This window comes from Rousettus aegyptiacus, unplaced genomic scaffold (assembly GCF_014176215.1).
Source record: "Rousettus aegyptiacus isolate mRouAeg1 unplaced genomic scaffold, mRouAeg1.p scaffold_m13_p_7, whole genome shotgun sequence".
In the NCBI taxonomy this organism is placed as follows: Eukaryota; Metazoa; Chordata; class Mammalia; order Chiroptera; family Pteropodidae; genus Rousettus; species Rousettus aegyptiacus.
This window is the reverse complement of record NW_023416310.1, coordinates 35532713-35604801: the sequence shown is the minus strand read 5'-3', so window position 1 is coordinate 35604801 and position 72089 is coordinate 35532713. Positions and strand designations below refer to the sequence as shown.

At 32.5% G+C, this 72089-nt stretch overlaps 1 long non-coding RNA gene across 1 annotated transcript; it reads left to right on the top strand.

Moving 5' to 3' along the window:
* The first annotated feature begins 18900 nt into the window (after positions 1-18900).
* LOC107520918 lies at positions 18901-51616 on the top strand. Its single transcript, XR_001599465.2, has 3 exons — positions 18901-18975; positions 20342-20396; positions 51558-51616. It is a non-coding gene; the product is annotated as an uncharacterized LOC107520918 (long non-coding RNA).
* The last annotated feature ends 20473 nt before the right edge of the window (positions 51617-72089 follow it).

Sequence of the window (72089 nt, the reverse complement as noted above, 5' to 3'; positions counted from 1 at the left end):
GACTCAAGTGCTATTGATGCCTAGATAGCTAGTAAGCCAGAATCCACTGGAAAAGGTTCAGTGCTCATATCAGTGTATTCTATTTCAAAAGATAACTATGCATCACAAGGCTGAGTTGGAGTTTAGTCACACTGAAAAGTCAGTCCTCTTTGCCCATCTTTTCTGCAAATGCTCTATTACTTAATAGTTCGTGAAGCATTCTGTTGCTGAGGGAAGAGGAAATGGAAAGGGCTAGAACTGGAAGATCCCTATAAAAATCTACAAGATGTGATTATATAGACTCATCAAATATTTGTCTTGATTCTTTCGGCTTACTGGGATCATCCTGCTCCATAACATTTAAATTAAATTTTTTTGCTAACTGCATACACTATACACACTCAGATACACATACATTAACAAACCAATGTATCCGGTGGTTCTCTGGTTGATTCGCTCCTATTGACACGTGTGTGTGTGTATGTGTGTGTGGTGTCACTTCTTTGTTCTGCACTGTATCCTGAAGGAACCCACTTGTAGAATGTATTACTTTTCCTTGACTCTATTCATACCCCAATGCCAGTTGGAAATGTTACTAGTTTTTAAAGTTTGCATTTGCCTGATTATTAGTGAGGTTGAGCATAATTTTAAATGTTTGTTATTCATTCAGATTTCCATTTCTGTAAATTGCCCAATCATAATTATCAACTTGATCAGTAAATTTTCTAATGTTGACTGATCTTTGCATTTTTGATGTGATTTTTTTATATATTGCTAAATTCAGTTTATTAGTTTACATAAAATGCTTAAATCCATGCCTAAAAATCAAGTTAATATGTAATTTATTTTCTTGGATTGTCTGTTTTATTTCAGTATAAAATAAATATAATCATTATATAATATAATTATATTTTAAATATAATTAAAGTAATATAAACAAGCCTTCATGCTATTGCTTAAATATTATTTATTCATTTTTACCTTAGAATGTATCTTAACTGCTCTTTCGAATTTCTATCTTTATTTATTTTCTTCATCTTGGGTATTTACTCAACATTATCTTCTGGTTTAGTCATTCTCCAGCTGTGGTTGATGTAATGATTCTTATTTTTATTACCCTTTTACTTTTAATTGGAGATTATTTTCTCATGGATGAACATCTTAAGCATGTTGTTCAAGTTTTTACACACCACCTCTTAAAACTGATTTAATCTGAAGCAAATCTAAATTCAGATTGTTGATTTTGTTGGCTTCCTTTAATTTTTAAATTTAGTTGTTTATTTATTCATTTATTTTAGAATTTATTTTGGAATCTTAGTGCATAGGTTCATTTTGAGTAATAAGGTTTTATTGCTCTCTCTCTTTTTTTTCTCTTTCCCTGCCTTCCTCTCTTTTATGTTCACCTATCATTATCCAACCTTTTAGTTGCCTACATTCAGCTCCCAGTGTCCTTTATCTATAACCAGTTTTTATGATGTTATTTCTTCTCTGTTGTTTCATTGGAGAAATCATAGGTCAATTTGCTGAGCCAGATCTTGGCTTGATTTTGCTCCTGATCACCAGAAGTGTGTCTTTATCCTTCACTTCTCTAGGCCTATTTCTTCCTATAAAGCTATAGATTCAGGGCATTAAGAGAAAAATAACATATATTATTTTTAACTTTATACATCTGGGGAATCTCCCTTAGCTCTGGATGCAAGCATTGAGATTGGCTCTGTGTCGGACTTAACCTGGAGCACTTTCAGTCTCATTACTGCGGAGAAAAGCACCTGCCCAGCTGGGTGCAGATCCAGCACCACCTCCTGCTTTGTTTCTCTTTTCCATTTTTCATCTCTGGAAATGGTTGTTCTTGTTTTGAGCTGAGCTATGTTTTCTTAATTGCCCCTAAATTTCTATGCAAGAATGTTTTTTGTTTTTATCAGAGAGCATCAAAGATGAACTTGCTGTGCCATTTTACATAGCCCTCCATTAACAATAGCCTGTACTTAGTCTTCATAACTTAATATAATGGCACATGGTATTTAAAATTAAACCAATGCAGAACCAAGACTTCTTCCCCATTCTGGCTCTGCAGCGCTTTTAGTCACATCAGCACAGTTTGTCATATAAACTTCGACAACTCTATTTCACATATTTTTTAAATCATGTTTAAAACATATTTTTGCATTTCACATCACATATAAATTCTGGAAATTGTATTTTCTATGTGGGACATGTGTAAATAAGAATCAGAAGTTTTGGTCAGAAGCAATTTGTTGTGCTTTCTTTTAAAGGCATCATTAAAGAGTTTTCAATGTTTTCCTCTGAGAATTATGCCTTTTAATCCAACGTTCAAGGGGGGTTGCTCTCAAGCTCAGTCTGATTCATCTTTTGAGAAAAACTCTAACACCAGTGCTGGTCATCAAAAGTTTTGACCATTTAATTTTCTCTTATTTTCTATACACAGTCATGCTAATTTTATACGTATTGTTTTATTTTAAACAAATTATAATGATTTTTATATTGAGCAGGAAAAAAGTCTAAAATATAGCCATTTGAGCTTTTCTTTAGGAAAACATGGATGATGGAGTGAGCCATTAGAGTTTATGTATGAATTTTTGCTAGGGTGAAAACCAGTGGTGCATATGTAAGAGCTCAAAGTGTGTGTGTGAATATGCTGGGTGGGAAGAGATTGTGGGGAGATTATAAGCATATAGCCCCAAAGCATATGACCCCTGGAACCTGGGTCAGTGATGAGCCTCATCATCTAAGCATTTAATATTTCGAAGGACACAGATAGGCCCTTCTTCCGTAGAGGAGTGATTGCAGTCAGAGGATGCGGAGTGATATCAGTCCCATATGAGTGCTGCTGAGAGTATTTCTTCCACCCTCTCCTTTGGTGATTGGGCTGTGCAGTCTCCTGATGAAGACTAAACCATGTCCATAATGTTCAGGTCATGAGTGTACTTACCGAACATAATTTTGGCAGAAACCTGGAGTCACAGTCCGATTGTGGTATAGTAAAGAGTGAAAACTTTTAGGAAATCCTGAAGTAGTATATACCCTTAAGGCTTTCTTATAAAGATACAACCTACATGGTTTAGACCAATGACAAGCATTATTATTTACATTTTAAAGGAAGAAGCAAGGTTGACATAGGAAATCAAACCTCTGGTCTGAGAGTTATATCTCAAAAGTAGAAAAGGCCTGTTATTAAATATTACATATTTAATAACAAAAGTATGATGTTGAACAATAAAGGAAAGTAAGAACATATAGACATTTAGGGCTATGAACAGTGTAAGGATTTTAAGTTATGTTTTTAATGAGTTTTCTATACAGTTGTATCCATGCTGTCTCTGTTAGTAGAATCAATGGTAACAAACTTTCATTTATTGGGTAGGTGTCCAGATAAAATATATCAGAATGGGGCAGTTATACATTTGAAAAAAAATTTTAATGTGCACCTTAATAAAACGCTAAGTAAGAAGGGTTTTTCAGTCTATACAATAATCATTCTAAAAAGGGAATGAAACTAAGTAGAAATTTATTCTCACTGCAAATCAAAATGCAGTTTGTATAAGCTATGCATTATTTCTCACAATACCTCTATTATGCAGTACTCTATCTTTTTCTAACAGCGTTGTAGAAGAGAAAAATAGTTATAGAAGATAAAAAATAATAAACTAGTAAATATATTACCCTGATAATAAATATTCTGACCCTCAAACTCAAACAAATGCACACTTCGACCTACTCTAAAAATGGCTCATTTAATTGAAAACAATTGCCTGACATAAAGCAGACATTCAACAATTTGGATTGAATGAATTCAAACATATTTCTGAAGGAGTATAAGAAAAGAAAGTAAGAAAATGTTGTCATTAAGTGGACATTTCAATTCAGCTTAAGAAGAAAGTACTTCTGTAGGTACAGCATCACAGATGTCTGTCTGCCAAACTTGCTTCTTAAACTCATCTGAAAAAGATATTAATATTTTTGTTATTAATCTTCTCCTAGAGGAACTCAAAACTTTTCACATGTTGAATATTCATTCTGTATAATGTTCTAGGAGAAGTCCTTTGAGCACAGAAACTGTATTACTGAGTGGACATAAGTACAAGATGAATTGTTCTGCTGGAGGTTGTAAGGGGAGTGCTGTCCCAATCTGGGGCAGGGATCCGAGTTGAGGACCCTTAGTCCTTCACTCTAATAACTGGCACACAGGCTTTGGAAGAGTTTGTCTCCTTATATTCTGGGCTAGGGTTCATTCTTCAGGGAAGGAGGGGCCCTTTTAGTATATGAATTGTGAGGTTGAAAATAAACTTACGTCTCTCTCTTATGGGAATATTCTAGCATGCCAATACAAGTAATTTCAAGTGTTGGATTTTATAGTAATATCTGATGAATGTCTTCACATAATGTTTACTTCTTTCCCTTCACTGATATTATACTTTCATCTCTCTATACCTCTTACCAATTTGCAATTTTTTCTTACAAAGATTATTTATATAGGATTTGCATAGTCCAAATCTCTATTGAGATTTCCAGGACAAGTAATCAATATATCTTTAATATTTAAGCAGTTTACAAGCAACAATTAAACTCTCTTTGCTGTCATGTGTCTAATTTTAACACACTTCTGGAAATCAGAAAAACATGTCAACTGTCAGATTTTTAATATCAGAGTATTGTTTCTATTAGTAAAAACAATACAACCAAAGGCCATTTTAAAATGCTTATTATATTACTTTTTTAAAATAATGGCAAATTAATGCTTTTCAAAATGTAGTAATTGCATAAATAAAATCTTGATGTAAAAAGGTTTACTTATTTTAGTTCCATTCTTAATTAAAAATGCAAATTAGAGTATGTACCCCTTGTACTTTCGTTTCTACAATGATATACACATGCTCTTAGAATAAAATATAAACTCAACATGGCTACAGAACCACACAGGTTCTGGCTTGTCTTTCCAACTTCATCTCTCATCACTTTCTTAACTCTCCCATGTTCCTTTATGATACAGCCATATTGATCTTCTGTATTACTAATCTTGTCATGTTCCTTTGCAAACATCTTAATGCAGGACATTTGCATTAAGATGTTTGCATATGATGTTTCTTATGCCTGGAATGTTCTGCCCCTAGGTAGCTGGAATTTTTTTTTTTTTCTTCCGGATCCCAAATAAATGCAACTCTTTATCTCAGCATTCGTAACTATCCTGTGCCATACCCAGCTAGTCTCTCTTTCATATTTCATGGTCTAAATGTAGTCATAGATTTTACTGTTGTCTGAAATCATATTTCTTTTTTTTAATTTAATTGATTTAACTATTTATTAATGGCTCTTATCACTAGAAATAAAAGTTTCATGAGAGTGGGGGATGTTTTTGTCATTTACCACTCCATTCTCAGAATTTAGAATAATAAGTGACTTAAAGGTGGTACATTTTTAAAATTAAACAAATTCTTCAACAGGAGATTTGTGCTGAGGATCTGATAAAAAGAAAAAAATTGCAAAATATCTTGGCTTTTCATCAAACCACACTGATTTTTTTTTCCTTGTAGAAGTTACCTAAGCTATCAGTAGAAAATTTTTTAAATATCTTATCACCATTCCACACCTAGAAAAAGGTTAACAAAACACAAAGACAAGTTAGAAAAATAAAGACCTCTTGCCTTCAAATTGATTAAGATACTTGTTTTGCTCTTTCTTAATATGTCTCTCCTTACATCACAGCACAATAGTCATTTGCAGAGCCTATACAAGCTAGAAAAGAATATATATGAATGACTGAAAGATAAATATCCAGGTAATAGAAGGAGTGATGCTAACCTTAGATTGGTCATATATTAAGGAATTTCGATGTCTGATTCTTAGTCAAATTTAAAGAATAAAATCTGCAATTAAAATGGCACAAAAGAAGTTGACTGGGTTCAGTAAAATGGCTAACCAAGAATATTATGTCCTTAGCAACCCTTCTTTCTTGAAGTGTCCTATCAATGCTAGCCACCAAGTAAAGATTCTCAACACCAGCTGTCACCTTCTGTGCGCTTCCTTCCAGGGCAGTTACTGGACCTCATCTTCCAGGCTCTTTTGCCTGAGGGGTTCTAGTTAAGCTACACAAATGAGAGTCACTTTTAAAAAATATGAGAATGCAAGAGGGAAAGACGCCATGTTCTCCTCCAGCAGGTAGATGTGGGAGAAGATAGAGTGTGATTGTGTTTTAATGGCTTTCCTGTGAGTTCCTGCAAATGCCGCTCTATTTTGCTGATACAGGAGGCCGTAATCGTCAGTCAGCATCAAGTACTTTTGTTTGCATTTCTTGTGTTTATGAAAGCCAGCAGTAGGTGTTCCTAATCTATTTTATTAGAGGAAATGCCTACAGGAAAGAAAATAGGGCAAGGGCTGAAAAGACTGAGAAAGACCATAATGCAACTATGACCCAGAGTTAAGGAGTAGGAAGGAAGGGTGGAAAAAGTGTCCTAGACTGCTGGGCAGTCCAGGGAAGGTTAAACACAGCCATTGGGGAGTCCTCAAATCAAAATCAGCTATTCTTTTTAAAAATTTTATTATTAGAAAGTCAGCTATTCTAAGGAGTCTCAAGTTACCTAGGAATGAAACTTCCTTAGCATTCCTGTGATAAATTTCAGAGGAAGCAGCTGGGGCCCTTAATCAATTATGCTCCTAGCAGTTGGACATCAGCCAGGTACATTCTCAGAGACTACAAATAGTCACCCAGTTCCCTGTGGTCTCATTTTCTTCATGTGACAAAGGGAAATTAAAATGCCTACCCTATCTTACATTGTCCTTACTAGTGAATTCTATGAGTGAATTCATGTCAAAATATTAATATGAAAAACTCACCACAGACAATATAAAGAAAAAATAAAAAGAATAATGAATAGAAAGGGAAAGCGGATGACTTTCAGATGTGATCCAACATGTTGTGGTGAAATAATTCTCTGTGGAAAAAGTGGTATATTGAAACCAGTAAGTACACCAGACGACTCACTTTTATCAGGATTAAGGGATATTCACCAGAGTTCAAAACAAACAACAAACAACAAACAAAAACAAATAGGAGCAGTGCCCATTAATCCACTCCATAGCCTTAACACCAGATCTCACTTGACTGACTCAGCATCTCAAACCAAAAAAGAAATACTGAAGTAAAAGATAAATTCTCAGAATGTGTATAACTTTCAAAACCATTAATTTCCCTTTAGCTGATTTAATAACTAATCTATTTTAATAATTGTATTTTTCTGCTCATTGTTCAAACGTAAAGCCCTTTATACTTAACTGATGACATAGAATATCACCAGTAGAGGTATTTCTTTTAGAAAATTTTAAACTCTGCTATTCTTGTTTGTAAGATTAAGAAACAAGAACTATGTTGATAAAAATTTTCCTTAAGAATTGGTAATCCATTTTCAAAGCTCAGTGGATTAAGAAAAATGACCAGTGTTTCTTCCTGCCTGAATCTCATCACAGTGTCTCATGCGAGAACTCCTTTGTTCTTTCAATGCCATTTTGCACTATTGATGAGTTACCAAAAGCAATCCAGTAAATCTGGTCACTGATATTACTGTAAGGATTTAACATGATGTCATTGCATTAAATAATAACCTTTTTCATGAGAAACCCCAGGATATATTTCTTTCTTTGATCTTAATACTTTGCCTCACTGTAAAACTAAAAATAACTATTAAAGCTCAAACTGTATAAAATTCTCTAGATAATCAATAGAAAACTTTTTATTGTTTTGTATTGTTCTGTAAACTTAAAATATTTATGTCAAAAGATTAAAATTATTTTACTCTTAGGGAATGTATAGGGAATTAAAAATAGAAAAACTACTGTTAAGTATACCATTAGAAGCACTCAAAATTAAAATGTTTTATTTGTAAACTTATCAAGAGTAGTTTGAATAGTGATTGTTTTCTTCTTAACTTATAACCTAGGATACAGAGCAGGCATCTTTTGTGTGCCTTGGTAAATTGTCATAATCCTTTAAATTTTTTATTAGCTTCCAAAATTTTATCCTCTTTATGTTTTTAATGTAAAATAATTTTAGAAAATTCCATTAATGTGAAGTTTTGACAGTTTTCCCTTCCTCTGTACCCTTTCTATCACAACCACTTTCTTCATTTCTGTCTGTAAGTCAGTCTTCACTCCAATCCTCTTACATATCTGGATTTTTCAAATGATGTCACAACCAGCATTCCTATGATCATCTGTTTCTTTTATGACTCCATATATGTTTAATTAAAATTTTACTGCCATCATTATCTTTTTTCTTTACTTACTCTAGTTTCACATTTGTTGGCCTATCCTCTCTTTCAGTTATCCATATTTGTTAAGTGTCATCTGAGTTATTCAGAGACAAAAAAGCAACACAACTGCATGCTTTATTGTCTATTCTATTTGAATAACAGATGTGCAAAAACCAATTACAGAGACTGTGAAGGAAGCATCATGATTGGTCATTGAGATATTTGTAGAATGAATAGCTAGTAGTGAAATTCGTACTTCATACAATAACTCTCAGTTAATATACATGGTAACTAAAATTTAGATCATGTTACTGGAGGACTAGGACTCAACTAAACTGAAATTATGGAAACTGAAATCTATTCTTATCAGAATTGTGTAAAGTGAAGATTGCCTATATTAGAAATAATGGTGCTTTCCTACAGTAATGTAATTATTTTACTCTACTTTTTCGGACCAGTTCCCAAAGAAATATATCCCAAAGAAATATAATGAAAGCCACAATTGCAAGTCACATATGTAATTTTAAATATTTTAATAGTTACTCTAAAAAAAGTGAAACAAGTAAAATTAATTTTAGTAATATATTTTTAACCCAATATAATCAATATGCGATCATTAAATTTGTGATTACTATAAAAATATTAATGAGATATTTACATTTTTTCATTTTAAGTCTGAAATTCAGAGTGCATTTTACATATAGGACTTTTCATTTCAGACTAGCTAGATTTCAAGTGCCTAAGTCACCACCTGTGGCTAGTCTATTGGACAGCATGGATACAGACACAAAATATTTAATAATGAATTTCTTTTCACTCTTCGTGTTGGATTTTCAAGAATATCTGGTCAAATATACAAGCTCCTTTTAAGTTCATTTGAGTTGATGGCATGGATATGGGGGGCTAGTCACACTGCTTCTGGGACACTATTTAATGTATTTTAAATTCATTTTCACATTTATTTAAATTTATTTTGCAACATTTTGTACATGTTTGTAGGTCATTTGCATCATTTTATTAATAAAATGGAGCATAAGTAAGAAAGTATATAAGCAAAGAATTATGTGATTTAATTTAAAATAAATACAATTTGGTCACTAGTCAAAAATTTTAAACCTCAACATTTTCATGTCTGTTGGACAGACATGTGTACCAAAACAGCATCTAATATATCCCATCATAGAAGGAAGGATCTTAGCCAGTATATGAGTTAAAAATAAGAAAAAGTATACAATATGGGAGGGAGATAATTTAGTTTTCACTCCTTTATTTTTGCTGTGCAGAATCCTAGTAAGTGGGATCTAACAATTAATGCTTTTGAGGAACTACTCATGTAAACAAAGAGGAAGTTCATTTTCTTGTCAATAGATATACAGAGAGCCTAGAAAAATAGTGATTATTTTCTGAAGTTTTATGAGTAATCAATATGTTATTAAACCAAATCTTTAAGTTTCAGAAAGAACCCTGAAAGAGGGATTGTTTGAAGATAAAAAATTTTAAATCCTGATAATCTTGACATCTCTTTTCCTTTCTGAGAAAATGTAGTGATATCTTCTTACTTAGTGCATCACTTTATGTGCATTGTAAATTTCTCAACAACATACATGATTCTCATATTTTTTCATTTAAATAAGTTTTGTCTTATACTCATTCAACAACAAAATATAAATTTTATCATTTTTAATTTTGAGCATTTTCAACCAAAAGTTCTTATCTACAGGCAGACAAACTATAGACAAAATTAGTCTAATGCAAGAATTATTGACTCATAGAACTACACAATATTAAAGGCTTCAGAGACAATTAGTCCTGATAACTGGAAAGCACATAGACTTTGTGAGTTACTCTATTTGCTCTATGCCTGTTCATTCTCTTACATTGGGTTTTGTTTAAATATTGGAGTCACAGCTATTACCAGCTCTTAGCTCATGTTTTCTAGTCTTCAGTTCTAGAAAGGCAATGATCCTTTTCTCTTACCAATTAAAACAAACTTTAGAAAAATTTCTGACTTCTAGGTATGGCTTTGTTTTGACTGCCTGGACAAATCAGGAAGAAATGTTCCAATCATTTCCCAAGAATGAGTTAGGGGTTAAATAGTAGAGATTGACCAGGGAGGTGGGTTATTTAAGATGATAACACTTCCTACTTGGAAGTGTTTGCATGCGATAGGAACAGATCTTCAAAAACTGATGGGAGAGGAAGGACAAGGATGGTACTATAGAATAAAGGTATAATTGTACAAATGTTTTTCACTATAATGGTTTTCTTTTTCACAATTTTGTCCGGTTCTATGCTATTTAGAGACAACTATAACCTAAATAATGACTTAAGAATGTCTAAATGGCACATATGTTAAATATTAGATCTAGTAATAATGGGAAACTGGAGAAAATATAACATTAGAGATGTTAGAAACTACACTCAAGCACAAACAACAGAGGTCCTCAAAACAATGGCTTAAATAAGGTAGTTTCTTTTTCACATAAAAAAAATAGTGAAATTTTAGGTAGATGCCCAGAAGTGGAATTGCTGAGTCATATGGTAATTCTATTCTTAACTTTTCAAGAAACCTCCATACTGTTTTCCAAAGCAGCTGTACCATTTTACATTTCCACCAGCAGTGTATGAGGGTTCTTTTTTCCTCAATCTCCAAGTGTTAATACATGCCTTGTTGATAATAGCCATTCTTACCAGCGTGAGGTGGTATTTCATTATAGTTTTGATTTGTATTTCCCTAATAGCTAGTGAGGTTAAGAATCTTTCTCATATGTCTGTTGGCCATTTGTATGTCTTCCTGCGAGAAGTGCATATGCACTATCCTCAGTAGTCAGAACATGGAAACAACCAGTGTTGTTTGACAGATGATTAAAGAACATGTACATGGGAATATTACTTAGCCATAAGAAAAGATGAAATACTGCCCTTCATGAAAACATAGATGTATCTTGAGATTATCATGCCAAGTGAAATAAGTCAGATGGAAAAAGTTAAAAACCATATTATTTCACTCATATATGGTATACAGAAATGAAGGCAACAAATGAAAAAGAAACAAAAATTCATAGACACAAACAGTTTAGTGATTACCAAAGGGAAAGTGGGGAGGGGGATAGATAAGGGTAAAGGGGATCAAATATATGGTGACAGAAAAAGTTTTGACTTTGGTGAACACACAGTGCAATATACAGGTGATATATTATTGAATTGTATACTTGAAACCTACTTAATTTTACAATTCACATACATGTAGTATGTAATAGGTGTAATTTATAGATGTATGTATACATGTAGATGTATATAGATACATATAGATAAATATAGATATATAGAGAAACATAGGTATATAGTAAGCCGTTGGAATTAGAAGCAGAAAATGTTCTTTAATATTTATAGTAGTTTACCAATTAATAAATGCATTTGAAGCAGTTGGAATAATCTATTTTGCCTTTCTATTTTTGAAAGAAAATTAGTAGCTACCTCTCCATCTCATTAAGCTGTTAGAAATATATAACAGCTTGAATAACACATTTCCAAACAAGTTTCTAAATAATTTTAATGTTATGACTTCAAACTTAAAAAGCTAACCATTGAATTAATTTTTCAGTGTATCATCCTTTTTCATATAGTAAAATTAATTAATGAGACTATCATCTGAAACAAATGTAAAACTACCAAATGATTCAGTATCACATGTATTTATAATACTTTATTCAAATTCACCCTTACATCTCTTCCATGTATTTAAAGATTTTTCTAGGGACAGTGATATTATATGTACCATACCATTTTAGTTAATGAAAATAAGTAACATAGTTATTTAAAAATAATTACAAACTCAGTGCTAAGATAAATAGATTGAGTTACCATGCAGAAGCTTATTTATCATATTTCAACAGACAAATTATTAGATTTTATTCTTAAATTTTGAAGGGCTCTTTGCATAAATTATTGATATTATTATAAACTTTGCTATAGGATATCTTGAAATGCATGATGCTCCTCAGCCAAGTAGACAGAATATTAAGGGAAAAGGAAAAATTACTTCAACAAAAATTTTAGTTTGTTTATTTCCCCTTATTAATACATTGCAGGTTGTATTACTTTTGCCCCATGGAAACTCATCAATCAGCTTAATCGAGCTACATTAATTGAATATAATAACACCTCTTCGTCTTGTTAGATTAATTCTATGATTTTACCCCCCCCATAAAAATTTGATATTATCTTACCTAATTAGGGCTTTTGTTCTTCTTTCAAACATAGTAGCAATTTTTCTTCCAGTCCTTTTTTACTCCTAGAAATCATATTTAAAGTTACTGTCAGTTCATTTTTGCTAACTCTATATTCCCACATTGCATGAATGCTTCATTATCATTTAGGAATATCCTTATTATTGAACATTTACACTGTTTCCAACATTTCACTATTAAAAATAATGTGAATTGAATGTTGGTTTTTTCTTAATGATATATTTTTCAAAATACCATTGACAAATTAAAAACAGGGCATCTTTAAGTCTATTGCCAAATAAACTTACATATCAATCAGTACTAAATGAAAACATTGAACTCATTAGCCTAGAGAATTTTGATTCAAAAATATCTATCACCTCTGATGTGCAGTGTACTATGTTATAAATTGAGGATATATTTTATTTTAGGTTCTTGACTACAAAGATAAGTTGTATCTTTCAATAGAACAATAGCTGAGAGAGACATGAGATTTTGTTAATATTTTTGTTTTTCAGTTCTTTAAATTGGGAGAGCAACATTTTTAAAATAATTGGAATAAAATTTAATGGGGAGGTAGAGATAGCCATGGTGTGCTGATAAATGTTTAACATTCATCTCTCTGAAAGTTAAAAAGAAAAGTATGTATTTTATAGCATTTGGTGATTTACATGAGCTGAATATACCTACATTGGCCAATTTCCCACCTACCAAATTAATATCAACTAGTTTTCAAATTTCCTTAAAATTCATCCATCAGTTCTTGCAAGCCAGTATAAGCAGGCTTCAGCAAGCCAAGTAGTTAGTTAAAACCACAGTGTCAGAGTCACTAAGAAGAAATAAGAAGGGATGCAGATGTAGAGGATTTAATTTTGGATAAGAAAAAGGAAACCATTTTGATTTCATTAGCAGGAAGATGTACATGGTGGGTGCAAATGTAATTTGGTTTCTGGATTTAGTGCTTAAAAGTCAATGAATTGACTTTTGTTTGAGGTAAAAAGAAGTAATCTTATCAGAACAAAGTGGAAGAGAAGGTGTTGAGAAAAATGTAAAAGGTATATTATGAGAATGTAAACTGACTAGAGAAACACAGGAAGATAGCAGAGCAGTGCTGGGAACCCAGTACTTTTTAGGGACCAGGAATTAACAGCAATTTCAAAGGGATAGGTGATATTCTGCTCAGAGCCAGAGCCCATGTTTGGAAAGGAGACAGCAACTACATAGTTTCATCCATAGTTGAGCATTTGCCAAGATTGTAAGGATAAAAGTATAATATAGAAGAGAAATAAAGAAAGAGAAGTTAGGATATTTGGAAAAGTGGTTGAAATGATATAATATGGAACTTAATCTGGGTAATGAGGGAAGTAAATATAACAGTTCACAACTGGATAGGAATAAAATAGAGTGATCAACAGATAGGAAATCCCAGCAAGATTTTTCTCACTGAGGCAATAGTAGAAATAATAATAATAGATATCCGCAAAATGGTAGAGTAGGCGCTCCAAACTCTCATCATCTGTCCATTCTCAGAAGCATTGAGAAATCAACCAGAAACTGAACTGACTTTTCTAAAATTTGAGACAGCTGAAGGTTTCAAAACTAAAGAGTTTTAGTCAATAATCAAAAACGTCTTAACAAAGAAAAACCCAGGACCAGATGTTTTCACTGATGAATTCTACCAAATATTTAAAAAATATTTAACACCAATGTTTCTCAAACTCTTTCAAAAAATGGAAGAGGAGGGAACACTTCCTAATTTATTCTATGAGGTCATATTACCCTAATAAAACCAAAGATACTGCAATGAGAGAAAACTGGACCAATATCCATTTTGAATATAGTTGCAGAAATCTCCAACAAAATACTAGCAAACCAAATCAACAACATATTAAATTATAAACGCCAATAACGGGGTGACTGTATTTGGTTCTAGTCCTCCAAAAATGAAAATTTGAACATTTTCTATAAATCTGAACCACTTGTCACACTACTTCGATCCCAACTTTTTCAATACTGATAACTGAAGATAAATCACAATGTTTATGAATACAATTTACATGTAAAAAAAAATTGCAGTTCTTCCAACTAGAACATACTTATATAAAGTCAAAATCCTTTGTAATAGTATTTTTATTCCTTTATGTATTGATATTTGTATTTAGTGATCCAGTTCTAAAATCTGACTCCCTTGTACTCTTTGCAAATAATTTTTTTTTCTTCAAAAGATGTTATGGAAATCAATTGTAAGGAAGCATATCAGATGTATTTATACATTGTCTTAAGTCTGATTTAACTCTCAGAATCTATGGAAAATAGTCATATAATTTGGATTTTACAGATGGAAAGAGGTTGAAGGATTTGTAAAAGGGCCTGAGGCATCTGAGTGCTGCATACATGAATCCTACTCCTAGTTTAGTGATTAAACTACTCTGGGATTATATGTCAAATTGATTCTGTACTAATTCAGGTGCTCTTTTCTTTTTCTTCAAAGATATAGGCATAAATCTTTGAAGATATAGATGAAAAAAAAAAAGAGGAGTCTGGAGCCAGTCTCAGAGCAGAATAGAGCTTTTTCATACACAACTGCTAAATGGTTCTATAATAAGCAAATCAGATCTGTAATAGAAATACAATTGCCACGCTTTCAAGATATCAGTTCTAGGAACCAAGAATTTAATGTCTGACTTTTGCTGACATTTTACAATTCAGCTCCCTTATGGGAGGAATGAAGGAAGGAAAGAAGGAAGGAGGGAAAGAAAAAGGAAGAAAGGAAGGGAGAGAGGAAGGGAGGGAGGGAAGGAGAGAAGGAGGAAGGAAGGAAGATAGGCAGGTAAGAAGGAAGGGAAAAAAATGTTATTGATTTTAAATTACCCACAAGTATAGGGTACATGGATTTGTTAAACCAATTTCAATTAAACATTAAGATTATAGTCCTTGGAAATTTAAGTCAAATAAATATTGTGCATAATAATAATAATAATAATAATAACCTCCAATAACTGCATTTTTCTAGATTATGGTAAATCTATTCCAGTAAAGTGCTTTATGTAGCCATGGAAACCATGTTCGAGCTCTCAAAATTATTTTCTTACGATTTTTTTTAAAGTTTGTGAAAACAGTTATACTAGTTATAAAAGGGTAAAATGAATCTGTTGTGTAATGTGGAAGAAATAACAGCAAATATAATACTCTGTGCATATAGAATATACATTACAGCTCTGAAATGAATTCCCATGATGAAATCATGAAAGAAATGGGGACACCAGGGTTCTACTTACAGGCTTTATGTCATCTTGCTTTATTCCTTTAGGAAAGTAGTTTCATAGCAGAGCAAATGATTTAAGAAAACTAAGTGATTGTACTTGAAAGAATTATGTCTTCCGAATAAAATTTTATAACGCTTTTTTTTTTATTATGATTTGGGAGAAATGTTAAGGTATAAATACCATCTATTTCTGAAGGTTAAAATGATTGACTAGTTATTTGTTCAGCTTTATAGAGTGTATATTTATATGTCCTTTAGAAAGATTTTATACTTCTCAAATTAATGAGTACCTATTTTTCATAAAGTAAAAAGCATGATTTCCAACTGAAGAAAGCTTTACCTATTGTACTTTGGCATATATGTTTATTTTTATTGCCAATCTTTTTGAAACTGATTTATTGAAAATGTTACCTTTATAAAAGTATTAATTCTTATGCTCTATCCTATAAATTAAATGGAAAAATAGAAGAAAATGTACCTATAATGACTTATTTCTAATATTGTCACTGTTATCTGGCATGCATAATTCTTCCTAATGTCAGTATTCAAATAACCCCAGGTATTTGCTTTGAATAAAATGTCAGAATTTTTCTTATGTAGTACTAAATCCTTGCAATATAATTGATAATTACGTATAACTACTCTTCATTGGATGTGAAAGAAACTCTTAAAAATAACAAATCTACCATGGCATAAAACTTTCTATAGCCATTCAGAATTAGATTACCTTTTTTAAGAAAAAAAGACAATATGCCTCTGCAATAAAATTAATAATTATATAGAATTCCTCTTCATTGGATGAGAAACTCTTCAGTAACAAATCTATGGCAAAAACCTTTCTGTAGCCATTTAGAATTGTATTGCCTTTTCTAAGGAAGTGGCGGGGGGTGGGGGAGATAAATGCCACTCTGGAAAGTAATTGCTTGAAATGCACTGTAGGAAAAAAAAATCGTGTTTAATGTATTTCATGTCATTGCTTCTGTGTATGCAGGTACTTAACTCTTTTCAAGATGACTGTTATTTTTGTTGTTCACTGTTATTAAGACATTCTTTATTTTTCTGGCATCCTGCCTAGGAAATGTTACGGCATAGAAACTAAATTGAACCTGCAGAGGCAGCTAATTAAAGATCATCGGAAATGTCCTAGTTTTTCTGAGAATGTCCACATCTGCTTAAACTAGGAAGACAATTAGAGTATCTCTACCATGGCGAGCTGTTTACTAAATGGTTTGGCAACGTAGAACAGCAGGTTCAGGATGAGCCTTAAGGAAATGATGTAGTCCCACCTGTGAAATCTTTCTGAACCTCTATTTTCTTTTTCTGATGATTAGAGATTTTGATTAGATTATCTCTGAGGTCTTTTCTACCCATAATATTCTTTTTTGATGAAAAAAAAAAAATGATTTCAATCCTACTTTGCTTCAGATAATGTTGTCCTAGGTCTGTGTTCCTTCTGGAAAACTAAGGCACGATGACAGGCTTCTTTAATTGCAAAGGTGAATTTTTAAGAGACTCACATAGTCATTTCTACTGTCAACCATTTTGAGGTCATTTAAAATATGTTGATTATAGATATTCAGAAAAGAAAAATATCTAAATAGAAAAATTCCAAGACTAAGCAGAAGTTAATTTTCACTTAGTCAAAAAGGCCAAGATACTTTGCTGAAACTCCCTTGAAAATACAAAGTAGAAACCAGAATTGGCTTCCAATATTTACCAGTTAGAGAGAATGAAGACACTTGACTTAAAGAGTTGATAAAAAATAATTTGTAGATGTAAGAAAATAGCCACAGTTTTAAATCCATATTGACCAGACAGGAAGGTTTAGGGGAGAAAAGATGCCTCAAATAATGATTTAAAAGATAAGAAAGTAAATGGCAGATTCTAATTATATTTCACTAATCTAGTTTTTTTGTGCCTAGCATTTTTCCAACAATATTATAAAAATAAGGCCAGAAATTATAGTTATTTTAAAGAATTCTTAGTGTACAGAGTTCTCTAATTTCCTTCCTTACTATCCTATGCTAGTGAGTATACAGCAAGTTTAACTTGGAATAAATATATTGCTAAAAAGTTGAAAGTTTATTTGGAAACATTTACCTTTCACACTTTTGTTTTTTCAAAATTGTATTTGCCTGAGAAGCAAAGAATATGGTTGAAAACAAAAAGTTGTTAAATATTCCCAGCCCAGATTGGCAGTCAAAAATCATTAGATATTAATTTTCACATAAAAATAATTTTAATGTGCTAAGTGGTGATTTTCTGTGCTAAAATCTATTGACTCAGCAATTAATACCACTTCCCTTTTGTGTACTGATTTTTTTTATCTGCATTCTGAAAAAGTGACTATAGCTTAAAATAAGCAATTTATGCAATGAATATAAAATTACCTAACTTATTTAAAGGTGGTAAATTTACACGGCCAAGTTTTTCTATTACAAAACAAAAACAACAAAACATTTTCAACAAAAACTTTCAAACTATTTTAATTCATCATAAACTAAATATAACAGATTAAAACAGTTGGCCTGTGATTTATTTGTCTCTTCATAACTGGTGAGTGCTCTCAGAGAAGAGACTTGATTTAATCTGACTGCCTTATAAGTTTACCAATAACTGACTTCCTAAATACACTAATAGTATTTGATCAGAGGTGATTTCCTTATTTACAAAATGTTTCTAACAGGATGGCCCTAGTTTAGGATTCCTTAGGTTAAACAAACCTATAACCTGTGCATTTATGATTTATGAAGTATGATTCCCTGATGGATTTCACTTAAGCTATAGAACTCCCTAAGGCATTCAATCGAAATATTTAAAAAGCTGAAATATTCCCCACTGGTTAAATGGACCCATAAAACTCAGTTTAAAATAAGTCATGGAGATATAATGTACAGCCTGGTTACTGTGGTTCATGATACTGTATTGCATATGGAAGCATTGCTAAGAGAGTAGATATTAACATTTCTCAAAAAAAAAAATTTGTAACTATGTATAGTGACATATATTAATTAGACTTATGTGGTAATCATTTTACAATATATAAAATATCAAATCATTATGTTATATACCTGAAATTAATATAATGTTATATGTCAATTATATTGCAATTAAATAAAAAACACCTCAGTTTAGAAACCTCATGTTCTTGTCTTTTCTTTCTTCTAGTCTCACACTGGACTCTGAGACACCACAGAAAATCTCTGGGATTCTTGAATCCGTTTAAGTTCCCACTTTCTAAGTAAGTAATAGATTGCCTGAAGAGGATTCTTTGTTTTAAATTTTCCAGCTGATCTTTCTATTTAAAGCAATCCCTTTAGTAAATTTTATGATCATACTACAATTACACTTTTATTTTATGTGTTCGTACTGTATCATATTATTTTTGTGGCAACACATTTTATTTTAAAGCTAAACAATGATAGATTTTTTAAAAGAGTATAATTGGAAAAATCTTATATCCTTGTAGTCAAATTTGGTGATCGTTTTAGAAAAAGTGGAGAGATTATCATCTATGGAAATACATCCTTTATAATGAAACAATTTTTATTAGCTTAGAATTCAATATTTTAGTTATATTTTATACCCTGGTTTCTCCTTCGTTGAATTAGTAATGTCTCTAAACTTTCAAGACAATCATATGAAAATGTTAAAAGGTAAAGAAGTGAAATGTAGTCTGTGACATTGAAATATAATATTAGATAATCTCTTGGTTTCTTCATCTAATAATAAAGTGTTAAAATAGTTAAGAATATTTTCAATAGATTATTCTAAATTATCAAATTGATAACTAAAAGCGAATTAAGTACCCACTAAATAAATGCCACTGCAAAAAATTCATGTCTTTATAGTTCATTATTTCCTTGAAATTTTCTTCCATGCTAGAATTAAAAAAGAATAAAATAGTCATGGCAACCTACTTTTATAATCCTCTTCTCTAAAGTGTTTTTTTTCCTACCCATCATTTTAATGCTTTTTTTTGGCCTCAGCCTTTCACTCTTACTGCCCATCTATCAGCCCCCATCCTCTGAATATGGAACTGGACTAAGTCCTTGATTGCTGGCTATCCCACAAGAGAATTTTTATGCATAATAATTTGCATCAAAAATATTAAATTATTTTTTAAACTTTATATTTCAGGAACATATTTTATATTTTTCCTGGAAGTTCTTAACCTACTTTGAAAAAGATAATTTTTAGATCAAACAAGTGAAATTTTAGAAAAAAAAATAAGTGGAGGAATAAATATACACATTTTTTTCAATTCACTGAAATATATTCCTGACTATGACGTAATTGGAGTTTTCACTACAAAGTGTATCCCTCTATTACCCAGTTAACAGTTTTAAGTTCTCTTAGTATCTGCTGAGCAGCAGCAATTCTCTGATTTCTCAACCACACCATGGCAGACTTCAGAAAAAAACAGGCCTCTCAAATTTTTCTAGGGATTTAAAACATTCCCTTAACTTTGACCTGAACTAAATACTATGAAATGAGAAAAAGGCAAAAAAAAAAAAAAAAAAAAAAAAAAAAAAAAGACATACAAAATTTCCTCTCTGGAGTTTTTATAATAAAAGTTCAAATATGCGTTTTTCTCTCTTTTACAGAAGCTGCTCTGAGAACACCAGGGTACTTGTAAATTCACATCATCTTTCTGGACTAGTAAGTACCTTCACTGTGGAAAGCTAGTGCTCCCACAGAATGTTATCTCTGACCAAAAAAAAAAAAAAAAGTAACTCAGAGACAGCCTAAGGCAAAGCAGTCTTTAGATAATTCCTGTTTCATACCCATATATACAAATATTTGATATCCTTTTGCTATTTCTGGGACTTCCATTAGTTACTGCAAACCAGTCTATCCATAAATCAGGATTTTCCACATCTCATTATCCTATTATGTGTTTACTTAAATTTAACTTGAAATGTACTTGCTTTTTGACCATTCAGGCACTATTTTTGCTTTTAATATTTTAAAATTATATTTTATAAGTAATTCTTGTAATTACTTGAGAAAATTTAAATTTAAAAATAAGTTTTATAACTCGAAATTTACCTAGGATTCTAGGTAAATTTTATTTAATTCCCAAATCCTAGGATTATTTATAGTTGACTGGAGAGTAACTAAAATGCTGTTTAAGAAAAAAATATCATCTGTCGAATAAAAAGTATTAGTAAACTAATTCTAATTTTTAAATTAAATGTATTTAATCAAATTTATTTATGTCTTTTCATTTAAATTCTAACTGGTCATTGTTGATGTGTGGAAAAATCTTATTTTGGGTTTATTTTTCATCAGCTAATTTAGCAAGCTCTCTTAGAATCTATTTTAGTTTTTCAGTTAATCCTGTAGATTTTCTAGGTAGATGATCACATAATATACTTGCCTGTAGAGATAACCTACTCTTTTAACTTGTGATGTGCTTGCTTTGATTCTGACATTAATGCAAATGCCTCTAACATGTCCTATTTAGTATTGTGATTGTTATTCTACATAAATGCGATTTATCATTTTAATAAGCTTATTTTACTAAGAATAGACATTGAATTTTATAAATGACTTTTAAACATCTAGCTTGATGAAAAAGTATTATTTTGTTTTTTTATATCTTAAGACCACTTATGGACGCAATTACTTTGTAGCACCATTTTTTTTTATTATAAAGCAGAATTTGGGTAACATTTAATTTAGGATTTCTATATCTCTACCATTGTGTTGTTCTTACTCTTGTTATTAATTCTTTTGGCTTTTACTATTAATTCTGTGAAACAGTTCTTAAAAGAATTGGGAAGGTTTCCATCATTGTAAATCAGCAGTAGAGTATATGAAATGTAAATCGCCTAATCTTTAAATATGGAAATACTTAGCATAGCGGTGGGGGTGGGGAGAGTAGGAGAGGTTATATTAGAAGTTTCTTACACAGCATTTAAAAGTACATATTCCCCACACCTACTTGTGAATTATTAAATACATTAAAAGCATGAATGGGAAGTACTGCAAATGTAAATTTTGTGAAGATATAAAAATAATTGAGATAAATAATGGGAAGTAACTCACCATAGCTTTTATGCAATAGCTATGTCCCTGCTAGGTTTTATGCTTCATCTTGAGTTATATTTGTTTTAATAACTGTGTTTGAGCTTATCATTTTAAATGTTTTAATTATTTTTCTTATATTTTTAAAAATTTTATTAAAATATATACGTCATTAAATAGCATGTCATATTATCACCTGTTATTAACTACTGTGTTTATACGACATTCTCTTTTTTATTAATTTTTTAATTTGTTTTTATTTATTAAACTATTTATGTCATCCTTATTAATTTATCCACTAGATAACCAGATCTTGTGCTTCCATAAAAAGATATGTTGAAATCCTAACCCCCAGTAACTCAAAAATGTAGCATAATTTGGAAACCAAGTCTTTACAAGACCTTAATTTACAAGGATACCAAATTAAATGAGGTCATTAGAGTGGTCCCATCAAATTGACTGGTGTTTTTATAAGAAAGTGAAATTTGGACACAGGGACAGACAGGCACAGAGGGAAGACAACATGATGATACAGGAGAAAACTCCATGTGGAGATGAAGACAGAGACTGTTGTAATGCATCTACAATTCAGAGATTACCAAGGACTCCCAACAAATTACCAGAAGCCAGGAGAGAGGCATGGAACAATCTCCCCCAAAGCCTTCAGAAGTAACCAGCCGGGCCAGCACCGTAATTTGGGACATCTAGCCTCCTGATCTGTGAGAAAATAAATTTCTAGTTGTTTAAGCCACCCCATTTATGTTAGTTTTAGTAGCCCTAGAAAATTAATGCAATTCATGTGCTCTTTTTTTCTGCTTTCTAGTTTAATGTATACTCATATTCACTAATTATTTTCCTTCTATTCTTAATAATGTTTCTGGTATCATTACTTCTTGAGTTAAAACTATTTTAATATAGGAATATGGAAGTCTAAGAAAATATCTTTAATCTGGTTCTGGCTATGTTCTATAATTTTAATGTATCATATTTAATTTTCATTTTATTTTTGGTTTATAAATCCTATTTTGCTTTATTAATGACACTGGAGATATTTAAGATATGGGTTTTTTTAGTATTAAGGAGTTGGAATGTATCACTAAACTTTTGCTAGTTTCTACTGTTTTTGCAATGTGTCAAAAGTTTTTGTAAGTGATATTTTTCCTTTTGGAATAGATTACAGTTTATATTTTGACCTAAGTACGATTAGACATTTAAGAATACTTTTAAAAATGCTATTACAAAAATAACATTATTTTAAAAACCAGTGTCATAAAAGTTTATAAGATAGGAATTACATATTCCATCCCTGTTTCCCTGTACCACTCTCTAGATGTAACCATTGTGAAAAATGAAGATGACCAACATAAGAACAATTCTTTGGTTCATGAAAAAATTATAATCTTTGTTTATTATAGACTATCATGCTTTATACATATTATATACACATATACATACATACATATGTATATACATAGAACTGCATAATTTTGTATATATAATTGATATGCTTGACTTTCTTAAAAAAATTTGACCTGACCTGCTAAAACGTACAAAATATTGAGCTTTCCAGTATTATGCCCTCTCCATTTCTTCTTTTATATCTAACAGATTTGTTTAAGCAAGTACTTTGTTATGTGGTCTATGTGGTTTTTTTCTTTTCATATCTATAAGAACTTAAATTAATCATGGTTTAAATTTGATTATTGGATACTTTTTACAAAATGCAGTTGAGCTTCAATCTATACTTTTCGATTCAAAATTTTGAGTATAAGATTGATGTAATAAATAATTTAGTTTAATTATATTTGGCAAAGTAATTTAGGTTATAAAACTTGATTATAATTATTAAATTTGTTTTAATTAATATCTTTTAAAATTATTTTAGTATATTTATAGTATGATATATCAATATTTAATATAAAATTGGTTTAATTATATGTAATTATAATTTGGTCCAATACTGGACATGACTTTTATATTAAATCTTCCCCTTTCATGATATTTTAATTTTAATTCAGTTCAGTTGCAGTACTTCAATTAAACTTTTTCATGAACTTTTGAGTCATGTATTTTCAAAAGTTATGAGTCTTGTATTTTCAGAATTTTGCTACATATAAGAATATTTCCTAGCACACATTCCTAATAATGTGCTGTCATTTGGTTGAAAATATATGACTTAGATCAAACTTCAACTACCAGAATCCTTTTTAAGATGCTTCATTGTCACCTGATACTAAATGAAATGGAGTGGTGAATTGAGGAAAACTCTAAGAGTGTAAGATTTTAATTTGCATTTGAAACTCAAAAATGTCACCAAGATTTGTCTAAAGATAGGTTCTCTTCCTATTAATTATGCATGGAAGCAGCAAGGATATTTAATCTTTAAAATCTGATTTCACTTCAGAAAGTTTTTACTCCTTTGTTTAAGCCCATAATTATCATTATGTTCAAGTTGTTCCAGTTTTGTCTTTGGAAATACCTCTAATAGTGTCTTAGTCCATTTAGGCTGCTTTAACAAATGCATCATAAGTGGGTGGCTTAAACAAAATATTTTTCACAGTGCTGGAGGCTGGAAAGCCCAAGATCAAGGTGCTGGAAGATCTGCTATCTGGTGAGGGTCTACTTCCTGGCTTACACATGACTGTTTTCCTGAATCCTTTCATTGCTGAGAACAGAAGAAGCAAGCTCTTTGTATGTCTTTTTTATAAAGGCACTAATACCATTCATGAGGCTCCATCCTTATGACATAATTGACTCCCAGAGTCCCTTTGGGGGTTTGGATTTCAACATAAATTTTAGAGGAACACATTCAGTTTGTAGAAACTATATCTATATTGTTGTTTATTCCTTTCAATCTAGTTTTAAATTCTTTCATTTCATATTTGTTTGGTTTTCTTGTAGTATTTTCTTCTTTAACTGAGTCTTCATTACACATCAGCCTGATTGCTCATATTTTTTCCTTTCTAACTCATCCAAGTCTTTTTTCTTTCTTTTTAAAAGTGGGCATAATTTACATACAATAAAGTACATAAATCTTAGTATAGAGCAAGAAAACATTCACATTTTTATGTGCCTGTGTAAACAGACTTTGTTCCATGGGGACAAGATTTGTTTATATCATGATACCATAGCTCTAAAAGTTTTTTTAAAGCTCATCAACAAATCATTCTCATGCTTTGCTTGCAAAATAACCTTCTTCCTTACTAAGATAAATTCTCCTCAAGTCTAAATCAGTATAAGAGTTGATCTGTATGTACTTTTACTAAATTTCTCTTTTTTTGTTGTACTAGCAGTCACTTACCTACTGATAATCTGCCACTTATTTAATATTTCCAACTTCTCCATATCTTATATTGTAGAATAATATGAAGTGTAACCCACTAATAAAGTATCCTCAAAATTAATCTCAGACCAAACCAGGGGACAGCAACAAATTCTAGGCTGAACTTTACATGAAATGTATTGACTAATTTTCTTTAAAACAAAATAAAAAATAAATTATTTTCAGTGAACGTATATAAAAAATCTTCAGTCTGCAATGGCAGTTTGTGTATATTTTATAAATCATGATTTTATTAGTTACCTAAGTTCATCTGAAGATTAATGACACCTAGAGAGATCTTAAATACAAAAGTAATGAATAACTCTCCACATGGCATTAAATATTATCTTTTGCTAAAGTATAAAATTCTTAATTGTAATATTCTGCAATGAGTTAGCAATAATATTTTTATCATTTTATTACAGATTGGGATATAATTTATCAGTATTATGTTTTTCAAGTTGTAATTGCAGTTTTAGGGAAAAAGAACATTTTTTACTGTGTTATTTCAAGAAGAGAGTTGTGCTAGGTTTTAGAGTAATTAACACCAAAATTTGATGCTGTAAGATTATTTCTGGTCTATAAAACTTGACCTCTTAATCATTATTTAAATATTTAATATAACAATTTTTTTACAATTACATTGTTATCTAAGCCATTAAACATTTGCCATGGTTTCCTAATGGGATTAAAGAAAAATTAGATGAAAGCATTAGGAAAATCTAAAATCTTATTGAAAGAGTAGTCTCATATAGCCAAATATGTACAAGGAAACAGTATTATGTAAAATAGGAACTAATTTTGGAAATGGAGAGAGCAATAAAAAGCTGAATTAAAAGTATGTATGAGCATTGTAGTGGGCCAAAATCTAAACATTTGCTCACAAAATAGCTATTCAAAAGTGATCTCAAACAAAATTATTTTGCAGCTATTATGTAAATATTTTTAAAGTATAAGCAATAAGTACACTAGAAGTCAGAAGCTTCAAATGTGAGACATAGTTCTGTCATTTTCCAAGGACCGTAAACTCATAAAATCATTTTTCACATTCTTATTTGTATTCTCTATTCTTTCACATGTTAAAACTGTGTTCATCATACTTAATTTGGAAGTGTTGGAAGAAGTTCACGTATCAATCTATAGAAAAGTAACTTACAGTTTTTTAAGTCTTTACAAGTATTTAGTATTGGTGATAACATACTCTTTAATGACTAGTATTTAAGAAAGCAAGCTTTCTTTTTTTTCAGGCAGAGAAATGTCTGCTATTAGAATGTGTGTAAATAAAAGTACAAAAAGAACAGATTAATTAGTCAAAATGTAATTCATTTAGCAGATGGAGGCAGAGTGCAAAGCTATTTGAAACCATTTGGTATTGTGTAGGCCAAAAAATGAATGATTTTTTTTAAGCTGATAGTCTTGAATTAATGGATATTTAAAATATATACAAAATTAATGACCAAATATTTCTTCAAAAATGCACAGAAAGGCCAAATGAAAATTTAAATTTTTATTTGATGTTTCTCTTGTTAATTGCATCGAGTTTGTATCTCATTCTATTTATATAGATAGAGCATGGATATTTTTTAATGCAGAAAAGATTTTAAAAGAAATTACCATTAATTTTATGACTTAACAAACATATGATATCACTAAAGAAACAAAAGTTACACAAATAATATAAAATATCATTCTTTATTAGTCTGCATTTTTCATAGAAAATATAGCTAAAGATGACTATTTTGAAATATTAAAATTTACATTTAAGTGTATTTTTAGAAACTATTCATTGAGTTATTTTCATTCATGTTTTTCTCCAAATGTCTACTTTTATTCTTTTGTATATTTTACCAATTTTACTAAAAAAGTGCCCCCTAGGAATACAATTTATGCACATATTAAAATCATTTTAAAATTTTTCACAGAAACTATGAAGAGATAAGCTCCTAGATTATGGTAATATTCATAGGAACTTCAAATGAATTATTAAGACTTTGTGGTTATCAAGTAAGTTCAATTTTACAGTTTCAGTCAATGATCATTAAAATTTCTTCATTGATCTTCAGTGTCCAATGTTTCATTGTCTCACATGGTATGCAGAGTGGCTCTACAAATATTTATCAAAACCAAAGCATCAACAACATCTATTTCTGGGCAAGATGGAGTAAGAGGAACCATATTTAACCTCCCTCTAGAAATAAGTAAAAACTAGGTAAAATACATGATACAACAGTTTTCAGGACATTATACATCAGACAATAAAGGCTAGTAGATCCTTGAGAGGCAAGAAACACATGAAGTGAGTCTTACAGTTGCCCCTAGGGTACTACTGGAACAGAGAGTTTAGGTGATGGAGCAAGGAAGAGGAACCTAGCAGAGATTGACGCTCTCCCTGAATTGAGATAAAACCGATCATCTGAAAAGGTCAAGCAAGTCATAGTATATAGAGCAGAATATCTGAGAGGATACAGATGCACAGAGAGAGCCATGAAGATCTGCAAAGGGTCTTTCTTGAATTATTTGAAGAGTATTACTACATACCTGAACTAAGGAAAAGAAACACCCAAATGATTAAGTGGAATCTTCTACACAGGGCAGAGAAAATGTATTTCCTCCAGCCAAAATGGAAAACTTCATAACCCATGGTTGTTTGGTAGAGTACTCAAATATTTTGACTGTGTAATTAAACCAGGTTATATTAATATTGCCCAGGTCTTATCTAGCAAATCTTTAAAGCAAGACTTGAATATTATCAACCTATTTCAAATAACTTAACTACATTCCTGAAGAATGCTCAAGAATGTTTATAGAAAAACAAAATAGCATACAAAAAGGAAAATCACAATAACTGAAATGTAATAAAAATTAGCAGAAATGCAAAGAAGAAAGAACGATCCACAAACAGAAGGAAAAATAATAATAATTGAAATTGATCCAAAAAGAGATAGATGAAAGAATTTATACACAAGGACATTAACACATTTCTCATAATTGTATTCTGTATATTCAAGAAGCTATTAAAAAGATCAAGTACACAGAAACATGAAAGCTTATTTTAATGCATATTAAATATCTGTAATGACATCAAAATATTCTGGTGAAAAAATACACTGGTTAGAGTAGTAGCAGATTAGACATTGCAGAAGATTAATGAACTTGAAGATTTAGCAATAAAATCTATGCAAAGTGGAGCATATGGAGAAGGGATGAAAAAATATTAAGAGAACCACTAGGCCGAGGGACAATTTCAAGCACTCTATATAGGTCCTCAAAGTAGAAGGGGCAAAAAATATGTAAAGAAATAATGCCTGAGTCGTTTAATCTATGACAAAGAAGACAAGAACGTACAATAGGGCAAAGATAGTCTAGTCCATAAACGATGTTGGGAAAACTGGACAAATACATGCAAAAAAAAGTGAAACTGGACCACTTCGTTACACCATATACAAAAATAAACTCAAAATAGATGAAATATGTAAATGTGAGACCCAAAACCAAAAACCAAAAAACAAAAAACAGAAAAACAAAAAGAAAACATAAGAGGAAACTCTAGGACATTGCTCTTAGTAACATGTCTTCTGCTATATCTCTTCAACAAAGGAAACAAACAAAAATAGACAAATGAGACTATGTCAGACTAAAAATTTTTAACACAGCAAAGGAAATGATCAACAAAATGAAAAGAGAACCTACTGAATGGGAGAAGAAATTTGCCAATTATACATCTGATAAGGAAAATGTCCCAAAAGGACATACAAATGGCCAATAGGTATATGAAAAGATGCTCAACATCACTAATCATCAGAGAAATGCAAATTAAAACTTCAATGAGATACCACTTCACACATGTTAGAATAACTATCATTAATAAATCAACAAACATGTATTGTTGAGGATGTGGAGAAAAGGGAACCCTTATGCACTGTTGGTGGGATTGCAAATCGGTACATCTACTATGACAAACAGTTTGGATGGTCCATAAAAATTTAAAAATATAACTACCTTATGACCCAGCAATTCAACTTCTGGGTATTTACTCAAAGAAGTGCACCACCAATTCAAAAACATATATGCACCCCTATGTTCACTGCAGCACTATTTACAGTAGACAAAATTTGGAAGCAACCTAAGTACCCATCAGTAGATGCTGGATAAAGGAGAGGTGGTATATATATACAATGGAATATCACTCAGCAATAAAAAGAAATTAAATGAAATCTTACCACTTGCAACCTGGAGGGTATTATACTAAGTGAAATGTCAGACAAAAACAAATACCATATGATCTCACTTGTATGTGGAATCTAAAGAACAAAACCAAATGAACAAATGAAACAAACAGATTCATAGATAACAGAGAACAAACTAATGGTTGCCAAAGGAAGGGGGGTGTAAGGAGGGACAAGATGAAAAAGATAAAGGGATTAAGAAGTTCAAGTTGGTAGTTACAAAATAGTCATGGGGATGTGAAATACAACATAAGGAATATAGTTAATAATATTGAAATAACTGTATAGTATCAGGTGGGTACTAGATGAGTCAGGGGAATCATTTAGTAAATTATGTCAATGTCTAACCACTATGTTGTACACTTGAAACTAATATATAATAATATTGATGCTAACTGTAAGTTTTAAAATATTAATTAAAAACAAAAAAATAAAAATAATGCCTGGAAATTTTCTAAAACTATAGATGAAAACTAGAAAATCACAGATACAGTTTGTTCAATAAAACCAAAATTAAAGAAACATGAAGAAAACTACACCCAGGCAGATCATAATCCAATTATGTAAGTCCAGCGATAAAGAGAAAATCTCAAAGAAATCAGATACCATATGTACAGGAGAAGAAAATTAAGAATCGTAGCAGATTTCTCATGAGAAATAAGGCAAGGGAGAACACAATGAAACATATTTAATGTAATAACCAAAATATAAATAGACTATCAACCTAAAATTCTATGCAGCAAGCAAAAAATTAATAGATGACTGGATAAAGATATGGTACATGTGTATAATGAATATTACTCAACCAGAATTAAAAATGATATACTGCCATTTGCAACAGCGTGGATGGATTTTAAGATAATCATGCTAAGCGAAAGAAGTGAGATAGAAATAGTTGAGAACCATATAATTCACTCATATGTGAGATATAAATCTGAAAGCAACAAACAAACGAGACGAGCAAAAACTCATAGATACAGACAACAATTTAGTGGTTACCAAAGGGAAAGGGGGAAGGAGGGAGGTAGATGACAGAGAGTAAAGGGGATCAAATATATGGCAACAGAAGGAAATTTGACTTTGAGTAGTGAACACAGTGTAATATACAGATGATGTGTTATTGAATCATACATTTGTAGCCTATATAATTTTATTAATTAATGTCACCCCAGTAAATTTAATTAAATTTTTTTTTAATTTCAAAAGTAAGGTTGGAATAAATACACTTCCAGATGTAAAGAGATAAAACATATGGATAACCGAGTTCTCAATTACCTTTAATATGTTCTTATTCATAGTTGACAGAATAAGATTAAGCTTCCTTCTATAGTTCAAAGGCATCCACATTTGAGTGACCTGAGCATAATTTGCAGTGAGTAATGAGGCTTGGATAAATGGTATCCTATTTGCTACGTGTCAGAGGATTAATTAATCAGTAAATTAAAAAATAAGTATATTTAAAATTGCTGTTTGAAGGACTATAAAATTTGATGTCATATTATGAAATGTTAATTACTCCTTTTGGGAATCTGAGTTTGTGTTAAAAAAATATGCTTTCAATACATTCTTCTTCTCTCTATGTCCCATATTACATATTGGCTTTTCATTCCTTCCAATCCTCTCCCATTCTCAAAAAAGATGTTTTTTCTCCCACAGTAATTTCCACAACATAGTCTTCTACTATATATAGATATACACACATACACATGCACACATATGTATGCTCCTATCTATTTTACTTTTTCTCACCCTAAATAACAATCAGTTATATGCTACAGAGCTTACTAAAGAGATGGAAAAAGATTGCTTCTCCTTTCAAGGAAAATAAACTAGGAATTGAAAGTAAAAAAGGAAAGTAGAGGTTATATTTTCTACATATTTTTAACCCTTCCTTTTTTGATTGTGAGACATTTTATCACCTCATATCGTCCGATAAGTCTTGGGACATCAGTGAAGGATCCTACCACAAAACATGATTCGAGGTTTTAAGTAAAACAACGCGATCTCTTACTTAGGACAGAGAGAGATTCATAAAAGTTTACTGGGCCTTTATTAAATATTTCTTAATTCCAAAGATAAACATAGAATCATGATGCCAAGAATGCATTGTCTAAAGATAGATCTCCTCATTTTGATATGGAGTAGTGACCAGTGAAGCATTTGGAATTTTATTTTGTAAAGACATTAGTAATAAATGACAACATTATTAAACTTTTATGATATTTTCTTTAGGTCTCAGCAAAAATTCAAAATTCCATAACATATTTGTCATATTTTTAATCTTGAAAAATCTGAAAGCATTTGTTTCAGGTTTGGAAATGATCCCATATGGTTTATTTTAAAAATCACAATATTTTCAGCTCGTTCAATAGAAGACCTCTCCAAGGCTGGTATTGAGTCTGTTGTGGAAACAAATCTAAGCCAACCAGTTGCATACAAATAAGAAAAAATAAATAGATAGATAGATGATAGATAGATAGATAGATAGATAGATAGATAGATAGATAATACCAAGTGAGACAAACTAATTTGTATTTAGGAAGTTTGGATGAATACTTATCAAGTGGGCATTCTAGTGTTCTGTATTCATAAATGCATCTAGGAATAGGCTATCCATTATGAATGAAACGTATTTAACCCAACTTAGTTCACCTGAGCGTACGTTGACATTAAGCACAGCAACCAGATTCCTGCTTCTCTTCCTTATATAAGACTCCACATCATTTGCAAAAAGTTATTGGCAGTGCCTCCCCCTTCCCCCCCCCCCAGAGAACTGCTTCAGAACACCTGATAATTTATTTCTTTATCTTCTATCTTGGTAATTCTATAAATATCTGATGGATTTTTCTCGATAGTCATTTTCTTAGAGAGTTTGTATTAGGCTGGCACCAGGTCCCCTTGGGGCTTCCTGAGATGCTGAGCACATATCAAAGCCTCCTCATGGCTGTCCTCTAACAAGCCATAAACATATTGCAAAGATGAATCCACAGAGACAAAATCACATGCCAGAGAGACTAATTTCATATGCCAAGCTTGAAGGGACAAATACAGGATTCTAAATCAGATATAGAACCAAAAGTTCAACATCATTAGAAGATCAGATTAGAAATGATCAGAGTATTTATTCCCAAAACTGTAGCATAATTGGACTATCTCACCTGTTACGGCCACTCACCAGTACTCCTACTCTAGTGTTTCTCTCCCTTGTTTGTTCTCCTCTCTCCCTCTCCCTCGTTCTCCCTCCCTCTTCCTCTGCCTTCCTTCCTTCCCTCCATCTATCACTCTTTCTTGTCCCTCTCTTATCTCATTCTCCTCTCAAGAAAGAATATTAGGGCTCTCCAGAGAAAGGAAAATGTATCTCTATCATTTCTATCTCTGTCTCTACACCTACACCTACATATCTATAGAAAGATAATTAAAGAATTGGCTCATGCAGTTGTGAGGACTGGCAAATATGAAATCTACAGGCTGCACAGGCAGTCCAGAAATACCCTCAGGGATTTGTGCAGTCTTGAGTCTCAAAGCTTTCTGGAAGCAGAATTCCCTCCTCCTCAAGAGACCACAGTCTTTTCTCTTAAGGTTTTTGACAGACTTCATGAAACCCATCTGCATTATGGAGGGTAATCTGCTTTATTAAAAGTCTACTGATTTAAATGTTAGTCACACCTAAAAGATACTTTTAGGGTAACATCTACACTGGTAGTTGACCAAATAACTGGACACTATAACCTAAGCAAGTTGACACATAAAATTGACCATCATAGATAGATGTAAATAGATATAGATAATAATATGGCATCCAAATACTTCAGCATAATTTACAGTTATTTACTATATCTCTCCTGCTTAACCATCTTCCGTTATTTTCCCTTGTGAATCCTATACTCAAACTGCAACAAAATCAGAACATACCATATTCTTTCATGCCTCTGTATACAAGGCACAATTTGACCTCTCCGTTCCCATGTATTTAATTGGAATTCTTAACTACTAAGTCTCATTTTCGTTGTTGCTTCCTCTGCAAAGCCTTTCTGGAATTTCCCAGGAAGTTTTAGGTATTCCTTACCCTAATCCTTCATTTGATTTTGCATATATTTCCAATTATCATATAATTTTTGTACTTTTTGTTTATTCATTTATCTTCCTATTAGCCACACACAAGACAGAGTTAACCACAGGCTTTAATTGGATCCTACATGTAGGGTCAAGGTTTTGCAGTCCTGGTACCCAATACAGTATTTAGTTGAGTGTGTGCATTAAATACTTATTGATTAAAAAGAACAATGATGGAAAATGTAAGACTAATACTTTCTATTTAGAATAAACTTGTCTTATAAACATATAACATGGAATCAAATTTTTCCCTATAAAATTATTCAAAACACTCAGTTCATGTGTGATATTAAAATTTCTACTGCCTGGTATTAAGATAGTTAAAAATTGTAATTAAATAACATTTTTACCTTTGACATTTCTAAGCCACAATATGTAAAATAATAAATAATAAGACCTTTTAAATTTGTTTATCATTCTAATGTTTCTGCTTGTTATGCATATTAAATATAAGCTTTGGTCCTTGTGACCTTAATTATCATACAAATAACAAGGATACTTAAACTGAATGATTTTTTCATTACTAACCACTGCTGAAAACAGCTACACTAAGATATAAGAATCAATAGTATCTAATTTTCACAGTGGCAATGACAAAAAATAATATTACTGATTTTCATCAATGCTTTAGATTTTTAACTAAGCTAATTACAAATACAACTTTATTAATTGAACTGAGAAAAACAATAAGCATTACTACATTTCTCCTTTTAATATATTTTAAAATTAGAATATCAGTATTACAATATTATTACCAAATGGTCAAAATTGAAATGTTTGTCTATGGGGAAGGCATAATTCACTTGAAATGGGACTACAAAATTATCTGTTGCTTTATTGAATATGTTATTATGTAGGTTTAGATCTTGCAATATTAAAATTATGGAATCATCACAGAAATATTCATGTTAAAAAGACTAACATTAAATGCATCTTTAATACAAACCAGAACTTTTCCTAGGTGTTTTGTATCTTTATACATCTTTAAAAATAAACTTTAACAAAGAATAACCACTTTCTTTTTAGAAGTGAATAAATGGGCAGAGTGATGCTAATAAACTTGTTCAAAGGAATAAGAAATCAAGTTTTTATTAAAGTCAAAACCTAAGATCTTTTCTTCTTATTAGACAAAGAATAAAGCTAGTTAAACCAGAAAACCGCTACCAATACTGGCAGCTAAAACTTATGTAATGGGAGCCCATTGTTAATGAAGATTGGGACATATCATAGGTATTCAAACAAAACATCATAGAAAACAAACAGTGGTTTCACATCTGAGGCCGCAATCATTTATATACAGAAGTCTAATTTCATTCAAGTCCATGTCTGAAACTTGCCACTTAACACTCTTGTTGAGCCCTAAATTGGAAAAATGAGAAAAAAAGTTTTTCTATTCCAATGTAGATCAGGTAGGAGGCAAGTAGTGAGATTCCAGAGCCATTGACATTTTTATAATTAAGCAGCATTCAGAAATCAGACTTTTAAAAAAGTGTGCTAAAACACTATTTTGCAAGCCACCTCTTCTGTTGTCAACACACACATTCTCTTAACTACACGCATTTAAGTCATGAAATAAAGGTGGATTTTATCAGATATGTTTATTTTTAGAGCCTAGGATACATCTTTTAATAAAATCTCCAAATGCCTAAAGTTTACATACTAAGGTGCAATTGTAGTCTATAGGAAAGAAAAAAATGGAAGTTACCTGCCATATCACCATACGCTATATGTAAGGATAATATTGCCCACGCCAAACCCTTACATCCCTGAGCTAAGCTTTTGGGACTATAATGCACTAAATCTCTATTGCCCTTTCAAAAACTATCAAACACTTTCTGTTAAACCTAATGTTTTTATTCTCAGTTAACCTAAGAATTTTAGTCTATCCTGCCAACCCTTACCTTTGCATTCTCTTTCTCTTACTGTTTTGTATGATCTCTAATTTTCCTTACCTCATTTTCTCAAACCTTTCACTCTGGTCTCTGGAACTTGTATCCTGTAAACTCAGCATGTCTATATACTCACTTTTTCTCATAAACTCTTTTCTTGCCTCAAATGAACAAAGTTCCTTGTTTAATTCCTGACAGCCTTCTCAATGACAGGATTATTTTTCTCTCCTATCTCAGGTTCAGAAGGAATTGTGTATATTCTTGTTTTCTACTGCTTATTCCACATGTTTTCTCCACCTGTCATCCAGAAAATGGTGATTTCCCTGAAGCTCAAATTGTTTGGCTATGTCAATTGCTACTCTTGCTATTACCAGGATACTTTCGGGTAAATTCTTATTTATTAAAGACTTGGTCCCTGGTTTACAGATTTCCATTCCTTCTCTATTTTGTCATTTCTCTTGTATTCAGCATTTGAAATGAATAATTCAGCACTAGCTACCAAATGTTTCGACTGTCTCCTCTTTAACAAAATGTCTTCTCCACCTCAGACAACCAATTGCATTGTCACATATTTCTGCTTTCTCATGGCCGCTGAGATCCTAAATTCCTCTTGAGGACCTCTTAATTACCATAAAAAAATATTTCTTCTAAGCTTCCAAGGATATTTTCAAACATGAGGTCAAGAAACTAAAGTTTGAATTCATATTCTACATAAGAATTATACTAATTTGCCCTGTAAAGCCAATTTAAAAGAAAATACTTTTCCTTAAGAGAAAAATCAAGCAAAAATTAAGTAACTTATTTTTAACACCAATTCACAATCTCTATGGCTAGATTTTTACTCAACCTATTTAGACTGTAAGAAATATTAGAATTTATCCTTTGAAATCTCAGGCTTATTTTTACTCACATGTTCAAATTTGTTTGCTGAATATGCTGAGTTCTGCATAAAGTTAAGATTCTTTCATTTTTAAGGATTTTTCTGTTGCTATTTTGATAGAGCAATAGTAGTCTTCAACTTATATATTTGGCCCAGCATTTTTTTTTTCTTAATAAACTGTCAAATTTTGGCAAAAATAGCATTCATTGTCTTGTGTCAAAAAAACACTTTTGTTTACAACTACTTGTGCAACATCATCTTATTGTTCAAAATGTTTAAACACACATTTCTTTCGAACTTTACAAACAGTACAAGGCCAAATAAAAATACAAAGGCATATGAGAAGAAAAGCCACTGTGACTCAGAACTAGCAAAAACAGACAACTAAAAGATATACAGCCTTTCAGATATTGAAATTAACAGACACAAATTACCACTACACTTCCTAGTTGTTCCTCAAGTCCTGAGATCCTTGAGTTTCCACATTGCCCCCACATATTCTGGACAAGGCACTACAGATGCTTTTGACATAGAACAGCAAACAGGCACAAATAAAAGAAGCTTCATAAAAAGCCTGTCCCCCTTGCCCACCCCCACAAGCAAACAAGAACTGGATAAAAGGGTGTCTAGTAACAGAAAAACAATTTTGTCAATGCCACCTATGCTACAGTGAAACACCAATGGAAAAACACAAACACACACAAACACTCACATCACCCAACCTGCCTGGTTCATGATTCCATTAGGCCCGAGCAAAGAGTCACCTATCGAATGGTGTCTGTCATTTCTGAACATGTGGATAATCTTTCAGGAAGTACTAAAATGTTTAAAATAACTCCATAGTAATGGGAATATGTCAGTGGGACACAGAAGACAATTGACATAGTTCCCAATGTGCAAACTAGAAAAAACTGAGCAACAGAAAAAAGTAGAATCCAGATGAATTTCTGGAACAGAAAAATAAAATTAGATAAAGTGAGGAATTCTGAACAAGGTATTGCACTTAATAATAATGTATCAGTACTGATTTATTAATTAGTTCATTTTTTAATGTACTATGCTAATGTATACCATCAGTCATAGAGGAAACTGGATGAGAGATAAATGAGCTTTCTCTTTGCTATTTTCATAATTTTTCTGTAAATCTAAATCCATTCTTAAAATAAAGTTTAATTTTTTAAAAGCACCAAACTGGAATTATAAAACTAAAAAGTAGAATAACCAAAAAAAAAAAAAAATCACTGAATTCATTCAGTAGTCAAGTGAAGATGACAAAGAATACACTCAGTAAATTTGAGAGATTAATATATAAATTACCCAATCTGAAAAAGTAAAATAATAGGTCAGAAAAAAATGAATAGAATTCCATGGACAATTTTAATACTCTATTAAAACATAGCTGAGAGAAAAGTAGTAAACTGAGAAATAGGTCAGAAATTATTCACGATGAAGTAAAGAGAGATTAAAAGCTTAAAATTAGAAAAGAGGATAGGAGACAGAATAAAGTGAGAATACCTAACATCTCTTTAATTGAAGATGAAGAGAGAAGAAATGAAGCAAAGGGAATGTTAGAAGAGATAATGCCTGAGGAATTTCTAAAATGAATGAAACATCAATTCACAGATTCAAAATCCAAATTAAAGAGGAATATATCCTTATAAATACCTTAGAAAGGGTATTAAAAAATGAAAAATAAAATCAGAAGAGTGAAAGATTAACAGCAGGCTTCTTAACTGTAGTATTGGAAGACAGTCATAGAGAGTGAATGACATCATGTGGCTTAAAAGAAAGTAACTGTCAATAATTCTAGAAGAAGATATTTGTCAATGATATGTTCATAAGGGGTTAATATCCACGATTAATAAAGAACTCATAAAACTCAACGCCAAAACAACAACAATAACAAAAACAAAAATGATCCAATTACAAAATGGGCAGAGGACCTGCACAGACATTTCTCTAAGGAGGACATACAGATGGTCAATGGATATATGAAAAGATGCTCAAAATTACTAATCATTAGAGAAATGCAAATTAAAACCACAATGAGGTCTCACCTCACACCTGTCAGAATGGCTATCATCAATAAATCAACAAACAAGTTTTGGCAAGGACGTGGAGAAAAGGGATCCCCTGTGTGCTGTTGATATTATTGCAAATTGGTACAGTTGCTATGAAAAAACAGTATACTGGCTTCTCGAAAAATTAAAAATAGAACTAACTACCTGATGACCCAGCAATTCCACTACTGGGTATTTATCTAAAGAAATCCAAAACACTAATTTGAAAAGATATATGCACTCTTCTGTTTATTGCAGCATTGTTTACAATAACTAGTTTATGGCAACAGCCAAAATGTCCATCAATAGATAACTGGATAAAGAAGTTGTGGTACACATGTGCAATGGAATATTTATCAACCATAAAAAAGAATGAAATCTTACCATTTGTGACAACATGCATGGACCTAGAAGGTATTATGCTAAGTGAAATAAGACAAAGAGAAATACCCTATGTACTCACTTATATGTGGACTCTAAAGAAGAAAATAAACAAAACAAACTGAAAGATGCAGTGAATTCTGAATCATGTACTTTAGGCTGAAGGTAATATGATATCACATAGAAGGTTAAAGCAAGCAAGAAGAGTAAATTAATGGTAAAATGTAGCTAAATATAAATAAATATTGTATAAAGCAATGTTTGGAGGTAAATATATATGTCCACACATTCACTTATCTATAAATGCATCCAAAAAAGCATGTACATCAGCAACAGGTTTAAAATAATTAAATTTTCTAAGTTCCTTGAATTTTCCATGAGGAGAGTTAAGGTAACAATAATCAAATGACATTAGATTTTGATAAATGAATGATGCATGTTGTAAAAGTCTTCCAATGCAAAAATGTGAACACTGGAGGGAAAGAAACAGACTGTGGCCCCCAAACTAGTAGAAGGAGAGATAAACAATGAAAATGAAATCACAGTCAGTATAAACAAAGGCGAAAATGAAAAAAAAAATAATACAAATAGGGTAATAGGAAGCAATGATAGATTTAAATCCACATAATCAATGATTGCAATAAATAAAATGAAGCATATATTTAAAATTCAAGAGTAGTATTTACCACATAAAGATACAGAATATTTAAAAGTAAAGAGATGGAAATATATATATACCAGGAAACAGTGACTGAAAGTTGATTTGATAGAGAGGTGGTAGATGATAGGTGATTGATAGATGATAGATAGATAGATAGATAGATAGATAGATAGATAGATAGATGATAATTAGATAGGATTATGTTAATACCAGACAAAATAGATACTAAGGAAAAAATCATTACTAGAGTTAAAAGAAGGTAACTCAGAATGAACATTTTAATTCACCAGAAATATGGAAGTGAAATTATAAATGTGTGTATATAAAAACATCTCAAAATATACAAAGCAAAATTGGCAGGGAAAAAAAAGCTAAACACTAAGAATTTAAAAATAACAATTACTTCAAATTAAAACATTAAAATCTATCATTTGAATATCCAAATAACCCAATTAAAAAATGGACCAAGAACTTCAATAGACATTTCTCTAAAAAAGACATACAGATGGCCAACAGATATATGAAAAAATACAAACATCACTAATCTTCGGGGACATGCAAATCAAAAACACAAGGAGTGTCAACTCACACTTGTCAGGATATCTATTATCAAAAAACAAGAGATAGCAAATAATGGTGGGAATGTGGAAATTTTGGAAACTTTGTACACTGTTGGTGGGAATGCAAAATAATGCAGCCATAGTGGAAAATAGTATTCATGTTCCTCAAAAATTAAAAATAGAACTACTATGAGATTCAGAAGTCCTACTTCTGAGTATCCAAAAACTTGAAATAAGATCTCGAAGACATGTTAGCACACCTATGCTCATTGTAGCCCTATTCACAATAGCTAAAATGTGTAAACAACCTAGATCTACATGGACAAATGAATAAAGGAAATGTGGTTGGTATAAGTAATGGGATATTATTTGGCCTTTAAAGAAGAAGGAAATTCTGCAATGTGACAATGTGGATGAACCTAGAGGATGTTATACTAAGTGAAATAAACCAGCCACAGAAAAACAAATACTGAATGATTGCACTTGTATGAAGTATTTAAAATAGTCAAACTCAAGTAGAATCAAAGAATGAAATGCTGGTTGCCAGAGACTAGGGGAGGGAGAAATGGGAAATTGATCAATGCGCATATAGTTTCAATTAAGCAAAATAAGTTTTAGAGATTTGCTGTACAGTATTGTACCTATTTTCAACATTTCTGTATTATACACTTAAAAATTTAAGTAGGTGGATCTCACATTAAGTTTTCCACCACAATAAAATTTAAAAAGTTTTAAAGGTAATAAAAACCCCGAACAACTCTATATTCACTAGAATTATTGAAGAAGTAGTTAAAACATCTTATCTTAAAGAAAACTCCAGTCCCAGACATTTAACTCTAATCTTTAACATTTAATGCAACTGTTATTACCTTGACAGCAAAACCCACTAACAGACAATGTTGGAAAGAATAATTACAGGATAATTTTACTCGTAAACGTATGCAAAAATATTAAAAATCAATGTATTTTGTAAAATAAATAATGCAGTATTACTAAATTTGTTTTATAACAGGTATGCAATTCGACTTACATTAGGATATTGATCACTGTTATTCATTGCATTAGCACATTAAAAGACAAATAATATATGACCATCTTAACATATGCAGAAAAGCATTGTTCAAAGTTTAGTATCAATCTTAATTAAAAATCTTTTAGCAAATTAGGAATGAAAGAAAATTTAGACTGATTTAACTAGTTATAGTAAGTCATTGATGGCCAAATAGTGAAAGATTACCAGGCAAGATTACCCCACATGAATATTTTATTCAGTGTTAGTTATATTGAACATATGGTACAATACATATGTATCTTAATATAATATAGTAAGAATTATATTAAGAATAATAATTAAAAGTTGTCAGGATTATAATGAAAAATGTTTGCAAGTTCTTTTGTTTTGCATGGGAGGTATGGGTGGAAGTAGAGAAGATTGTATACATCAGAGATTAGCAAAAATGTTATGCAAAAAGCAAGACAGTAAATAGTTTAGACTTTGCTGGCCATGCTGTTTCTGTTAAAACTATTCAGATCTGTATCATGGCAGCAGCCATACACAATACATAAACAAATGAGCATGGATGTATTTCAAGAAAACTTTATTTATAAAACAAAGAGCAGGCTGGATTTTGTCCAGAGACTGGAGTTAGTAATTTCTGCTCTATGTAGTTGCACCGCCCCCAATTTTACATATGTTAACAGAATTAGAGCTTAGCAAATTTTGAACATAAAACCAAAATACAAAAAAAAAAAATGTATTTACCTACACCAGGAATAAACAGGTAGAAAATATAGCTTTAGCAATCAACTATGACATACTTAGAAATCTGGAAAAATATACACAAAAGCTTTGTAGATCAAATAGTTAAATTTTATTGAAAATTATTAGAAAACACCTAAGTCAGTGCATTTATGTATTAATTTATGGAATCGAGGATTTTCAATTACAAAGATACCATTACCACTCAAAAATTGCTCTATTTAGTGATAATCTTTTTAAAAAATCACTTTGGAGGGAGTAATTTAAGAAGCAATTCTATAATTTATGTGGGAAATCAAAGTCCCTAAAGGAGCCTGAGTATTTAAGAAGAAAAGTAGTAGGGTCCTTGTCTCATCAGAAATCAATAATTATTATAATGCTGTATTAATTTAGTATAGTATTGGTGTAAAGGTTGATCAGTGGAACAAAGTGAAGAGCCCAGAAGGGAGTCCACAGATACACACAAAACACAATTTGTAACTAATCCACACTTGTATATGATGGATTCAATAGCTATAACTATCTAGCAATATTTAGATTTAATATTAACACATGTGGTAGTAGAAGAGTTTTTTTTTTTCTTATTTCCATCAAGATTAATATTCATGGAAAACTACATAAAACTGGGTCTGAACTAAACACAAGTGATGAATTATGGGCAAAATTAGACTTTTCATAGAAAAACATGTCTGTTGTGATAGGTATAGCCAAAAACATCAAGACGGATCGTTTATGAAAACCACCAAATGGGCTCTTAAATCAATCAACTGTATATCACATTTCATTAATCATCTGTTAAGGACTCTAGGCCACATGCTTTATGCTTTATTATCCCTTCAAAATTCTTAGACAGAAGAGCTCATCAAAGTAACACCTCCGTGTCTGACCAACAATCTCAGGGTCTCTGCAGGGTTTCATCCCATCTCAATGGTGAAGTTTTTGTCTTATTCTATATACTACTCTGTCCAAGCAAATTAACCCCAATACATTAAAATGCCTAGTAGACAACTAGGGCCATTCCGTTAGAAAGGTGACACATTAATAGTTCCTTACAAGTGACAAATTAGGTGGAAACATCTCTTCCCTAATCCACTACTAATACCATTCACAAATCAAATGTTGCCAATATATTTTTACAATTCTGCATCGTTTCATTTAAGTGATATATTTAAATATTTAATGCTCTATTATAAATACTTTGCATAAAATTGTAAAATGAGAATTACCATTCTTTTTTTATTTTTCTTTCTTTTTCAATTAGAGTTGGCATTCAATATTATTTTATACTAGTCAGATGTCAGCATAGGTTAGACATTTATATAATTTACAAAGTGATCCCCCTGAATAGTTTGGTACCCACCTGGCACTATATACATAGTTATTATAATATTATTGACTATATTCCCTATGCTGTACTTTACATACCCATCACTATTTTGTAACTACCAATTTGTATTCCTTAATCCCTTCACTTTTTCACCCAGCCCCCCAACCCACTTCCCATCTAGCAATCACCAGTTTATTCTCTGTATCTATAAGTCTGCCACTGAAACTGTCTCCAGAGGTGTAGGAACTGAGGTCTATTGATTGCTGCTGAAGCAGCTCTTGCCGAGAGCACAGGGTGAGGCTGGTTACCCAGCCATGAAATTGCCACCAGCAATTTGTGCGTTGGGTGGAGCACGGACCCAGGGAGTCAATGGGTGGAACTTACCAGGCCAATGTGGGAAGGCTTAACACTGGCAAGGTGTCACCTACCTATAGGCTACATAAGAGGAGGGCTCAACACTGGGATAATGGCAGCTGTCCCTCCAGCCCTCGCCTTGAAGCTGTACAATTCAATATTTCCCTATATGTTTCTGGCACTTTTCAAGCTACTCTCCCTCTGCTGAAGTTTAGGGTGAGTGCCTGTGGGTAAGTGATTCTGTGAGTGGACCCTTTAAGGGGATGTCTGGGTTTCCAGGAGCTTTCTGTCTCCCCAGGGTGGTCAGAATCCTCTCTGATTTTCACAGCCAGATTGTATGGAGACTCTTCTTCTTGGCATGGGGACCCTGAGCTGGGGAGCCCTCATGTGGGACTGGTCCGTTGAGGGGACCTCCGCAACTGAGATATCCTTCCTAATGTTCAACTGCCACACGGGTACAAGGCCAGCCTATTTCACTTTTCCACCCCTCCTACCAGTCTCAATGTGCCCACTTCTTTATATCCTTAGTTATAGGAGTTCTCTTCAGCCAGTTCTGTTCAGATGGTTCTCTGGGTTTATTGTTCTATAATAGTTGTAATTTTATGTAGTCATGGAAAAAGACAAGCATAACATTTACCTAATCCTCCATCTTGACTGGAACTTCATTTTTATTCTTACTACTATGTAATAAATTTTTATAGACTTTTCTATTTCTTGGATTGTATTTTTTTAGCCTCACCTCTGCCTGCAAATATTTTTGTTATTTAATCATTTGTGAATGTGTGTCGAATTTTTAAAAATTTATCTATAAAATTTGAGAGCCTGTATTGGATAAGAAGTTCTTGTGATAATGCTAATTGGATTTACAAACCAAAAATTATCTGCCAGGGTTTCTTTATATACACATATGATCACTTCTATCACTGAGGATTTAGTATGACTGTATAGAGGAGAAAACCTGAATAATGCTAAATTATAAATAGAAATGTATTTTTCTTCTAAACAAAAGTCCAGAGATGAGTATTTTGGAATTAGTGGTTACTATACAGTTTTCAAGGTTTTGGCATCTTCTTGGGTCACCGTACCCCCTGATATCATCATGTGCCCTGGAAGTCAGGATTCAGGTTTCTGGTAGAGCCAGGAAGCAAGATGGAGAAAGGGCAAAGAAAAGAAGAAAAATGACTGAATTAAACATTGGACACACAGTTGATGTTTAGTTTTTGCAGATGGACTGAAAAATAACCCATTAAATTAGGTAGAAATGCATGTATCAAGACTCCTCTCTTCTCCCTCTTTCTCTCTCCCCTCTCATTTCCTCTACCCCTCACCTTGTTCCTCTCCTTTCTGGAAGAGTGAAACTCTTCCAAAGCCACCCTCGCTTGTTAACCAAACAATGCTTCAGTGAACCAATAACTCAACTGGTGGCTTTATCTTTATGACACAAATGATAAAGATGAATCATCTTCTCATTTACTATTCTGACTCTGGAAGTTGTTTGGCATTATACTTTATTTGTGGGGATATATTCATGTTCCATTCACTTACTGACTTTGAAGTCACATTTGCTTCTAATAGTCAGTAACATCATTTATGAACATAAAGAATTTCACCAGACAATTCTTGAGGGAGTAATTCCAACTTGTATTTTCACAGGAATTATTATCCAATAAAGACATAGTCATAAATTTTATTCTTTTGTTGCACTGGAGTCATAAATTTTATTATTATTATTATTATTATTTTGCACTGGCTGTCTAAATAAGCAAGCAATGTACTATTTTGGAGATTGAATTAACCGTATCTATGGTCAACTCAGTGATTCCCAATTAGGGAAGTATATAACAATCACCTCGGTGTGTTCAGAGCTAATGTACCACCCACACATTCTGCTCCATAGATTCAGCCCCAAAAGAATAGTGTTGGTCTGCTAGAGTAAAATAAAGAAATGTAAGTCTGTCATGTACACTTTAATAAAACCCCCAAATTATGCTAAAATACACTACTACCTCTATTTGAGAACAATTGATCTGGACAAATTCCTTTTTCAAGAAACATAAATATAACAGAAAAAATAGCCTGCTACAGCAAGAATTCTAAGTACCATGAGGTTAGACATATTTCATTTAAGATCGTATTCCCAGCATTTGGCACAATGCATTTCACAAAGTAAATAGTCAATTAATACATTATATTAGAGGACTATGTGCACATGGCTGGAAGAAGAAATCTGTCTCAAAAATTTGGGTAAAAGCAGAATGGAGCTTCTCTGAACAGAAAGCAAACTAAGTGGTTTCTTAGATGTTTAAATGTATTAACACTGTATGAAATGATTGTACTCATTCATGTTCTTATCTTTTGTTCATTGTCTAGCTCCCTCACTAGGATAGTATTAGCCCCTGATACTAAATACAGTTGGTACAGAGTGGTCAGGCACTCAAACTTGTTAAATGTTTGTTAAAGGAATATATTCAAAGATTCCCCATTTGTGGAATTAGATTAAGAAGATGTTCTTTAAAAAAATAAAAGTAGCTTTCACTAGAAGGATAATACACACTCCTTGAAAAATAAAAGAAAAACAAACCAATGTATGGAAATAAATATAAATGCCATTCCATTTAAATTACTTTTAATTTGGTGAACAACTATCTAGCCTTTTTTATGTGCAAGTGTCCATGTGTATAATTTTGTAAAAAAAAAGGCTGATACTTACATGACATTTTTTCACTCATCACTTTACTAATATGCCGTGCACATTTTGCTTCCATATGGCTAGTTTGAATTATACATGATAAGCATCAATAGTGTACACATTTACTTAATAAAAGGAAAACTATTTTGAACTTCAGATACCTTTTACTATTCAAATTGAATTATTTTTAAAGCCAAAAAAAGACCTACAAAAGACAACATAGACTTACTTTATTTTTTGAATGTTTACAAGATATAGTACTTAATGCACCATAATTTATGTAAGCATACCTATATCGATGGATATTTGAGTTGTTTCTAGTGTTTTGCTGCTACAATTAACATTCTTCATACATCTATTCATATATATACGTATATTTAAAAAGAAGATATGTTCTTAGGAGTAAAACTTGTTTTAAAAAATACATTTATTTCATATTATGATGGATATTACCAAATTATCTATCAGTGAAATCTTAACAATTAGGATTCTACAAAAGGAAAATGGGAATGTTTGTGCACCTTCACACCTTGGCCAACACAAGTTACTACCAAAACTTTAAACTTTGTGAGTCTCTTGAATGTAAGGAAAAGTAATGCATTATCTTAATATGTATTATTTTAATTATAAATGAGATTGAGGTATAGTAATGAGATTTATATATTTAAAAGATCTTTGTATTCCTTTTTGTGTGTTATATTTTCTTATACTTTGAATTTTTTTCTTTGAATAACGAACTTTTGATTGATATATAAGAACTTCATACATTTAAAAAAAATGTACTTTGTTACCTGAGTGTTTTCACAGATTACGTAACTGGCCCCAGTTCTTCAACCTTTATCCAATCTCTTCTTTCTATATTATTTTCTTCATTACTTAACTCTGAAAAGCCTTTGTTATTTGCTCTAATAGTAAGTAGCAAATATGATGTGCAAATTCTGAGTCTTGGCTTCAAGACAACTTCTGTGTTTCTGTTGTTTTATTGTACCTTGTTATTGCCATAAGAAAGACATGCCTAGGCTAGCCCACCAGCCCCAGAAAAATAAGTATCAGGTGGAGCAGCCCTAAACCAACCGAGTTCCTTCAGACCAGGTCAGTCTAAATAATAGAACCCTCCAACCCACAGACTCTTTAGAGAAACCAACTGAGATTAGCCCATCATCATGACTCATGAACCATAATAAATAATTGTGGTTTTAAGTTTCCTCAATAGGACAATGCCAGAACCACAAAATGAAAGAACATAGAGAAATGGGATCTCAGCCTTGTAAACATGTTAATTAAACCTAATGCTTTATCTGTGAATGATTCAATTATGTACACCAATAGTCATAGTTTATGCCACCTTGAGTAGGGTTATTTTTGTTTGTTTAGTTTTTGTTTTGTTTTGTTTGTTTGTTTGTTTTTGCTATTAACAACATAAAGAGCTATGTTTATGTAGGACAGTGAATCAAATTTTTGATATTTGGTACAACCAAGAAAGTTCATCTGGTGTCACAGATGAAAGAAAGATTCTACTATATTGTAATACAAATGATGGTCACTCGTTTAAGAGAAAAATGTGTTTCTTAAAGCTCTTAGTTGTTGAGTTATTTATGCTCTACCCCAAAACACAGTGGGCAAAGTAAATTTTCTAATCTCTTTTTGATGTTATAGTTTCTGGTTGGAACATCTTTTGTCTTTTACTTCAAAGGTTTTAAAAAACATTTCTTGGTATGTGGGCCAAAGTTATCCTGTCAAATAAAATATTTCAATGAGTTATGAATGATTTTAAAAATATATATCTGTAATAACCAAAACAAATATAAGCAAAACAAAAACATTTGCTAATGACCAAGACAAAGACAAAATGTCAACTGGTATCCAAGTAGGGACCAAATTAAATTCATTATTACCCTCTGTTTACACTTCGAACACAAATTAAAATTGTTTATTTAGCTAACAAGCTCAGCTTTGATTATATGTCATTACTGTCCATTGTAATTTCAGTTGTTTTTGACTTTCAAAAGCCTGCTATAAAATTAAATTCTTATATTTCAGAGCTGGAAATAAAGTAGTATTTTGTCTGTTAATACAAGTGACTAAGGTAATCATTGCTTGAAGAACCTAAATAGGTAATTTTCTACAAATTAAACAAAAATTAAAAGTCGTTCTTTTAACCATAATCAATTCTTAACTTTCAGTTGGTATCAATATTAGCCAACTCTACATCAATTGGCTAGATCTCTTTTGAAACATAATTATAATTTTCTTTTCCTATCTGTAAAGTATTGGCCTTAACTAAGGATTGATGCACTTACTCCAGAGCTTATTTTCTTCTTCATTATTTGAGGTAATTTATGACACTTAAATGAACACTTACGTTCAGTTATTTCTAGAATAATTTTATAATTGAATGTCAATAGAACTATGTCAATGTTTTACTCATGTCATATCTTGTAAAATGAGTAACAAAGTTTATGTATGAGTGAATAGAAAAGGGGTACTAGAGGATGCATATGGTCAGAAAAGCTACAGGGAAATCCAGCCTAAACAGGACTTGACTTTTCTGATCAAGACAGTGAAAACATTAGACTCACAGGAGAGAAAAAAAAGATTCTTAATTCATCAACGGAGATTAATTTCTATTTCCCTAGAGACTTCAGAAAGGGTTCATATGGTTTTTCATTGGGGAGAATGTTTCCTCTGCTCAGGATCACTTTTCTGCTTTCCTAGTTAAGGCTCATTTATTCTTCAGCTCTCAAACATCATCCAGGATTTAGATAAGTACCCTTGTAATATACTCCACAGCCCTCAGTAATTTATTTCATAATACATATAAGCTTTTAGAAGTATATTCATTTCATGTCATTTTTTGATTAATGCCTGCCCCCACCTATGCCCTATTAACTAATCTATAAGCTTAAAAAGGCAAGGACTATGTTCATTTTGACCATTGTTTTATATATAGTACTTGGTACACAGTAGACATCAAACACAATGACACAGAGCCAATATCACTGGACAGATCTATCACTTTCACTGAGACAGAAATGGAAGAAGATCACTGAATACTTCTGAACATTAGTTTTGAAATGCATTCCAGGGAATTGTGGGAGACAGAACATAAATGCAGATATTCCCTGTAGCTGCTCAGCTATGTAAGAAATAAAATACTAAAGCAGGGGGATATGAGCAAATAGAATTAGGGTGTATGGATTTTTTACAAATAAGGAGTCTAGAATTTCTCCATGCCTATGTATGCCCTACAGAACTGATTTTTGATCTTCAATTTAGGGATTATTTTCTGTTAATCCAACCTCTTAAATTAACAATGGGGCAAAAAGTACTTGTGGTAGAGATAATTTTTTATATTCACAAAATCATTTTATTTTCTTACTGGGAACACAGCTGATCTACATTTTCCAACTTAGTGCATTTAGGTCAGGACATGTAATTACATTCTAACAAATGGTAAGTGGATGAAAATGAGCCCCATAAAAATCGTTTTGTTTGGTTTGGTTTGGTTTGGTTTGTTTGCATATGCTTTCTCGTCATTCAGGGTCAATCTTATAGAACAAGTATAAAAGATAACAACAGCACAAATAGAAAGACATCAAGTCCCTGAGTGATTGAAGCACAGTGCTTCCCATGCTTCTCTCTTCCCATAACCTTCTCAGCTTGCTTTGCACAGTGCCACAAGTAAGAAATGAGCTTGTGTTGTGTTAAGCCACAAGAGTTTAGACTTGTTTGTTACAACAGTTAGCCACCCTGACTAATCGAGTACTGAACTTTGTTATTGCCACCCAAACTGCAAATGTTAGGGGAAAATCAAGAGAGGTGAGATGAATCTCTTAACACAATTCTGAGAAACAATCGCCAGGAAGATATCAAAGGCAGTTGAGTATCACTGGTAGTGGAATAGGTACCTATTTACTGATATTTCATTTCTCCTTCTATTTTTTAACATGTCATGGAGATATATGCTGATTGATGTCATTTGTGATTTCCCAGAATTACTCAGCACAGTGCTAGCCTTCAAGAGAATAATTAATGAATGCTTGATGAATAAATGAATTATTTGCCTTTTCACGCCAACTACATTACAATGTTGTGGTTTAGAGAGAAAAATGTGAATTCTGGAAGCAAAAAATTTTTTTTCCATGAAGTCTAATCTACTATAGCTATGCGGGAAGACCTGTTTCCACAGTTACATAGCTAGATGTTTAAGAAAGCAAAATTTATTGGATATCTTTTGTCTTTAGTTTTCTCATCTTTAAAAATACCATCACTACTTATTTATCATAGGATTAAATGGAAGACATTCTTATATTGTTTAAGGGCAAAAAATTATTACACAGATGGTCTTTTGTTTTGTTTTGTAGTGATTCTAAAAAACAAGTAAAAAGAGACCATCTATATGTATTAACACAAGTGTAGGTATAGAACTCTTTCTTTCAGATTACATTTATTTCACTTTCCTTCTCTCAAACATATCTTAGCACCAAACATATCTCAGGCAAAGTCTGGAACTGACGATATTATCAATTTTATCTTATGATAACATGATAGAATTGGAGCAAAAGTGTGTGTGTGTGTGTGTGTGTGTGTATCTAATGTAGTTAAATACCTCAATTTTTATTCTGTATCCAATGTAAGAAGACAAGTATAAAGCAAAACATTTAATGAGTAGTCAGGATATTTAACCCAGTTTTTCAATACGAATTTAAATCTTGGAAATTCAATAATATATTTAAAAAAAAACAAAATATTTATTTAAAATATTCTTTCTTAAATTGGTAATTCATTTTTTATTTTCCAACTAAAATTTTAAAGGCTAAAATTTGATTTGGATAATTTGTCCTATAGATATATACATAATTCTCCAAATGTTTGTGATTATATTTTGTAGTGAAATAAACTCAATGTAGTGAATGAACTGAACACTAAGACTTAGAGTTGCCCAGAGACAAGAGCCAAATGACTATACCTTCCTTTCAAAGTTTAGTTGATGAATTTGCAAAACCTGTGTGCTTTATGAATGTGAGGCCCTCAGGAATTTCAGTGGCCAACTTTGCCGTGTTTTCCCCCTTTTTTTCATTATGTTTGATATTTCTGAGGCAAAGCTTTATTTCAGACAAACAATCTATGGCAATAGGCTGGGGAAATGAGACTTAGCAGTGTATGTGGAGAAAGGAAGAGGGGAGCGAAAATGAGTCTGAGTTGGAATAGGGCTTTGGAGGTCTTTCGCTGCTGTGATGTGTCTGTGTGAAATATAACAGACTGCCAGAGAAGGCTCTCAAGATTCAAGAGCAAACTAATTTGTTTTGATTTGTTACTCATGATCAATAATCTGGCCCTGTGGCTAATATAAAAAGGAAATGACAAAATTAATAAATTATGCCACTTTTTACTTCATTCTGTAGTCCTCTGGTGCTGATGTATAGTGACAAAGAGCCATAATGGCAAGCTTAGCCTAACCAAAATCTAGGAAAATCTATAATAACAACAGCAACAACAACAACAACAATAACTTCTCTAGTTATCGTTAGTTTTTCTTCTGATTTCTTCATTTCATTCTACTTTTCAGGGAACCTAGCTTGAGATGGCACGTCTAAGAGAAGACAGCAGACATGAGACAAGAATGAGGTGAGTGAACTGCAGTTTTTCCTCCCTTACAACTTGAAAGATACCCCCCCATCCACAAGGTGTCATTATCACCCACAGTTAAGCCCTGTAATTTTGTGGGTTTCCATTGTCAACACAGCAAAGGTTGTTGAATCAGTTTAATCAACTTTATTAATTTGTAGTAATAGATCATATGACTTTCACTTAACCACAAAGCTCAGGTGACAACCAGAACAAACCTTTCCTGTTATCTGACAATTTACTATATCGAATTAGTAAATCGAAGTCTTAAATAAAGACCAAAAGAGGTGAGTACTCTGGCAACTTGATTAATTATTGTCCATGCACATAGATTGTAATTTTCTTGTGAGTATATTCATGTGCACCAGTTGCATGGTCTCTCCTCCAGTTACTGATAAATAAATGCTGCTCACTCCTGCCTCTTTGGACTTTCATAGGTCTGCATCAGTGGCTCCAAATGCAGGTTCACAAAAAAGGCACCAAGCTGGCCACATAAGGATCCATTAGGATCTGGTTAAGAATACAAAATTTTGGCACCCATCCCAAGTCTACTAAACCAGAATTTACAAATGTGGAACAATGGCATTTTTATGTTTTCATACTCTTCAGAGGACCCTCTGATAAATAGTTCACTTTGGGTCACTCTCTGGATTAAAATCAAACAGCAAACATAGTTTTTCACCAGACAGTAAAATGTAATTGGGTAGCTTTCCACAGTAAATTTATATCATATACCAGTGTATGTTCACTGAGATTATAACTAGTTCACTTTACCATGGTGTTGGTGGTAATAAAAGGTATTGATAGTTTCTAGACACTTTACCCACTTATTTAAATGTTTTTATTTCCCTCTTACATATGGCTGATCACATTACTTGTCAATAGATTTTAATAGTTTTAACTTCAGAGTCCCTTTTCCAAATTTATGGTGGGAAAGATTAGAGTTTCCCATAATGTTATATATCTGCTATTCATCTGATTAAAATTATCATAAACATACATTTTTTAAGCTTGGAGAGTATTGACGAAGACACTAAAATCCCCCTTTTGTAGAAAAGCAGTGCAAACCAATTATGTTAAATTGGATATAATTTCTGAAGCTAATAGCCTCTTCTTGAGAGAGAACTAATATGTTCCACCTTCTGTGAGTTTAAATTTTTTCAGTCGACAATGCCAATCACTGTGAAAATTGCTGAGAACTTTAAGGTATATGTATGTTATGTTTCATTAGCCAGATTTTTTTTTTATTATAGTCATGATTTATAAAACAAAGCTACAGAACAAATTAGTAGCAAAGCGATTTGGAAAATTTTCTACTTGTATTATGAAGAAGAAAATTTCTCTAAGATTGTACTACTCAAAACCACAGATGGAAAATTGTCAAAGGTGATTTATTATAATTTAGAAATGCTTCAAAGTTAAGTGACATCTGCATTAATTGCCAGACTAAATCCAGATTTTTCAAGATATTTGATGGTACACTCACCCTGTAGGATGCTCTTTCAAAAAGACAAATGCTCCCATCATAAAATATACTCTACTTCCCTGCCTTGGTGATTCATTTGCATATTAGCAAATTAAAGAATCTGAAAAATCCACAAAAAGGAAACCTACTTAACTCAGTGTTTTTCAGATATATTTGACGACAAAATATTTTTATATAATATCTGTTAACCTCTGAAGCCTAGAGAACACACATCGGAACACACTAATATTTAGGAAATGAGAAAACTGATTGTTAATTATTAATCATCTTGGATGAATTTGGGGTAGGTGTGTGGAGGAGAAATTCTTAATGGTATGATATGGACATGATATTATGTCTTTTCCAAAGTGGTCTTTGTATTATGTCAAATGAAAATATTTCCCATGTCCTTAATGAAACCTTAGTGAGAAATTGGTAACCAGTTGAGTCAAAGAATGTCTACAGATCAAAAGTAACAAAGTATTTAACTATTATTCTATTATTCATTATCACGAAAATCCATCTCACTAGTCATGAAAAGTATATACATATTTTTGCATTAACTACCAAGTACAAACATGAAAATTTAAAGTCTATTTTTAATTAGATAAATAGTTTGGATGAATCAGAAGAGGCAATGGCCATTGAGATTTTAAAGTCTCTCTAGAAAATCCAACTGAAATAGAATTGAAGAAAATACGCATAAATAATTCTGGGCAAGTTGAAGTCTTCAGATAATAGTAAGATAATATACCAACATGTATAGCATATGAATTATAAATAATGCAAATTTTGTTAACTGATATGTATTTTATGAAATACTCATTTCTATACAAATGCTTAAATGAGGAAAAATGCAACTTAATTCTTTGCCCATAAGTGAGTTCACAAATGAGAAAACAATTTTTGATAAGCCACCAGTCCAAATAATTATTTCTAAAAATATGATCACTGTAACTATGCATAGTCTTCCTAGGTATAACATTATTAACTAGTTACGGTTTGTTTTTTGCTTTAAAATATACTTAATTTTTTAGAGCAGTTTTAGGTTCCCAGGAAAATTGAGCAGAAAGTACAGAGTCCCCATTTACCTGCTGACCCTTCCCATGTAAGTCTCCCTACAAGAATGACACATCTGTTACAACTGATGGATAACATTGCCACCTAAAACCTGTAACTTTCATTAAGGTTTACTCAGTACATATTCGATGGCTTTTGATAAAAGTGTAATGACAAGAATCTACTGTTACAGTATCATATAGAATAGTTTCACTGCCCTAAAAATCCTCTGTGCTTTGTGTATTCGTTTCTCCTTCCTCTCTAACCCCTGGCAACTTGTGATCTTTCTATTCTCTCCATTGTTCAGCCTTTTTCAGAATGTCCTATAGTTGAAATCTTATAGTATGCAGGCTGCTAAGATTGCTTTCTTTCACTTACTAATGTACATTTAAGATTCCTTCATGTCTTTTCATAGCTTTATAGCTCAATTTCTTTTAGTGATAAATAATAAACCATTGTCAAGATGTATCATAGTTTATTCATTTATCTGTTAAAGGACATCTTGGTTGCCTAACAGGTAAATTTTAACTATGCTATAACCCTAACAGGCAGAAGGGCAGAAAAAATGGATATGCTTAGATTACTAAGAGCCTTCACAGAGATATCACATTAATGGCATAATACAAGTTGTACATTTTTACAATGCAGTTTTAATCCCCTAAAATTGTTACTGCTACAAGAAAATTTATTCTACTTTTCAACCTAGTTTCTGCCTTTTTTTTACTTCTTAGAGAGAGTGATGAGACTCCTTTATAATTAAAGAGACACCAGAATGGTTTTTTTTTTTTTTTAATAACTTAATAGAGTGATTAAGTAGTAGCCTTCATCTGATACTTCTAGCATTCTGAGATTAGATTAAAGTCAAATTAGTCTTTACTTATAGATTATAAATAATATGATGGAATGAAACAACAACAACAAAAGACTCGAGTCCCTATCACCTAAATCATAATCTGTGCATGCTATTTTTAAAGTCATTTAATGCAAAAAAATTTCAGACTTAATCTCTACTTGATAAATGACTGTTTATGTAAATGATAGTCATTAGATTTGGAATAGGTATATATTTTTATGGTGTTTCTTTCAGGCAAGTTTTTCACATGTCCTAAATCTAAGGTCTGACTAGTTTTGAGCCAAATTTTGAGAAATATATTCCAAAGCATAAATAAAATATAAATATAAACTCCAAAGTATTCTCACTGAAACTGAATCTGCTAGCAGAAGTAAACAAAAATATACTTCTGAAACATCACAACAAAAGGGTTTTTTTTTCCATTTTTCCTTTCATTCCAAACAGCCAAGTCATGAAACATCATTGAGATAGTATCTTTTTAAAGAAACTTTTAGTTCTAATGAAATATGTTCAAAGATTCAGTGGAAGACTTCTCTTGATGTCCTTTCTATTTGTACCTCTGAAAACAAGAATTATTGAGAGTAAAGCTTAGGCAAGATAGATATTTGGGGGCCTACTTGCATAGTGAGATGATTCGGATAGAATATCTGAGCCTATTTATTTGGAGGAAGTTCAGTGAAAATCAGAGTAATTTACTAAAGGAAATTGAAGTCCTCATATAACTTTCCCCTTTACACTTTTTCCCCTTGCCATTTCCTCCAGTAAGATGGAGAGGGAATAGAGCTACTTAAGGAAAAGTTTAATGTTTAATGGAAGATTATTTTTGGTGAGAGATTAACTATACTATATAATAATTATTCTTTTATGAATAAAAGGAAGCAAAGGAGACACATTAGCAATAGCCATCATCACATTCTCATGTATCTAGCCCAATCATTTTCTCTTTTGATTAGCTTTGATGTTTACTCTTATTTTTGCTCTCATTCTAAATTTGCAAAGTGCCTCTTTTTCTCTTTTATTTTATTGATAGTTTTATTCAGATTATGAGGTGATAAAATATTTTATTTTACTATAAATCTATTTGTTCTGGGAGATATGCATAGTAGTTACCAGGTCTTGGATTACAGCTCCAGGTAATTGGGAGAGAGGAGCATAATCACAGGATTCTGGAAAGGAAATAAGATTGAGCTGCAGCAAGTGAAACAGAGGAGCTAGGCTAGGAGAGAGCAAAACTGAAATAGAGAGCAAGGCAAATAGCCAAATCTATGTCATCAATCTGAAATGACAAAGAATGGCAAGGAGTTTTCATCTTATATGCCAATGCTTATCAATTGCTAGAACCTGCTTGGACTGTGGTGAAAAATGTGAGGGTACAGCCAAGTTCAGGGTTATACAGTTCTGTGATGGATCAGCTATCACTCTCATGGACATGAGAAGAGCGAGCCAGGACAAACATACCAAGCGTTCATGATCTCTTACCTAAATAATGAAATAATATGTTACAGAGACCAAGGAACATTCAGCTTTCTATGTAGGTGGGCCATTTTGCTCCTAAATTGAGATCAGACTGAGCCTCTACTTTTTTGGATAGCATCCACTGAGATGCCATGGACACTAGGTTCCCCCCGCCCCCATGAGTGTATTCTTTAAACTATCACTTTGCATACTGGAAGTAATTTCTGATAGACAGTAGTTTCACATGTCTTAACAGGTTGATGAGGTATCAAGTCAGAGATGCTAGGAATAAAAGCTCTAATTTCTGTGAAAGTAATTTTTCTGAGCAGAGACACAGTGAGAAATGACGAGTAAAACTTATAACAGTAACTCCATTCTGTTACCAAAGGCCCCATCAACACCAAGTATCCGGTTGGTATATTTGCAGTCACTGATCACTAATATAGGATCAGAATGTCAAAACCAGAATAACTGGGGGCTGAAGTCAGATATCTGATGTCTCAAAAGCATGTGGTAATATACGGCCTTATTAATAAACAGAATGATGGAGTTTGATGGGCTAGCATAGAAGATAAAATATGCCATATTCAGTGGGGTGCCAATTAACACTAGGACAGTCTTACCAATATTCAAGCAGGGTAGTTTGGAGATTAAATCTAAATAAATGATATTCCAGGAACATGCAAAGGTTGAAATGAAGGGTAGCAGCCTCTAAAGTTACCTGAAACTGTGACCAAGAACCAACTGTCATAGATGATGGTGTCTTGTCACCAGAAATCTCTGAAGGTGATCTTCAGTGTTTTGAAAATGTTATAATGGACAACTGAAATATTCTGATGCAAATTTTTCCAAGTATGCTCTTTTTTTTACATGTCATCTTCGAGGAAGCCTCCTTAGCTCTTTCTGATACACAGAATCACACAGTGGCTAAGGACTTGGGTCAAATACTAGTTCTATCAGGTAGTACCTAGATTAACTTTTCATTGGTTATGTAACCTTTCTAAGCCTGAACCTCCTCATATGCAAAGAGAATAAATTCAACATAGCAACTCCACTATAAAGAGTAAACGTGACAATATATGCAAAATAACTAAGAGAGTACCAGAAATAGTAAGTGCTCACTTAAATATTGTATTTAAAATTAATAAATAAAAATTGTGCTGATGTGCTGTTTTTAGGTTCTCTAATTATCAGCACTGACATACTTGATAAGCACATGAAGTTGTTTCTATTGGCTTTAGCCTAGGCAGCAAGACCCTATGTTAGCTAAGCTTTTGGCTCACTGCAGTTATTCCAGGTCAGATCACACTATCATGAGGTGTCCAACTTTTTTGTAGGTAGCATTTCTGAAATTAAAGATGGCTATGGTGGTAATAAGTCCCTTTACCATTGCAGTTTTCAGAGCCAGTTTCTAAGACGTAGATGTGAGTTGAGGGCCACTAGGTTCCCATTTGAATAGGAAAACCCTAAATCATTGCCCCTAACTCTAGGACTGGACTAGAGCAGAGTGAGATGGGGTAAGTAAACAAGGACTTTGGCAACTAGAAAAGAACTGCTACCCACAGAAATTATAAACATTTCTCCCCCTTAAAGTGAATGGTTATTGGGAGGAATTGAGTTCGAGAAATTTACAATGATGTGCCATTAAATCATGATGATGCTTCAGATCTCCAGAAGTCATACTCACCTTTTCTTCACACACATTGCTCATCATTTTTAGAAGGTCTCAATAGGCCCTGAAAAGTGGTTCATCTCACTGTGTTGCACATCAGTGGGGTATGGAATGCAATCTAAAACATTTCCAAAGTTTCTGGTAGAGCTCTACCTAAAGAAGAGAACATCCCAAGGACAAATGCTACTACTTTATTCCTTGAGCTTTAGCCATAACTCAAGACAAGCAAAAAACCCCAAATCTGTAGGGGTCAAATTGCATTCAATTCCTCCTCTAAAACTAACAGAAATCTGAGGTCAAGGAGTTCTAGCATGGAGATTTTAGGAGCTACAGTGCTAAAAGCTGATTTAGGTAAATGATCAGCAAAATTAAAAATCCCCGGTCTAACATCCAAATATGTCACCAGTCCAAAGAGGCTAGGCAGAGAGCAAGAATTCACGTGTGATTTAATGGGTAGAAATTTGGAGAGTCTACTGCCATGCTATCCTGAACAAGCCCGATCCCGTCTGATCTCAGAAGCTAAGCAATCTCAGGCCTGATTAGTACTTGGATGGGAGACCACCTAGGAAGACAAGTTCTGTAGGCATAAAAAATAAAAAAAAATAAGGATTTGTAAGCTGACAAGGTCCTTATAATCTGTGAGGTCAACCAAGGGTTGCTTTGCCTAAAAAGAAAAGAATAGAAAAAAGAAATGAGGAGAGAACACAAGTTCCAAGGCATGATAAAGAAGAAAGTCTTTAAAAAGGTTGGGCAACATGAATGCCACATTTCACAAATTATGAAACTCAGTAAGAGTTTGAATCCCAATATGGCATAAAATAGCCAGAAAATATGCCTTTAATGTTAAGTGGTTAGGAATTTAGAAATGAAGTGTTTTATACAATTATGTGAGAAATCCCTTCCAATAAGGGAGTTCAATCTTTACCCAAGTCCATGCTGACTTTATTTCACACTAATAAAGTTCATGTGAAAAGCAAACAAGTCTCCCACTTCTGCCAAATGTTTCCCTTTTCCAGAAAGCCCCTGTGTCTCTTTATTATGCATGACAAATTTGAATTGCAGCAAATAATTTCCCCTCGCAATACATTATACAAAATACAACTAGCAATAAACCAACTGTTGCAAAATGTCACAAGATGTGTGAGAAAACCACATGGTTGGGAACTCGACACCACATTATCATTCTTGATGATGAACCAATTCATTTTTGTCACTGTAGGATACCAGGCAAGCTTGTTCCATCTTATTCCTATCAATTTACAATAAGAAATACAGTCATAGTATTCTGTCAAAGGAAGGGAGTGTAGTAGATACAATGTCAACTTAGATGGGGATCAGTGCTAATGACAAGGGCTGACTCAGCACACAAGAAACTACTCTACAATTAATTTCAGAAAAATGAGACAGAACTACCCAAAATCTATTATTAGTCCATTAAACTATAATTTGTTATGATGGATAAAACTGCATCAGAATTGTTCTACTACTGGGTTGACTTAAACAACGAAATCAGGCAGATGCAGATTTCCCTATTTCTGTAGTGGAAGGGTAACTTGAAGTCCCACCGTATTCTTCATAGCTAACACTGAGCTCTGAGAGAATGTTTTTTGTTGAAGGTTAAGAAAAAGATAAAATATTAGAAGCATTCAAAAACATTTTATCTTTGAAACAGCAGTCTGCAGAATAAAGTTATTGAATCCCTGAAATATCTTTCAGCAGGAAAATGGACCAGAATTTGAAATACATATTAACATGCTTTAATGTACAATCCAGTACCACCAGGGGAACTGTGCCTAATGAAAACCAGTAGGTATTTTTTTTGGAAATTGTATATGAAAGGATTTTTTTTCATAATTAGAAATAGATTTTCATATTCAAAGACACTCAGAATGTACACAGTGGGCAGGCAATTTCTGACATAGAAGCTTCCAAATTAGGGGACTTAAATGATCAGCTGTTTTTTTTAAGAAAAAAAGAATTGGCCATCCATTCCACTGGTACCTAAAGTCCATTTAATAGCAAAAGACAAGCAGGCTGGGGAAACATTGCAAGGAACAAAGCAACAAAAAAATAAATGTGCTATAAACACACATTTCTCAAACCTTACTTTGAGAAATGTTCAACACACTTGAGGATTTTAAAATGCAGATCTGATTTGGTAGGTCTAAGATTCTACATTTCTAGTATGCTCTAATACAAATTAGGTGATATGGATGCTGCTAGTCTGGAGAACACTTCTTCAATAGTAGTTACAAAGCAATAAAAAGATAAATCAGCATCATATAGAGGAGCTTTCTTTTTTAGATTTATGTAAAGTCCTTCTTAATCCGAGTTGTCCTACATCAATGGTCTTTAACTGGCTGCACGTTTAGGATCACCCAAGGAGCTTTCAAAACTCCAGCTGCTCAGGTCACATCTTAAATCAATTCAGCCGTAATCTTGACAGGTAATTCCTAGCACTAGTGGTTGTTGAAGGTCCCCAGGCAATCCAATTTGTAGTCAAGAGTGAGAACCATTTGCCTAGATTGACTTTTAATGGTTTAACAAACAGAATGTAAACCCAGCTTTCTGTAGCGTTAGCTCAGTAACCAAGTACTTGAACAGATGTCTTGATTGCTAAAAACATCAGCACAGGAAAATCAAGCAAAATCCTTAGCTGTTTTGATTATTTTTCACTGGAGTTCTTTAGGCAACTTTGTGGTGAGATATCAAAATAAAGTCCACAAATACCCTCTCCTTTTTTCTCTCAGTTGGATGCACATTTTGCTAGCCCTATTTCACTAAAGGGTTCAGCAAAAAAAAAAAAAAAAAAAAAAAAAAGCTTTCTGAACACAAACTGCCCTGAATTGACACATGCACATTGTAATTGATAATCCTTAGAATCCCACTTTCAGCTTTAAATTGAATACAGAAACAGCTTCAATCTTCCCATCATTACAGAAAAGCAACACTTTATGTAACATCCATATCTGCAAAGGAAAAATACTAATAGCAGCCCCAGCAAAGGAAAACAAGATTAAACTATAATTATAATATTTATCAATACTTGATCTGCAAACAATACAGTACCATGAAAAGAAATTTTAGTTAGGCTGAAATTCTCCACACCACTAAACATTATCACAATAAAAATCCATTATGGATCTGAAGCATTTTATATACTCATGCGTGTTTCACTATTAATGTGCATGATAATTAAAACACAGATTTTGTCCAGCAGTATCTACAACACAAACTTTTAAATGTTTACATAGCAATGATGAGTCGAAATTTCTTTTTTCAAAATTCCTTCTAGTACTGATATACCAAAAGAAATTCTTCCATATCCCAAATACTTAATCTCTCATTTCTTTCAAATTAAAATTTCATTCATTTTTTTAATCACTTAATTCAATATCACTTTATTCAACTGACTAATGAAATGATCATTGTATTAGAACTGTGCTACACACTAGATATAAAGTATTGAACAAAACCAGACATAATCCCTGCCTTGTTAGAATTTACAACATAGAGGAATAGACAGACATCCTTAAAAAATTATAATATCAAACAAAATTATAAAACTGTAGCTGTGACAAATGATTTATAAAAGAGCAAGGGACACTATGCTATGATACTCTAAAATGGAGAATGTGGCCAATTCAGGAATGTGGCAAGACTGTCCTGAAGAACACTTAAGCTGCAATCTAAAGGATAATCAGTCAATCTGTGGTGTGTTTACAGTTGGACAGAGTTAGTTTGACTCTATGCTAAAACATCCTTCACATTATATTTTTCAGATATTTTACAATCTCCTTTTGGAGAAAGTTTTCAAGAAAGTAAATCAATCACTCCATTATGTTGACTAACTATTCTTGTTTGCCTGAGACCCTTGGTTTTAGCCCTGGAAGTTGATAATCTGGGAAACCCCTTCAGTCCTATGGAAGCTAAAACAATTGGTCCCTCTACCATAGGCCTCCTAGAATTCCAACTGGGAAGCAGCTTACACTGAGACCCTTGTGAGTGGAGATTGTGTTTTATTCATACTTTTAGTTGCACCTGTGTGGACAGGTGCAAATAATTAGAACTCAAGCAATACTATCATATTAAATTATAGAATGATATCTTATCTGTAGTTTATGCCTAAAACCTAAGTCTACATTGAACAGGGCTCTTCTGACTATGAGAATCATATCCATACATGTAAAAATGTTTAACAGCATGATTTCTACTTCAAAACAACTTGCTTGGAAGAGCATTCACTTACAGACAACAATTAACAGCTTTGATAGAGATGATATGAGATGAAGATTAAAGCAGCATTGCTTGCTTTCCCAACTCCCTTTTAAAAACGAACAAACAAAACACACTATTTGGGTTTAGAGAGAAGTTGCAGGCCTATTTGGGGTATAGGCCTATGAGCCATCTCAGGCCTGTTTGCCATCTCAGGCCTATGGCCCAAGTGTGAGAGTAACCAACAATTACTGGAAGCAGCATCCCAAGGAAACACCACAAGTAAAGCAGATAAATCCAGGACTCCCCATACAAAGCCAAGATGATTGGAAAGTTAGGAGAGATTAAGAGAGAACAGGTTCTTAATAGTGTATTTGTTTGGGTGTGGGGGAGGAAAGGGGCAGAGGTACCTAGAACAATTTCTGAGTGCAAAGATCTTTGAAGGTTCATGATACTATTTCAATGGATTTAAGGTTGAGTGAACCAAAAGGTGCTTAAGGGAGATAGCCTCAGAATGAGCAGTTATTCTTTTAAGTATACCAAGGTATTTTTGTTTGTTTGTTTCTTTGTCAGGGTAATTCTAGTTTTAATTTTTCATGGTAGCAGCTGGAAAACTATCTCAGTTTAAACTGCGGATGTAGTTACCAAGTGTTGTTTTCATCATTGGGTATGATTCTAACTAATTGACACACAAACACAGTGGTACTTATAAACTGTTTTGGGTACTGAACCCTAGAATAGGTACTTGCCTAGAATAACTTTTCTATAAAGCTTTCCAGGCACAGGTTCTCATATAAAGCAAGAAACAATGCATCAAAAAAGGTAGAGTGTTGATTCCTAAATTTGTGTTAGCACTCCACTGACAGTTTTCTAATAGATCTATGAGCTTCTCGTGATGGGTGAACTGGTATTTTCAAGCAGTCAATCAAATCATATATTAGCCAATAGCTGCTAGGGCATGGAGAAGTCATTGTCAAGGTCAATGACTCTTTTATTTTGCTGAATGGGAGGAGCACTCTTGTAGGCATTTTGGTTATTTTATGGCAAAGAAAAATTTTATTCAGAATGGACATTCAAGACAACTAGATTAATAATTCTGCATAATAATGTGAGAGCCGGACTTCATTGTGATCGCCCTCGTATCATTGTAGGGATTATTATGAGGTTGAATGGGGGTGAAAGCATTTCCTTATTTCTTTGGGAAAAGTAGGGAGTGAGGAGTCTGGGTTTGGGTAAAGGAAAGATCCATAGAAGCTTCTGTACAACTGAATAGAGCACCTAGCCTTGAGCTGAGGAGAATGAGAAAGGCCATCGCTAACTGAAAAACATGGCCTGTGCCTAATAAGAGCATTATATCCCCAAAGATATACTAAGTTAATCATTTTTTAAATATTCCAAGTTTTAAATTTGCCTCTAAGTAAAAAAGTAACAGGAGTATGGCCCATGACTAAGTGAAATAGAACCCTACTTGAAATTTGTTTTCCGTGAGTTCTATAATTCTTCACCTTAAGCAATACTCTCAATATATAGTTTTTACTTTTTGTTAAATTTGTTAAATTGCATATCTTATAGGTGTGCATCTCAATGAATTCTCACAAATGAAACATACCTGTGTAGCAAACTCTCAGATCTGGAAACACAACTTTACCTTGACATCACTGCCCTTCTCATAAGCCACCATCCTAATTTGACTTTGTACATCTTCGGTAAATATCACTTTTTGGTCCTAACCACATTTTTGGGTTTTGGGTCTGGGGCTCATGCCTCCATTGAGATGAGGTCCAGGGACAACTGCTCGTTTCCGGAAGATGGTGAGGGGACAGCACCTGAGGCGTAGCGGTGGGGCTTGGATACAGAGTATAGACCACAGGTCAGTAAACTTGTTCTATAAAAGGTCAGATAGTAAACATTTTTGGCTTGGTGAACCATAACGTCTTTGTTGAAACTCTAAATGAATGTTAGTGACTGCATTCCAATAAAACTCTATTAAATTCAGGCACTCGGTTATACTTTGTTGACCCTAAGTATAGAGCAAGCAAAATCTGTAGAATGTGGAATGTTATATGAGGAACATCAAAAATACTTCAGGAGAGGAATCTTTTAAAATCCTGGCCTTCACTCTAAATAAAAAGCAGTTAACTCATATATTTGTTATCCGTACTACTCAAGGCAGGAGAACATGAGCCTTATAGCTTATATTTGCTTATTTCTCTCCTTGGTCTAGTTTCTAACTTTCAAAATAATGAAGTAGTCAGCAGTGAGTTTGGAAATGTCTAGAAGCAAGTCTATTTCTGTTATATTTAGCAACAGTGCTCAAGGATAGCACTCTGAATTCACAGTATTTTCTAAATCTCAAATCCATTAAAAGCAAAGTTTTGCTTTGATAAAATGTTCTATGAACAATGGAATTTGTATACATTTTGAAGTTTTCTATATTTAATAGTTTAACCATTAATTTAAAGTTCATTCAATTATGAATTAGAAAGAGAGACATAGTTACACATAAAGGCACATTTCTTTTACTTTTTAAAACCACTGGTCTTTTTAACATGCTTTCATTCAATTCTGTTTCCAGAAAGCTAATCTTGTTTTGGGACATGATGAAACGGTTTGCATCATCTTTAACTCAATGTGTTGCATCCTGCATGGTCTTGGCAGAGTATGTTTTAATGTCTATGATAGAAATAGCAGTTATGAGAGAGAATAATGGAATTTCTACAAAGGTTCTGCTTAATAATAATCAAAAAATTGATTATTATTATTATTCAGAAAACTATGAAACATATAGGAATATCTGAAAATTAATGTGATTTGACAAAAATCAAACAACTGTTGGATGTCACCTGACATTTGTAAATATCCGCTGAGTAAATTTTTGTGATTATCTTTTACAACTAGGAAGCTACCCATATTATTTTCTTTGTCCACAGAATAAACATCAAGTGTTTTATTTTTGTCATAGCATTAAAAATCATAACGTCACCCCACCAACATATATGCCATCATTAACTTTTCTTTTTCTCTTTTCCTGTAATCAAAATATACTATTCTACATATTCTTCTCACTAATCCTACTGCTAATCCCCCCCAAAAAAGTCATTTCTCAATTGGATTATTGCAGGAGCCTCTTATCAGTCATCCTGCTTCCACTATTACCCCCATTAGAGTCTGTGTTTCACACAGCAGCTGTAGAGATACCTTTCAAATGCAGACTAGGTGTTGGTTCTTCATCAGTTTAAAATCCTCTCACACCCTTCGTTCCCTCCTTTCTTTCATCTACATGTTCATATTTATTTGACATATATTTTAATTGTCTTTTCTACCAACTAGAATAAGTTCAATAGGAGTAAGGAAAGTTAGAATGGAGGGAAGGAAAGGGAAGGGGCAGTAGAAAAATTGCCTTGAATTATTAGATATAAACACACTCCTCTCCTTATTTTACAATTTGTTCTTACAATGTAATCTGTACTCGTTATTACTCTATAAAAGAAATGAATCTTCTCACACCTTCAAAGGACATGTATTTGAATGGGTAATAATAGAATTCTAAGTAAAATGTGCTATAATCGACACATTTATTTTTTCTTGGGTATACTTTCTAAAGACAAGTCACTACCCTACCCTCCCTCCCTCCCTGACACATATAAACACAAATCTTTCCTCAAGTAAACTTCTGCCTCCATCTTTAAGTCCACTGGTACTTTTAGACTATGTAAAGACTCTAAAATTTCTCTTGCACAATCCAAAATTGAGATCCATTGTCATCTTACATAGAACACTTAGGTTAACACCTTCCTATAATTACTATTATTTTAGAACAAATAAATTCATCGCAGTTGTCTTTGTTGACTCAAGCTGCTATAACAAAAAATATCAATGACTAGGTTTAAACACATATTTGTTTCTCACAGTTCTGGAGGCCGAGAAGTCCAAGATCAAAGTATCAAGGCTGATTTGGTTCCCGGTGAGAGCTCTCTTTCTGGTTATGTCCTCACATGGCACAGAGAGGTAGTAGGCTCTCTAATGTACCTTCTTATAAGGGCACTAATCCAATTATGAGGGCTCCACCCTTATGACCTAATTGCTTCCTAAAGTTCTCATCACCAAAAATGATCACATTGGGGATTAGGGTTTCAATATGTAAATTTTGTGGGGGGACGCAACATGCAGTCCATAACAGGAGTACACTGAAGATTTCTGGTAATAAATAAAGTTGAAGTATTTACTCAAACATTTTAAAAATATATACAAACACACATACACATATATAATGTCCTACTCACTGTGTTAAAAAATATGCAAACTAATGCAGTATTATATTTAATATTTAAAACTTAAACTTTGACTCAAATTAGGGTAAGCAAATTTGTGTACATAGTAGTCCCCCCTAATCTACAGGAGATATGTTCTAAGACCCCAGTGAATGCCTGAAAGTGTAGATAGTACCAAATCAAAAATATTTATATAGATATACGTGTGTGTGTGTGTGTGTGTGTTTTACTACACATATATACCTATGATGAAGTAATATATAAATTAGGCACAATAAGAGACTAACAATAACTGATAATAAAATAGAACAATTATAATATACTATAATAAAAGTTATTTGAATGACATAAGGGACATTATTAGTAAAATAAGGGTTGTAGGCATACCTTGGTGATATTGCTGGTTCTAGTCCAGACCAATGAAATAACATGAATATTGCAATGAAGTAAATGACACACATTTTTTGATTTCCCAGTGCATATGAACATATGAAAATTAATGATTATACTGTATTATAGTCTTTTAAGTGTGCAATAGCATTCTGTCTAAAATATATATGTATATATATCTTCATTTATTTAAAAATACTTTTATTGCTAAGAAATGCTAGCCATGAACTGAATTGTCAGTGAGTCATAGTCTTTTTGGTGTGGAAAGACTTGCTCGAGGCAGGATCACCACAAACCTTTAATTTGTAAAACATGCAATAGCTGTGAAACACAATGAAGGTAAACACAATAAAATGAGGTATGCCTATACTGGAACTCAAACAGTACAATTCTGTGACAATCAATCTGACAACAGAGGGCTTCTATGGGCTGGGTGGGTGGTTTATGCAGCATAGATAATGCTGGGCAAAAGGATGATTCACATGCTGGACCAGACAGAGCAGGATGGGGCCAAATTTCAAAATACTACTCAGAATGGCAAGCAATTTTAAATTTATGAATAGTTTATGTCTAGAATTTTTTCATTCAATATTTTCAGAACATGGTTGACCAAGGGTGACTGAAATACAAAAAACAAAACTATAAATAAGGGGGACTACTGTACAATCAAGATGATAATTGCCTTCACAACTACTAGAATGGGTCTAATCAAAAAGACCTATGATAGAACATGTCTGGGGAGGAAGTGGAGAAAATGAAACCTTTGTACTCTACTGATAATAATGTAAAATGTTACAACACTTTGAAAAATAGTCTGGCAGTTCTTCAAAAATTGAATATAGAGCTACCATATGACTCAGCAATTCTACTCTTATACTTAATTGTATATTCAAGAGAAATGAAAACATATATTCATGTAAAATTTTGTAACTGAACATTCATGGCAAGATTTTTCATAATAGCCAAAAAATGGGAAAAACCTAAATGTTCATCAACTGATGAATGAATAAAGTATATCTATACAGCCATAAAAATAGTTGAAATAATAAATATTACAACATGAATCAACCTTGAAAACATTATGCTAAGTGAAAGCAGCCAGTCATGAAAGACCAAGACCACATAACATGATTCCATTCATATGGGATACCTGGAACAGGAAAATCTATAGGACATAAAGATTAGTGGTTGCTAGGGCTTAGGGTTCTGGGGACATAGGGAGAGAGGAAACAGCTAAGGCGTATAGGGTTTCTTCTTGGATTAATGTAAAGGATTATTTTAGTGAAAAAGTTTTAAAATTGTGATGGATGCACAACTCTGTGAATTAAATTATACACTATGAAATGCATTTTAAATTATATATACACAAATATATGTAATATATATTTAACATATATATACACACATATACACATATATAAAGCCGCTAAAAATATTGTTTACCAGGGACTGTTCTGTCCCTGAAGAAAATGTCATCTTTGTTTTTATGGAGCTTATGGGGGGTGAAAATGAAGAAAAATAATAAATAAATACAAAAATAACATAACAAAACATTTTTAGATGGTGCAAATACTAGCAAGTGCATGAATCATGGTAAAGATATAGAGTATGGTGGATGGTGTATGTATATTTTAGATAATATAGAGGAAGCCTTTGTAAAGGTAACATCTGAGTTAACACCTAAGTAGAGTTAAGACATTATGGATTATAGCATATAAATTTTATTAAACCATAATTCAGTGATTCATGGTATCAACATTTCTTGTTCTGCTTCGCCGAATAGACCTTGAAGAAATAGAGAAAACATAAAGATATACCAGGTTCTCCTCCTTCTATCTTCAATTTTTATTTAGTTCCAAGGATTCTAATATTTATTCTGTACATGAGAAAGATGTAGCAAAAATACCTTGTGTTAATGTACACAAATTAGTAGTAGAATAAAACTTAAAGAAATAGTGTCACACGTGCACACTCTGTATGTGTGTGCATGTGTGTATGTGTGTGTCAGAGAGAGAGGGAATAGTAACATCATTACTTTCATTACTCTGTGAGCTTTTTGTTTGTGTTTATAGTAGAATTTGAAACCGTGGAATATAATAAAATGGGGAATAGCTATAAAGGTTGACTGGCCATCTTCACAGCCTTGCAGAAACACAGAGATCTCACAGGTGGGATTTTCAAAATATTAACATTTTTCTTAAGTCAAGTGTTTGGTTCTCCCTGCAACTTAGAGCATTGTTGTCCCAAGTGACATTCATTAGCTTAAAATAGAACATTTGTGCCAAACCTCTCACTTCCATGAACAAGCAATCCTGCTTTGTTTTGTCATAAATGCTTGAGGATCAGATAAACATCTGCAAGTTTAGCTGATGCACAGAACAAATGATCCACAATAATCAGTAGCTTGGGGCACAGATAAATCCAAACTTGTATTATCTTTTCAGGAAATCAATATAAGCTAATCAAATCAAACCCTGAACTGTAGTAAATATTTAATAATAATAAGGCTTTAATTCTTTTTCAGTGTGCGATGCATTAATGGCATGTGATTTCTAAAGTTTGCAATTTCAGTCTGTATATTTCTTGAGACCTAAAATTAAATTGTCATTGATATTATTTTTATTTTCACATCAAAAAGAATATTAAACCTAGGATGAACTGTAAATGATCTCAAGAAAGCATTTTTTTAAAACTGTAAAGTAACAAATTCTGGATACTTACAATTATTTTGTTCCTAAAAATCAAAACCCAATCAATTTGTTACTTGGCCAAAATCTTTGGCATGTGAATAGCAACTGCAAAATATCTGTCACTTTGCAAAGCACACAGCAGTGTACATGGGCCAAAAGGACTTGTGTCAGATTTTAGTGCCACCTTATAGTCTTGTAGGAACAACCCTGTAATTTGCATCTCCATTGTTTAAATTCACTTTAGGAAAACCTCCTCAACTTAGTCAAAATATTACCTCAGGAGTTTTATTCTTCAGTATAAGGTAGCATGTATGAAAATTAAAATCAGTGCACTACTATCTTTCATAAATAAAATGTTTTATATCTTCATTTAGTGATTCTTACTTTATTATATTCAATGAGGATAAATGAATTTACAATACCCTGCTGAGTTTCACAAATTCTTATGTTTTACTTTAGATTACAATTTGATTTGCACAGCTATTTATTCTAGCCCTTTGTGTTCTCCACCAGGATATAATAGATTTTTATATTTTAAAATTTATTATATTCTACCATTTAAAATGATATTTATATAGTGGATATTTACTTACTTTAATTTAGTCTTAATATATATATTTCCCTTGCTTGCAAACGCACTTATTAAATCTTGAACTGAAACAGTGACAAAAAGCTTGACCAAATTTTAATAGGCTCCCAAACAAAATTTTGGGCTTCCCTATATGACAAATACGAGTAATAAGGCAAATGACTGTGATTATATTGACCTGTTCACCTAGCAGAACCATTTAAACTTGGTTGCCATGGAAAACCATGCTGCAAATAAAAGAGCAGGAAAAATTTAATTTAGGGCTAGCGCTAGTCAGTATCTCCAATACTAGTTTCTGGTCTCTTTTCCTTGGAATTGTTTCCTACGGTCACCAGTTGTATCCTCACATTTGCCCCCAGAATGTTCTGCACACAATTATACATTTCTTCTCTTTGCCATTAAGCAACTGGGGAATAAAGCACCTCTTTGACATGAACAACCAATCATTTGGGCTGCCCGCTTACTTCTACATACACTATTAACAGAAAGTTGCCATTTTGCAGTCTTTATTTTTCTTGATGTCTAGTGGAATTCAATTCTGCTAACCACTCTCACTTATAGGATTCTCTTTCTTTGATGTAAGTAATATTATGCTCCCCTTTATCATTTTTACAAATTTTTCCCCTTGTACTCCCTCAGTGACTCAAAACTCAGACTTAGCCCTCATCTTTTACCATTCAAAACTTTTTCTCCATAGAATCTCATCCCCACTGAAGGCTTCAATTATCACTCATATATTAATGATTCTCAAAATTTTATCTACAGACGAGACCATTTTTTTTACAAGTCCAGGACTATATACTCCAAGCTCTCTATAAGCTTTTTACTGAGATAACTTAAGGACCCATGTCCAGAACTGCATATGGGTCTCTTTCCCAGTGTTCTCTTCTCAGTGAACACTACCACCTTCCATCCAGTTGTACAAGTCGGACACCCAGAAGGTATTCTGGAGTCCTTTTTGTCTCCTCAAGTCCAGTCCAATAGTCCATCTCGCTGGCTCTTCCTCTAGAATTTATGCCATCTCTGTTCATTTCTTTCTTCTTCTTCTACCACCTCTCTGGTGAATGCCACCACAATCCCTCTGCTACACTTTTTTCTCCTGCATTCCTGCAACAGCTTTTTAACTGGCCTTCCTGTATCTACTCTTATCCCCTTACAATAACTATTCAACTCATAGACAGAGTTATCTAAAAATCGTGAGCCTAACTTTATCAGACTACACTCCCACCTTTTTATTAAAATAATCCATTGGCTTCTTACTGAGGTTATGGTGAAGACTAAAATTCTTGCCAAGAATTCTTCCAGAATCCATATGGCTTGATCCTACCACATTTCATCTTAACTCCACAGTCCTCTCGGTTCTCTGCATCATAAATTTAGTTTTTTCCAGCCTCAAAAATTAAGTTTAGGAAATGTCTCTTCTTGCTCATAACTGTACATCTTAATAGATACAAATATTTTGCTTTGACTCTAGTAGTTTAACAGGCATTTTAATAGATGAAACATTACATTTGTAATAAGTACAGCTACGTATTAGATATGGATGAGGCATGTATTTTTTCCTAAGCAGGAGCTGGTGTTAATTAGAACAGAACAGAACAGAATAGAACAGAACAGAACAGAACAGAACAACAATACCATGCCAGGAGTCAGAAGACCATTTTAGTTTTCATGCTAACTTGGTGGGACTTTGGCTAAATCACAGTCTTTATACACTTTGGTTTTCCACTTAGAATAAGGAAAATAGATTGAATAAAATGGCATGTATAAAAAGCAGCTAGTAATTATTGAACAGAATTGAATAGCAATTTCCT